Below are 71,205 nucleotides of genomic sequence, written 5' to 3' on the forward strand. Positions count from 1 at the left end.
AGTGCAACTGCGAATTGCTTTTTTTTCTTTTTAATATTAACTAGCAGCTGCCTAATAAGCATAGCGTACAGTCTGTAGCAAGATCTCAATTTAAAAAAACCAAACACCAGTCATGATGCTGAATAGCGTTATGCAGAGCCATTTCCTCATTCAACAAACCTATCATCCTGTTTGTTTTCCCAGTCTGCACAGAGTTAATGCATTTTGACATCAGGGCCATTAGAATGCTAAGTAAGATCACGCTGGCCTTCACCTTGTTTTCTGAGCGTATGATGTGCTGTTTTTTCGAGCACGCTTGCCTTTATTTAGACTCTTTATGGAGTGCTCAAGGAACAGCTGTGACAGCCCAGCAGGCACCAGCACAAGCGTTTAGTCAGCATCACTCGCTGTGTCAACATTCCCCCACCAAAGGCTTCCTTCCAGTTTGCAGCTGGAGGCAGCGTAGGAAGTGCTGGTGCTCTGTAAACAATAACAAGTGCCATGGAGCAGTGTAATGAGGAAAACGTCTGCCAGCCTCTGGGAGCGGCCTCTGGCTGTTGCCTCCGCTGCCCTCAGTCAGGTAACTCGTCCTGTGCCTACGGGAGTGGGAGACAGGAGCTGCCCCCGGGGCTGGACGGGTGCTGGTGGACTTGAAAGAGCACGGTTGAACTTGCCTTTAAGCCTTTCCCCTCTTTGGGTCCATGTTTTGGGGGCCTCTTCATCTGCTTAGCTGGTAATTTACAGAATCCCAAGGGAGAGGGAAAATGTATCAAAACCTCTGACTAGAAAGGACCGTAATGATTTAAGGTTGTTGAGGAAGGGTGGAGAAGAGGCGGCTGGATGAGAGCAGGCGCTGCCTTCTTTATGCAGCAAAATATGTTAAAAACAGCTTTTCTCATTAAAAAAAAAAAAAGAAAAAAAAAGTGTGTTGTCCAAGTGCAGCGGAGTTTTCATCCGTGAACGCGTAAACTGCGAACGCCAGAGGGTGGGCCGCAGAGAGGGATGACAAAGCCATCCAGCTTTCCTGACCTATTTGTGCCTCACTCCAGCTGATACGTGCGCGCTCCAGCACGGCGCAGGGACAGCGCAGCGCCGGGAAGCGGCTCGCGGCTGCCTCCAGTGCATCCATCCACGCATCCATGCCGCCTTAACACCGCGGCCCCTTCCCCGCGGGAGGGCGGAGCGGCGCAGCGCGGGGCGGGACGTGCGGGACCGCACGGCTCGGCCGCAGCCGCAGCCGCCGCCGCCCGGGGTGAGTCGCAGCGGGCGGGCCGCGAACTCGCGGCCCCGGGGATTGCGTGAGGGCCCGGCAGCCGCCAGGGCGGGAGGGCGAGCGGAGCCCCGACCTGAGGGCCCGGCGCTCGCCGCCACCCCCTCGTCGAGGCTCCGCCCGCCCGCGCTGTCCCCTTCGCCCTTCTGCGGGCCGGCAGAGGCACGTAGGCTCGCAGCCCGCCGCGGCTCCCTCCCTTGCTTTTCCCCCTTCTTCTTAAAATGCCGACGGGCAGGCGGGTCCTGGGAGCCGCCTCGGGCTAGCAGCGCAGTTCGGAAGCGTCGCGTAAGTTGAATGTCGGCCGAAAGCGCTGCTCTGGAGCGGGGCTGAGCTCCCCGGTTCCGAACAAAAGCGGTGATCCCGGCCCCAGGGTCTCGGGTTGGGGGTGATTCCGTGTTCTGCAGGTGCAGGAGGAAGCCGTGAGGAACGCTCGCACCTGGTTCTTTAAGGAGAGCCCCTCACAGGAAGCTGGCAGAAATACGCGTCCTGGTTTGGCCGCTTATATTTGATTTATTTCTCCCCAGGTGAAACACTTCCGCGGGATCCTGATGTGTCTCTTTCAATCTACCGCTCGAAGGTTGGTTTCCCAAGTGCATTGCGGACTTAAGGCCTCGTCCTCAAAGAAACAGAAGTTTTGCTTGGAAATGGCCCGTCCCAGTTCAAGTAAGGCGTGTATTTGTTTGCTTTAGCACCCCGGACAGGTTTTTAAGGTGGATTTGAAGTGCTAGAAGGTTTTGTGTGTTAGGTGAAATCCGTGGCTTAATTAAAAATGTTTAAAACAGTGTGAAGTTGCTTTATTTATCCCCCAGAATAGTAAAATTACCTTTCTTTGTCTGTGTTCTGTATAGTTCCAAAAACCCTTGTAGTCAGCACGATTACAACATAAACTAAATACGTGTTTATAATATATGCACATACGTATGCAGTGGTTAATTGCATTTCCCTTTCATAATGTTAATGAGTAATAAAACTAATTCCTCATTTCTTTGTACAAGAATGGGCCTTGAGCATTTCTAACAGTTCAGGAGCTGGGTAACCCCAGGAGCCCTGTTCAGGCCAGCAATTAAGGCTGACCTCTTTTCACTTGTTTGGGGGGTATTTTGGTTTTGTTTTTCAATCTGAGGATGTGCCTTAACTTGAAAACTGTATATGGGTACTATAGCAACCCCCAAATGTCGGGTAGCCGAGGCAAACTTGCTTTTTCTGCTGCCTTGAGTATCAGCGTTTGGACCTGACTGGGAGGGCTTTTGGCCTGAGCTTTACACATTCGGGGCTTGTGATGTTTGGTTTGCAGCAGCAGGTGGGGCATCAGAATAGCAGCCTTCTCTGCCCAGTCCTGTGGCTCTGTGCTGTGGGTCTTGGGACCTCTCCAGTGGCTCTTTCTCCCTACAGGAACTTACCTGCCTTTGGGTGGGCTTTTGTTGGGGGTGGGGGATAGAGAGGGGGTAGTTTTATTTTTTATTTGAAAGGCCACCTGTTAAATTGTGAGGATTAGGGTTGTGGTGAGCAGCTCAGAGTCCAGCTGGAGGCTGCTCACTTGTGGGATAGACGTAGGAGCCCATACTGAGGCCAGTGTTGTTTAACACCTTAATTAATGACCTGGACAATGGACAAGAGTGTATCCTTGGCAAATTTTCATATAATATGAAGCTGAGAGGAGTGGTTGATAGTCCAGAGGGTCCTGCCCCTGGGAACAAATAGTCCCAGGCACTAGGACAGGCTGGAGGTGCCGGGGGGAGCGGGGGATGGGGGTGACCAGCTGGGCAGGAATGTCCCTGGGGATCTGGTGGGCACCACATTGGCCTTAAGCCAGTGATGAGGCCTTGAGGATATGAAGGCTCCAGGGCATCTTCTCAATGCATAAAAACACACCATGGTGTTTGTCAGCTGTGGGGGTGGTCAGACAATGGATTGAAGTGTGCAGGAAGGTTATGGAGTCTCTATCCCTGGAGATACCAAAAGCCACCCCACAGGACACTGTCCAGGGCAGTCTGCTCTGGCTGACCCTGCTTAAGTGGAGGGGGTTGAACAAGACAATATCCAGAGGTCTGTTCCCACCTCAGCCATTTTGTGATTCTAACCTGTGTTGCTTTAAAATTCATATCTGAGGTAAACTGCAAGAGATATTTTTTGTCTGACTGCAGCTAACCTGTTCCTTTTTAATCTTGTCCTGACTCACATAAAAAGGCAAAGGAAATTTTCCATCTTTTTCCGAAACTACCATGCAGGAGAAATGGTGGGAATAGCACATTAAAAATATAAAATACAGTTGCAAACCTAGAAAACAGGAAAAATGCCTCAAAAGAAAGCACATTTCCCCAAATTACCTTAATTTTGAAGGTGATACTTTGTGAAAAAAAAAAAACAAAAAAAGCAACAACAGAGCAAACTTAATTTTTTTTCATTTCAGGATCTTAAGTAACAATTAGGAAGCAAACTGTTCCTGGGTGGTGGTGCCAAAAGTTGTTATTGGGGTAACATCCACTGTGGGGTTTTAGTTAAAGGCTCTGCCTATAGTATTGACTATAATCCTGTTTAGCACATGTTGCCCTACTGAGCCTGCTCATGCACATATTTTGAAGATCTCCAGGAACTGCCCTTTAAATTCCAACATACAGAAGCTCAGGAGCCAGTAGGTGTTCTGAAATTAAAGTCATGGGAGGTGTGTGTGGAAGCCATTTCTGGATGGGTAAGTGTGGCCTCTTATGTCAGGGTGTGAGTGCCTGAACAGCTCCTTGTTTTCCCTGCCCTGGCACAGACATGGCTGATTTCCGAGAGGTGTTTGCCAAGGCCAAGCACATCGCCATCATCACCGGAGCCGGGGTCAGTGCTGAGAGCGGCGTCCCCACCTTCAGAGGGGCTGGAGGCTTCTGGAGAAAGTGGCAAGCCCAGGTAGGTACTGCTGGCCTGTGCCTGTGCAGCCATGCCTCTCTGTCCATCATGCAGGTGGGCATGGAGGGTCAGGAACAGTTGGAGGAAGAGGGTGGAAGTTCTCCCATGGCAGTGCAGCAGGGACAGAGCTCTCCCTACAGTTGCCTCTGCAGTTGTTCTCTGTGCCCTTTGGAATCTGCTTCTGTCCTTCAGTTTATCAGTTACTTGGGAAAAACAGCACTCTTGCAGGCAGCTCTGGGTCTTTCTACCATCCTTGTTTTCCTGCAGTTCAGCTGTTTGCTCAACTTTTGACACCCTCACTGTTTTCCTACCATGTGGGGATTTTCCTGTTTTGCACTCTTTAGCATTTAAAACAAACCAAAATACCAAAGGAAGAACTGACGATAGAGACTGGTTGTTTTCTTTTAATCTTGGTGTCTCATAACACCCTTTAAAAATGCTTTAGGACTTGTTTTATTTTGGGGCAGGTTCTTTAATTCTCCCACTGGTTGTCTCTCTGGCTGGAATGATCCTGCCAGTGCTGGGAGCCACAGGGGTGGGAGAGGAGGTGGGAGCAGACACTGGGAGTACAGCTGAAAGCACCAACAATGAGCTCTGTGGGGGCCTCGTGAGTCTCATCCTGCTGGTGCTGCTGGTGTTTCAGCAGCTGTTCTGCTGTCAGTACCTGCTACCCCAAATGCTGCAATCACACTTGCTTTCTTTGTGGTTTTTAATTATAGCATTCCTGAAAGATCTGATGAAGCTAAAAAAGTGCCAGAGACATGAATTTTTGAAACTGGTTTGAATCTAAAGATGAGTTTTTTGCTTTCAGTGACCATCAATTCAAATAAAGGACGTGTGTGTATAAATGTTTGGTCCTGCTGCATCAGAAACTTGCATTCAGTTTCTGTGTCAGCAGAATTGTGCACTGAGGTGCTGGACTGAGCTGCATCTCATTTTTGAGAAAGAGAAGGCAAAATTAAAGTTACTGTGAAAAGCATCTTCAATTTTACCTGCATACAAAATACAAGACATTAGCCTTTGGTTTTGACAATGGGTGTAATTTGGCTTGTGTTACTCTTAAAATAAAGCAGAAAAGTAATCCTAGCAAAGGAAATACATTCACATGATGCTGAGTTTTATGGCTGCTGTGGAAAAGAGAGTTGTGGGTGCCGTAGAAAAGGATGTGCATTGGAATATCTCATCTTGCTTTGTGCTAAGCTCCTAATAGTTTGGTAGGGCAGCACAGAGTATGGTTGGAGAGTAGTGTAAACCCACGTACCACACCGTTTCTGTAAGTTATTTGCTCTTTTGATCTGACACTTTGACCTGTCACCCTTGCAAGGGCTGTGGAACAATATTCTTATCAACTGCATTTGGTTATAGATAATCTGCTTTTGATGACTTTGTGATGCAGGCAGCAGTATAAATGGCATAGATGCAGCAGGCTTGATCTGGGGAAAGGATTCTTCTTTCCTTGTAGGATGAACTGTTACGTCTTTTGCAGGAACTGGCTACTCCAGGGGCTTTTGCACGAAACCCTTCCCGTGTGTGGGAATTCTACCACTACCGGCGGGAAGTGATGCTGAGCAAACATCCCAATCCAGCCCACATTGCCATTGCAGAGTGCGAGAAGCGTCTCAGCAAGCAAGGAAGGAGCGTTGTGGTCATCACTCAAAACATTGATGAGCTGCACAGGAAGGCAGGCACCAAGCATCTCTTAGAAATCCACGGTAAGAGTTGGCTCACATGTCTGCCACAGGCCAGGAAACCTGGGGTGGGGAGTGGGAAGAAGGGAAAGCGGGATAAGTACAGAGAGAAAATATTTTTGTCCTTAAAATTACAAGAATTGGCATAAATTTATTTACAATAACACCCTGTTCTCTTTTGGAAGTTGTTTCAGGTACTTCGTAGCCTCTCTTTATTCCTCACCTTCAGGATCACAGAATCTCATCTTTCTGTTTTTAATGAATTCTGACAGTAGACAGGAAATGGTTCTCCCTCCTCGCTTGCACAGTTTTCCACAGATCCACTTGAATTCATGTGGCTTTGACACCTGGCTGAATTCACTTAGAAAAGGGGAAAAGAATCCTCAAGGATTCCACTGTGTGGTGGGGGTAGTGTCAGACTGCCACCAGTAAAGGGCGTACTGGCAAGCCTGGCCTCACCAGTCCTGGTGCTTTCTGTTCTGTCCTGTCCTTGCTTGGGCAGTTCTTGGCTACAGGATAAAGGGATTGGAAACAATTGAGATTCCCTTACCTTTCTTTCCTGCAGCCACTGGCCCTCCCCCTCTCTTCCCTGTAGTCAGTGACATTCCTTCCTCCTCTGGCACAAAGTGCCAGAGGATCACATGGCAGGTGCAGCACCTGGGGGTCAGTAGGGGTTTGGGATCTGAGGAAGTGTACAGGTGTGGAGAGAAAGAGGATGTGGTAGTCCTTGGAGGTGACCCCACTAACTTCTCCACTCCTCAGGCCCTGCCACAGGGTAGATGTCTCCCAGAAGAAAGACACATCCTGGTCCTCCAGCAGTGTGATGCTTTTTCACTTGAGTATCACTAAAGGTGTAAGTGGGATTTCCCACCACCACTTTTGTGCTTCGGAAACAGGAAACCTGCACGAGCTATTTTGCAGTTGTGGACCCAATGATGAAGCCTTGGCAAGAGTTTAATTTTGATTATTTGTATTCCTTACAAAATGGACACCATTTTTAGCTCTTGGCTATATTGCACATCTCAACAGCATCTTAATAATGCTACAGAAGTTTTGGGGGTGGAGTTTTGCATCAAACAAAATGGTGTTGACCAGCATATTTTATTTTTTTAAAGAAAATGTTTCTGATGTAAGAGGGAAAGCAATAAACAGAAATCATCTCCCTTAGTGATACTTTAAATTATGATTTTCCTGCAAAATATGTAATGGGACTGTGTATTACTCATGTCCTGAGGCAGAACAAGGTGGCACAGTGGGACTGTCTTTACTGTTGCGTTCCTGTAGTAAGTTACCTGCAAGGCGCAGCCTTCAAGGTCTGTAAAGAAAAGCTGCCCAGGATAAACACAACCCCTTGCCTGCACAGCCACACCTCAGAGCCACTGCTTCATCCCTGATGTTTCCTCTTTGTGTGTTCCAGGTAGTTTATTTAAAACTCGGTGCACCAGCTGTGGAAATGTAGCTGCGAATTACAAGAGCCCGATCTGCCCCGCATTGGCTGGGAAGGGGTAATCCATTCTTTCTTTCACCATTAAAAAAGGAACTGAGCAGGGGGATGGGCCAGGCATATACTCAAAAGATTTTTTAGGAGTTTTTTTCCCTTTACATTTCACCAGACCTTTAGATAGGAACATAAATAGTAGTTGTGGCTTTGACAGTCTTGGCCAGTTTATTACAGTTGCTCAGCTTCAGGATAATTCTGGACAAATTCCTGCTTGCCTCATGTATGGTATTTTAGGATTGTAGTAGGTGTTCAAGTTGGCTGAAGTTGAAGATTCTTGGATTGGAGGGTGTGCTTTAGGGAATATGCAGGTTTTTAGAGAATGTTAAGTTTTTATTAATATATAAAATACCTTTTGTACAGCTGGAGATGTATTTCCATTTTGTAACTACAGGGCTCCAGATCCTGACACAGAGGATGCTGCCATTCCAGTTGAAGACCTTCCTCAGTACGTATGGACCACTTTGTTGAGCTGTTACCTCTTCATGCTTTGTGCATCTCAAAGCTTCATGTTACTGTTCATGTTTGGAAGGACATTCCACAGGAGACAAAGAACTCTGGAACTCTACCCCAGGAAACTGAGTCTGAAGTTACAGGGGCATTGGACAGAGGAGTGTGCAGAAGTTACCATGGTGCTAAAGGCATCGCACATGTGTGTGCTTGAGCCCCAAGATGAAACGTGGCCAAATTCTGGGGTTTGTACTAAGTGAAGTAGTAGGAGAATTGCAGCAAGAAAGCAGTGCTACAGCAGTAAATGTTTTGTTATTTTGCAGGTGTCACCCACTCTTTTTCTGGAATACTGTGCTGGGGTCCCCTCACAAGCACAGAATGTGCCACGATGCTTTTTTGTGCTGCCTGAAACTTTGCCTTAGCTAGTTGCAGATGGAAAAAGCCACCACATTTTTTATCTGATTCCTAAGGAAAAAGAGGCTAACACGATGCTTCTGTCTTTTGGTTCATTTTCTCCTTAAAAGCCTGTCAGCCAGTTTGTTAAAGGAGGCCGAGTTTTAACTTTCATGCGTTTCAGGAGCTGAGTAAGGGGAAGACACAATTAAGTATCTGTGCTGAACAACTGTTCAGCACCCCCTTCCTTGGGGTCATGCAGCACATGTGTACTTCTGGCACATGTGTAGCATGGAATGAGCTGCCTTCTGTCCAGCACATGGTAGAGGGGGGTGTGGGGAGGGCTGTGAAGGAGGAGAGAGGATGATGGCAGGTAAGACCTGCCCAGGAGAGAATGAGAACCGCTTTGCCGCTCTGCAGCCTGAAGCGCCCCCGTGGGCAGCAGCGTGACGTTGTCCCTTTGTGGTGTCTGAGCAGGTGTGAGGAGGATGGCTGCAATGGGCTCCTGCGGCCCCACGTCGTGTGGTTTGGCGAAGCCCTGGATCCTGGCGTGCTCACAGCAGTGGAGAAGGAGCTGGATATTTGTGACCTCTGCTTGGTCGTGAGTGGCGCTTTCCTTACCTGTCCTCTGAACGGGCAGGGAGGCCACACTAAGGACGTGGCAACCCCTGGGAAAAGCAGATGCATCTGTCCTTTCCTGAGGGAACTAAAAGCCCCAGAGAGACTCTCTGGTGTCCAGTACAAAACATAAAAAGACTTTTCAGTTTGAAAATGTACACAGACTACTCAGAAGTCAACAGGTACACAGGGGTTAGGGATTAGACAATGCTGTTTGGCTGCTGAATTTCACTCCCCCTCTACTCTGCTCTGGTGAGACCCCACCTGGAATACTGTGGTCAGTTCTGATGCCCCCAGCATAAGGAGACATGGAACTGTTGGAGCAAGTCCAGAGGAAAGCCACAAAGTTGATAAGGGCACTGGAGCACCTTCCCTATGAAGAGAGGCTGAGAGAGTGGGGCTGTTCAGCCTGGAGAAGGGTAGGCTGCTCCTGGGAGACCTTAGAGCAGCCTTCCAGTACTGAAAGAGGCCTGCCAAGAAGCCAGAGAGGGACTCTTCATCAGGAACAAGGGGTGATGGCTTTTAACTGAAAGAGAGTGGCTTTAGATTACATATAGGAAGAAATTCTTTACTGTGAGGATGGGGAGGCACTGGCACAGGTTGCCCAGAGAAGCTGTGGGTGCCCCGTCCCTGGAAGCGTTCAAGGCCAGGATGGATGGGCCTCTGAGCAACCTGGGCTAGTGGAAGGTGTCCCTGCCCACAGGAGAGGGGTTGGATTAAGATGATCTTTAAGGTCTCTTCCAATCCAAACCATTCTATTGTTCTAATTTCTCAAACAGTAAAAAATACAATTATTTTGATGCTCAGTTTGAAAAGGAAGTAAGTTATAATGTGCTGCTTTTCTGCAAGGTGGTTTACATGTCATGTGGGTTCCAGATCCCTAACCAAAACACTTGCTTAGACTGTTGTCTTCCATTTACAGGATGATCTAAAGTAACAGAAGGAACGTTTTGTTGGGTTTTTATTTTTCCTTGAAGACAAATTGTGCCATTTTGTTTCTGGGATTTTTTTCCATTTACAGTTACAAATGGATTTTTTTGGGCTGCATCAGAGAAACAATTCCTGATTGCTATGCTAAGTTAAATAGCTACATCTGCAGTGACACTAATCAGATACTGATTCGATTTCATTTCTGTAGGGATCTCCTAGGCTTCAGTGCACATGCAGTTGTGAGAAGGGCCTCGCCTCGGGGCTGGGTTGGTTTGGTCTGAGTGCTGTCCTACTATTCTTGTGACTTCTGTCCGATTGCCCGCAGGTCGGGACCTCCTCCGTGGTGTATCCTGCGGCCATGTTCGCGCCGCAGGTATCGGCCAGAGGAGTCCCAGTCGCGGAGTTCAACATGGAACCCACTCCTGCCACCAACAGGTTCAGGTAACGCTGCTCAGGCAACAGCCTTCAGTCGCCTCCTTCCTGCCCCTTGGTCCAGCTGCCGAAGCGCTGGGTTTAGACAAATACAGTCTAGTTTCCCCCCAGCGCTTATGAAATATTAAGTTTTTGTTAATAAGTAAGAATAGAGGATTCTTCCTCCATGGTGGACTTTTCACTGAAGACACAAACCGTATTATTTAAAGGGTGAGGCTGAAGTCTGTTCCTACGCCCCACAAGGCCTAAACCCCTCTCTCCTCCTCCTCTTTCCTCCCTCCCTCCCTCCCGTCCCCCTGCCAGACTCGCCAGGTAAAGCAGCGGGATGCGCCGGAGCCTGCCCGTGCCCTAAACCTGCTTCTTCCTTCCAGGTTCCACTTCCCGGGCCCCTGCGGAACCACGCTGCCGCCGGCGCTGGCGCGACACGAGACGGAGATCATCTCCTGAGTCCTGGGATTACCTCCGGGATCCCTGGGATCACCCCGGAGTGCCGGGAGCGGGCGGGGCCCAGCGCGGGGCGGGCGGGCCGGAGGCGGCGGCGGGACTCGTCCCCACGGCAATAAAGGCGGAGCGGCGGGGCTACCTCCCATGTCCTGTGTCTGTGCGCGCATCCCGCGGGGCGGGGCGGGGCGGGGCGGGCTTCCCGGCGCTCGGCGTTCCCCGGCGGAAGGCGGGAGCGGTTCCGGGGCGGGCGGCGCAGAGACCGCGGCCATGGCGCGCCGGCAGAAGGCGAAGGTGGCGGCTGCGGGCAAGCGCAGGGCTCCCGCCGCGCTCCCCAGCCCGGCCTCCTCCTCGGAGGAGGAGGCGGACGAGGCCCCGGAGGAGGTGCCCTTCGGCGTGGCGAGGGAGGCGGCCGAGGCCGAGCGGAAGCTCGTGGGAGAGGCGGCCCGGAGGTGCGGACACGCCGGGGCCTCCTGCTCCCGAACGGCGGCTCTCACACCAGCGCTTCCCCCCTCTTACCCCTATCGCCTAGCCGCACTCATCTCTCCTTTCACCTCTCTTACCGCCCCTTAACCCCTCGCTTACCTCCCTAACCCCCCCTCCACCCTCTTACCCTCCTAGACCCCTTTTTACCCCCGTTCACGCCTCTTCCCTCCTCTTATCCTTCCGTTATTCCCTCCCTTATCTCTGCTTATTTCCCCTTGTTGCCCCCTTATCTCTCTTCTTATCCCACCACCCCTTTTACGCCTCCCCGGCCCCATCTCCTTCCTTGTCCCGCCCTTAACCCCCCCCCCCCCCCCCTTTCGCCCCTCTAAGCCCCTTTCACTTTTCCTATCCCCTCTCCCATATCACCCCACTTGCCCCTCCTCAACACCTCCTTTGCCCTTCCAAGCCCCTCCAAGCCCTCGTTCACCCCCTTTATCCCCGCCCGTAATTCCCCCATCTCTCCCCATGGAATGCTGACGGTGGCTCCCGCCTTCTCGCAGGCACCGGGAGCTGCTGAAGGAGAAGCGGCGGCGGCACCAGGAGCTGTTCGCGGAGCAGAAGGTACCGCGCTACCCCCGCCGGGCTCCCCGGCTCTGTGTGCCGGCCGTGTCCGTGCCCGCCTGACTCCCCTCTCCCCCACAGAAACGCAGGCTGCTGCCCGAGGCCGTGCTGCAAGAGCTGCGGGAACTGCAGGAGCTGCAGGATGTGTCCGCACGGTGAGGGGCCCACGGGAGGCGGCGGTGGGTGTCGGGATCCCCCTCTCTCTATCTCCCACCCGTGGGGCAGCCCCTTCTGGTCCTCGCTTGGGAGACCATACTGGACATGGGGGTTTCATGGCTTTGAGTAAACGAAGGGAGTGTGAATTGAAGAGTGACCTGTTGTGTTCCCTTTGCTCCCCAGGCCCGCTGAACAGGCTGTGGCAGATGACCCAGGTATGTTACAGCTCGCTTTGCTATCGGGGTGCACATCTGGTACTTCAGGAGTTCATTCCTGTGCCAGAGCTCCAAAGGGGAGCTCTGCTGAAGAGACCTTCTCCAAGTCTTAATCATGAATGCGCTGGACAGATTGTCTTTTCCCCAGGAAAAGAAATGTCTGAGGAAAAATACAAAGATTCAATCTAATTCTTACACCTTTTACAGAAGTCACTTGCTGTGCAGTGATTTCAGTTAAAAAGCCTGAAGTGTTTGAAGGAAATCATGGGCAGGTATTACAGCAGAAAAAGCAAGGATTACCAAAGGTGGATTAATATTTAGCCTTTGTTTAAGTATTAAAGGCTATTCCTGGGTAGAGCTGTTAAATTACCTCTATACTTTATATATCATGCTACAGTTTAACAGCATCTGTCAGATATTAACTTTTTTCAAACTCAGAATTACAAAATCAAGAGTCTAGAGTTTTTATGATTGCTGTTTTTGCTTCATCTGTACTTTGAAGTACTTCAGAAAAAATCTTTTATTTAAACAGTTCTCTCATGCAAACCTCACATGCTGCTGTATGGTGTAACTGCTACTTTTTCTTGCTTTTATTTAAAAAAGATCTGTTGTATTGACATAACAAAGAGGTGAGCTGAGAATGAAACAACACTTAAGCCAGAGCTGGATTTCCCTGTATGGGTTTCCCATAGCTGTTGTGTTGCATTGAATTTTTGTCCGGTGATGAAGCCCATTTTGTTGATGCTGAGGAAAGCTGGCTAGCAGTACTTTGGGTCGCTCCCCTAAGCGTATTTCTTTCCCTCCCTCTTACAGCTGTTCATCCTAGTCAGTGCTTCTGAAAATGCTGCTTAATTCCTGTTCCTGTTTCATGGGCCAGTTTTGATTTGTAACGTTTGGGAAATTTTATTTACAAGTTACTCTAGGTGAAGAACTTGAAGCTGAGGCTGTAGAGCTGGAGCAAGGCCAGGCCCAAAGGCAAGGCCAAGCTGAAGTGCAGAAGAAAGGCAAGAGGAGCAAGGGTCCCAGGTAGGAGGAGGAAATGATTTTGCCTGTTGTGGGAAGGTCTGTTCTGTCACTGCATGGCTGTACCCTCTTCTGTACTTCATGTTCCCCCATCATTTGTCTGATTGAAAGCATATTTATGTGCTAAAAGCACGTTTAATATCTTCTGGTTTAGCATACTTATATCTATGTGCATACATGTATGTGTGTGTATATATATATATATATATATATATATGATAGAAATAATTTTTACATATTACATATATGTAACTGCTATGAGATAGCTGAGCAGTACACATTGTGTTGTGGGGTGGTTGAGCAGCAAATTCCTGCATTTTAATCTATTTTTCTCTCTCCTCTTTATTTCATTGTCACTGATGGCCCTAGAGAGTAATTGCCCTAGCTTCTGGTAGGATGAGCTCAGGATGCCCGAGGAAACTACTCAGGGTACACAAAGGCATATGACAACATCATGAGAGTATTGGTCCAGCTTTTTATTTTTTAATACTGCCACAAAGCTCATCTGAGTATCAGAAACCGTCACTGGCTGCTGCTGTGCTCAAGTAGCAAAGCTTGGCAGCAGTGTCTGTTGTTCTGGATCTTGTAACCACGCTACAGGGATTTACATCTCTCTTTAACTAGGACAAAAGGGAACTACGTGGCTGTGTGCTTGAAAGACCACAGTGCAACAGGCCTCCACCAACAGCTGGCCAAAGACTTCCTAAATGCTCAGCTCTATGGGCCACACACCAACCGGGTAAACGGTACGTGCTGCTGCTTGGGTGGGTCTGGATGGAGCCTTGTCTGGCTTGAACTTGGTTATTAACACTCGTCTCCATTTCAGCAAATGAATTTTTCTCCCTTGCAAACAAGAGAGCCCCTGTCAAAAAAGCTGCCGTTCAGTTTGTGGACAAGTCTTGGGGTGAGTATAGAAAGTCAGAGTAGGTACTATTTTCTGCATCTGTGGCTAAAAGTACACTTGAATAAAATCAGGGTTTCCATGCTAGAGCATTCTGGCTTGTGATCCTCTTATTCCAAGCACCTGGAGAGTAAGGGAAGGGCAGCAGAGCACTGCAGCCTCAGTGGGTGGCATGAGCACACCCCCAGGGATGGTGTATGAGACACAAGTTGAAAAAAATTACCTCATTTTTGGTATGTTAAGAGACAGCTCTTGTATTAGAGCCGTGGCTGCTCAGTGGAATAAATACTTCAGTAGCTGCTGTTTCAGCCTCCAGTCTCTGAGCTGTTTGAAGGCATTTCAGATGCATCTCAGACTTAAAAGCAGCGATACGAAGATCCCACAACTTCTATGTGAGCACAGGGAAATAGCACCCATTTCTCCTCATTTCCATAATGGATGGGGACAGTTTCACACCCACACATTCTGTGAGGCTCATGAACACCACAGGGGAAAGCTACTGATCCTTAGCAAGCCTGCTTTCCATCTGTGCTCCATCACTGAAAGCACCACTGTATCCCTGCCACCCTCCTAAGGAGGCTGGTGCAAACTGCTGCTTCTGGCCAGTGGAATGCACCTGGGGCACATAAAATACCTTAGGAAATTTATCACAGTTTGAGGTGGTTGTTCTGTTCTGAAATGCTGCAGCAGCCCAAGGGATTGCTGCTTCTCCAACACATGCAGGCTAAGAAAAATGGTAACTAACAGCTATTTTTTTTTAAGGGCAAGATAAAAAGGAAAAAGCAGCAAGGTTTAAGAAACGCTGGCTGGCAACACAGATTAAAAATGGAGTCTGAAGACAGCTTTTTCAGAAGATGCTGCTAAGGACTTTTAGTGACAGTTGATGTCAACACAACACAGGTGTCTTCCCCACTTCATCATCACTTTGCTTTCAGCTCCAGCAGCAGAAGGCACGGAGCTGTGCCTCATCCAACTTCACTGTTCTCTCCTCTCCCCTTTCAGAAGTTCTTGGGGAAGCTACAGAGCAGCCAGGCCAGTGTTGTAGAACAGCTGGTGCTCAGACCAGGCTTGCTGAGCTGCCTCCGTGAGGCAATGCCTTTTCAGAGAATAAAGATGAGCAATGTTGTACCTACTGTTGTGGATGATGCATTCCTTACAGCAGGCAGTTATTCCTGCTGCCTCAGTGACTTGTGTCGCTAAGGAAAGGCTGTACCCTAACAGCAGAATCATTAAATCAGCTCCCACAGCAGGACACTTCTTTCCAGCCTCATGATTACTTACTTTCCAGCAGTACGGGATTTTCCCCATCTGCAGGGAGTCCTGGGTAAACTTCCTGCACTGTTAGCTGGACTCACTGTGTGGCAAGAACACAGCAAAGCCCTTCACCTGGAGCAGCCCAGCCACTCCCCTCACCAGTCTCCACAAGAGCTGCTGTTCTAGGCTGGAGCTCTAGAACAAGACAATGTAGCATACACGTCCATGCTACCGTGGATGTAGACGTAAGTTTTTAATGGCTGGTTAATTATGATATCACTACATTTTATTGCAATATAGTACTATTTAAGCACTTTTAAAAATGCAAGGTGTACAAAGATTAAATTAAGACTGTAAATTGACTAAATATTTGGTTTTTATATAAATAGGTCATAACCACACTGTGTTGACATGTAATACTGTTATAATACAACAGTTAAACTGGTGAGCCTACACAACAGAAGCTGTCTGTAGTTAAACAAGGAAACGAAGTTGAAAAGACCATGTTAAAACAAAAAACTACTAAGATCAACAGGTTGGGATTGTAAGTAGCAACAAACATATTCACTCAGCTCCTGAGTAATTCAAGTTTTACAGTACACATTAAAAAATATCATTTCTTCCCATCAACACTATATATCCAAACCATTTGCATTTTGCAAATTACACTGATTGAACTATGTAACAATGGGGGTGGAGGTTGGCAAGTCATCCTGCTTGACGTTTACATCACCCACATGCTAATACATCCATGTTTTCTATTCTTCCGTCCCACCACAAGGTAGCAGGATTTTTGGTTTGTTTTGGACAATCGTTCAAAGGATTGGTACTTGTCAATTTGGATGTCTGACGTTACCAGTGATATTTTCAACTCTTAGTTGTCTAAGAGGTTTAAAGATGGAAATCTCCTAACACTAAGTTAGAAATCATTTGCATCATGCTGTAAACTAGGAAGCAACATAAAGCGACAGACTTGTCCTTAGTACATAATTAAAATTCCAAATTCCAGTCAGCAGAGCTGGTCTACTTTCCATGTTGAATATGCCACAACGCCTTTCAGACCTCCAAAATGCATAGCTAGTGTAGGTAGTCTTCCACTGTGGCAAACGCGCAGGATCCAATTCCTGACCGGGCCATCAATCCTAGACACTGTGACGCCTGTCCCATGGCGAGGGCAAGCGGGGGTTGCTTTGGCAGATTGTGAGTCTCTGAAAAAGAATCACAGTGGCAGTTAAAATACCTGAATCATTTCATAACAATACACTGAAAACTTGACATTTAAGCTACTTAAATCATTCATTTGCGAGTTTGCTCTTGGAGCAAGACACAAAGCAGGAGCAACAAAGTGACCTTGGCACAGCTGTCACCATTACTGAACAGGCCAGTTTTGCTCTGAAGTATAACAGCAGACAAGCACCTGTTATTTATTTTACATACCCTCCAGAATAATCCCTCTCTTCCCAGTAGAGTGTACCCAGCACTGCTCTCCTTACAGTGGAGCAGCAGGGCCACCTGTGTGTGACACGGGGGACGCACCCTGAGTCCTCTGAGCAGCCAGCAGGCCACACTTACCTAGTATTGCACTATTCAGCACAGAGCACACTGGTTCTCTTTGTATGGGGTCAAGCTGATTTCCAACAGGGCTGCTCCAGGGATCAGAATATGCAAGCAAACTGAATGCATCCTGTGGGAAGATGACTTCTATTACATCTACAGCTACAAGCTACTAGTGAAAAGGAGGGATATTTTGTTTAACTGTTTTGATTCAGAATCACAAAGGTGACTGTCACTATCCATCAATACAAAAAGATAAAAAGAAATTGTGACAGGACTTGTTCCATTTAGTGTTTTATTCCCAAAAGCAAGGCAAAAGCTAGCATTATTTTACTAACTGATTGGGTAAGAGAAAACAAACTGAAAACTGCATGCAGTCTTCAGCAGGAGAATTCTTTTCCAGAGCAGTCTCAAATCAAGGCAAACTAATTAATATGCAGAGAACTAATGACAGCACATTTTGGGCATCTCTACCAATCACCCTGTGGTTCATTTATCACTGACAAAAGATCAAAAAGACAAAACCAGAACTTTGATTCACGAGGCCAAGTTACATGGTCACAAATGAGAGAAAGTGCTAAATCAGTTTCTGTGTTTAACTGTGTAACAGCACAAAATTATCTTCCCTGAGTATGTGTTGCTGCACAGACAAAAAAGAAGACAGTGCTACACCACAGCTGACCAGAACACCTGCTCTGAGACATGTGGAAAATGACAAAAGTTAAAGCAGAACAGTATTGCAGCACAACAGGCTGTGGGAAGGTCCTGCTGGGCAGCAGTTATTCACCTTTACAAGAAGATTAAACATACCTTGAGCATTTTCTTATTCACTGTGTTTTTGCCACATTCTCTTCTCAGCTGCTCGCTCATTGCTTGCAATTCTCTTCCAAAATGGATCATCCTTTCAATGGCTGCTTGGCTGCCACCACATAGCTGGCGTCTTAACTGACTTGAATCTACTTCTAAAGAAACGATATCGTCATCATCACCACTGGCAGAGCCGAGGGTAACAACCTATGGATCTACAGACTGATTTCACTCAAACACAGCTGCCTGCCCACAGAGCCTGGCCCCACGTGCTCCTGTACCACGCACTGGGGAACTGCTCCTTATGAATATTTAAGAGACCTGGTTCACTAACGGCAAAGGCTGTCACAGCACGTGCTGTTTATTTGCGAGGGGTAATTTTAAACTAACTAGAAGACAAACCAGATTTTACCCTAAAATTTTAAGGGAGTTTAAGAAACAACAAAGTCCACACAGTTCTTTCTTAATTCTTTGGCATTGCGTTTCTGAAGATACACCAAACTGGGAACTTAGAGAGTGTAAAAAAATGCCAAACTTCCTCAACAGCCATGATGGACTCTGCCACGAGACAATTATTTAGACTGTTCATACTCCTTGCAGTACACATTATCTTAATAATTTGGCTATTTCAGGCTTCTTTTGTAATCAAGCAGGACACTACAACTGATTTCTTTACGGTTTCATACAATATCCCAATACTAGTGATTTTAAAAGATACTGATGCAGCTTATGGAAGTAAACCAACACTTGGCTTCTTTGAAAAATCTGCTTTTTAAAAATTTACACCTAAAGCACCGCATTTAAAAAAAGGCTTTTATCCATTCCTTGTCTTTTTTCGTCAATGGAATCAAGTTTTAAAATTAGTATTTTGATAGACTCTTCAATTACAAATCTACTCTTCTTTCTGACTTTAACACTGCTATTTAGTGATGTATTTTTGACTACTCTTTTTAAACAGGATTTTTACCTGGCCACTTTTCTTTTTTTCTTAGATGTAAGTGTATCACCTCTGCAAAACACCTGCCTACTTAACCTTCAATACACAGCACTAAGGAGAATACATAATTATTTCAAAAAGTGAAAAACCACCAGAGTCAGCCTGGGGTTAAACAGAATAGGTGAAGCACCCACAAGTCTTCAAGTAGTGGTGTTTGTCCTTAGCTCAGCCTCATCTAAGACATGACTTTCCAAAGGCAGGAGACAACTACATTACAAAAAGCACAACTCCGTGCCCTGTGCAGCTGCTGCATGTCTGTCACAGCAAGTTTCTGCAGAAAAGGCTGCAAGAGAGTGAGGACCTGTTTTGGGTTTTCTGTCACAGAAATAAGGTCTTGTTATTATACAGTTTCAGAGCATAATGCAGGGAAAATGGTCTGGCAACTTGTATTCCTCCTCGCAGGGCTGTAACAGAATGACATTTGCTGTTCCACTGCATTTCCCAACAAAGCTGCAGGATCAGCAGCAGCAGCACTCGCCCCAGAACTGGGAAGCGCTCACAGACCTCTGCACGCGCTGCTGCATTCTGAAGGTCTCCAGTTTCACATTTCATTTAAACTACACATTAACTGACATCTGCTTAAATCAATTGTTTGAGTACCAATTCTGCAGCTGTACAAAGGGCAAGCAGAGGGGATTTAAATACTCATTTGTCACCAACATCAACAGGCATTACAGAGTATAAAGCAAATTAGGTAAAACGAAGTTAATTTTTAGCTCATAACTATATAATTTGGTATTTTTTGGTGGAAAACATGGGAAAAGAGTTAATTTTGCATTTTTTACATTTCCCTAATAAAATTCTTGAGCATTAAATATTAGCACTTTGCATTTCAATATAAAAGCTTTAGAATTTCTACGCTCACTATGGAGCACAAAGATGCCATGAGAACCATGAATGGGAAGAGGGAGAAGCAATTTCCCAACTCAAACACAGGGTGCTACACAACTGGGTGTTTCTTCTCAAAGGTACTTCCTTAAAAATTAATGCTAATTTCAGTAGCCATGAGTGACCCATTTCCCCTGTTCTCACATTGATATTGGACCACCTAAATCAGTGGTTTTAAAATTTACATGTAGTAATAGCAAAACAAACAATCAAACAATTAAGATTTGAGCTAGTAACCCTAATTTTCAAGTTGGGAAGCATTGCAAGTAAAAACATAACCTTGTTGCCATCACTTAATAAAAATGTAAGAAATATCACTGCAGACCCATTTCTGTGTCACATTCTTCCATTTCGTGATCATGTTTAGAACTACCATTTAGGAAGCCATTGGATGAAGTCTCAGCAACCCCATTGGAGTAGTGATCTGTTTCCATGTCTACATCATTGCTGAAAAGAGAGTAGTAAATACAAATTTTACTCATATTTAAGTACTTAGGTTATCTTTACAACTTCATCACACTACTTCCTCATCTTAGCTTCTGAAAAGTTGCTGTTAAATATTACCAAGCTAGACCCCAGTTTCTTCGACAGCAACTGGTGATATCAGATCACCATGGAAAGTTTTAAGATTGTCTCAACATTAGTTTTCAGTAAAACACTATTTTCAGATGCTGAAAATTTAAACACATCCCCCATTATTCAGGAGTAAGGAATATATCACTTTCTAAATACAGACCAAAAAGTTCTTACCTTCTTTATATAACTGTATGTACACAGAGCTGAAGAAAATGCATTGAGAAAACAAACTACTCACACTTTTTAATATAGTTAGTATTTATACATAAAAAATATAGTTAAGTCATTATATATCCTACTTGGAAAGAACCATATTTAGGTAACTAATTATTTTTAAAAAATGCCTTCTCCTCTTATTTACTTTGTAGAACAACAGAGGGAAAACAAAAAACAAAACCCCAAAGCAAATGCTGAGTAAAGCAGAACACTGAAGAGACACTCAGTGGCAAATGCAAAGCATTCAGCTCCTCACAACCCTTTGCTCACAGCAGCTCACGAAAGTGCTTTTAGAAAATGCCAGCGTGGCTTTGTGGATTGAGCTTTGCTGATAGTTGCATCCTGGCCTGTTCTATTCCATCATAGAGAATAGCAACCTAAAACCTCTGTCAAGACCAAATAGATTCAATTTGGAAGTTTAATATCTTGCTTCTAAGCAACCAAAAATACTCAGCTTCCTTTGGGGAAGGAAACCAAAAGGCCTCTCTGACTGGGCAAGAACACAGCCAAGGAACTGTCTTCCTCTGTGAAAAATCTCCAAGTTGCCTGGACACTGCCAGACGTTTTGGCAGAGGCAACTGCTGATGCAAACAGAAATTGTGGAAAGTTAAAAAGTAAATTGTTACTCTTACTTTTTTACCCCAATTATCACTATCGAACTAAAATACCTTTGGTTATCACCACCACATCATCACATCATCTGTGGTAGTTTTGGGAATCCATTTTGCACAAGGCAGCTGAGTGCTGTTGCACTTCACATCAAATGAACGGTTTGCTGCATCCATGCAACCCAGAGCTTAACCGTACTGGTTAGGAAGATCCACATTAACCCTGGTTAACAGATTTATTTTCATTCTCTGAACTGAATGCATTTGCACTCGTGACAGTGACTGGAGTAGGCAAACAATCCTGGTGTATACAGTGAAAGGGAATCCACACTTCATTTGCATTTCAACTGTGTTTACTTTCCAGATACTGCCACAAATGGAGAGTATCTGGAAAACTTTTCATTACCTGTGTGCAACACACCTTAATCAGTGTCAGTGGCTTCAATTAAAATCCCAAGTGCCAAAGAGCTAATTAACCTTCACTATGGAACTTCAGAACTGACCATAGCTATAAGCAAGGTAATTTATTTTCATCCACTGCATTTCTTTAACCCAAAAAGATAAATAGGTCTATTGAGCTTGAACTGTCAAACAACCTGAGTTACCACAAGCTGTCAGCTCCTTACACTATGTTTCAACTGTCCTTGGGGGGAAAAAAGTCATATCAAAACCCACTGAAAACTCTTCCCTGCCATGCAAATACATGGAGAACATAAGCCTTAAAGTGATTTAGAAGCATCTAAAGTTTATTTACCTGGAATAGCTGTTAACCTGCTGTGATCTGGATACATTTATGTTGTTGAGCTCTGGTACATTCAAGCTGGTGGTCGTGTGTTTACTGTGACAGTAAGACTGATGCACTTTATTTGATATTACTCCATTACTGCAACTACTTTCAAAGCCTGCAAGGAAGTTTTAACAGCTGTAGTTATAAAGTGGTACTTACAGACAAGTTTGTAGAAAAAAATTAAATAAGTGTAGCGCTTACTAACCAGGAACAAGTATGCTAAATTTGCCACACAAACTCAAGTACTTAACCTCCATGTTTCAGGTATTTGAACCCTTAAGGCTTCTAGAGTGCAGAAGTTAAGCATTATTTAACAAGTATGAACACAGACACAAGAAGCTTTTTTCCAGTTGTACTAATATACTGGTAAAACAGAAAACTGCACTAATGTAGAAGTTTTTTAGAAAATCTTTTCTAGGTCACTGTAATCACTATGAATGGAAGCAAACATTATTAATTCCTGATCACATAATTCTTTTGATAAATGTGCAGTAGAATTCAGTGCTGAATACTTTGCATGTTGCTATACTTACATACAACCTCCCTCCTTCACCATGTAATTATTTTAATTGCTAATATTGTGCTTTGCTAAAAAAAATTACACCATGCTGTGAAATTATGATGCCTAGCTAAAATCTCTTTTGACCCTTCCAAAATATAACAAGAAAACTACCATTTGAAGCAAACATGTAATTGCCAGTTCCATCAAACCAAGAGCTCCCAAGCATGTTCTAAAATAGAAACAGGTCACAGGAAGGGCTTATTATAAAGAAGCAGCTGCTGCCATTTACAAAATCCCAAACATCAATTCTAGTAATACATTCATCAACCTGCCTCTACTTTCAAAATTACAGGTACTTTCTATACTACATCCCAATAACCATCTGAAGAACAACCAGAAAATCTGAGTGGTTCTTCACTGACACATGTGATGACACTATTTTGACACTGAGGAAAGAAAAGCAAAGCTGCTGTCCCCTTCCAAGGGCAGCAGTTACTCTGATAGCCAGGCTACACTGACTTTCCACTCCATCCCAGAGAGGAAAAAAAAAAGTGCCCCCAGTCAGCTCCACTTTGGATTTGGAAATTAAACAGAAGTGAAAGCTGATGGTCTCTGCTACCTTAAGAGTCTTAAGTCTTCAAGGATGCCATGTTCAGGTACCATTTTAACATGCTCAGCTTTCATTCAGCAAGGGTCCTTTGGAAGGCATGGGGACCTCCCCATAAGCTTGGGACAGCTCTGAACATTAGTGGCTTCCCACTGAAGATTTCCCACTACTTAAATGCTCTAAGAAATGTTTCAACTGTGCAGACTGAAATGTGGCTGCCAGCAGCATGTCTTTTACTCAACCATACCACCCAGCTTCTGGTGTTTGCTGCTCAACCACAGCTATTCTGACTTCTCCATCAACACCACAGGAAATGGATCATATATCATATATACCACTTACTGGATTTAAACTATCTTGCCCAAGCCATAAATTATCATCAAAAGGACAAGAGAAATATATGTCAGAACCTTCCACCTCCCAGAGGGAAGCCCTTCTTAGAAATTGGTGGCAACCTACTTTGCAAGAAGTAAAGCCAAGAGCATATGCAGAAATTATGTGATGAAACTTTAGTTTTTCCCCAGTGACTGGAAATCCTGTATTTTAATCATTAACATTTTACCGTTACACACAGCATTCAGCATAAAATCTTAAGTTTATTAAAAAAAAAAATAAATCCATGTGGCGTGGTATGCCCAAATCTGTGTGGCGTATCCTCCACATGAACTTACCTGTGAAGTGTGTGCTGCTCCCTTTGCCTGTTGCCAAATTGTGGATATTCATTCCATGGCTGGGACTCATGCTAGGACTACTGAATGACCGTGGGCTAACAGGGTAACTGTCTTGAGATTTTGGACTGTGGCCTCCCAAACACCGCACTTCGCTGTCTGTACCGTTCACCATCTCTATGAACTGACGCACCCTAAACAAAAGGGAAAGAGTTAAGCTAATAAAACTATTTACACATTTCAAATTACCAACGATAGCAATGATTTCATTTTAGTGTTAAATATAGAACAAGTCTGACTCAACAAAATGCTGAATGTCAGTAACCCAATCGTCAATAAGCTCTGGAGCATTCCGCCAAAAATACACAATTACAAATTTGTGAGGGAGCAGAACAGGAATATTATCCTTGGAGGACAGCCTTTGTCACTAAGTCCTCAAAGTCTAGACACTTAAACTATATTTTCTTGTTCTGTTTTCTTTTATTGGCAGGGGCAAGGTTATTTCTTGAGAAAGATATGTCATTATGTTGTCATGTCTGTCATTCCTCTCAAAGTAAATGATAACAGAGTTTGACTGTCTGGAACATTAGGCATTAAAGGGTAACTCCTAACATTAAACACCTGCACTAGAAAACAGTTTGAAAAGCAAACTCCCATACAAACCTTCCCTTTAGAGGCTGTTGCTCTTTGTTAATTTTGTTTTAGATAAGGAGGTTTTACTATGGACTTTAAGGAAGCTTAGAACTCCTGCTTTATGCTTAAGGCTTCAGTAGTCTCAATAGAACAGGCAAAATTTAGAAAGACACACTGAGAAAAAGATAACATAAAATTGATGCAATTGAGTGAAGTCTTTCATCAAAATGTTCGCATTTTGTGGATTCTGTGATAAGTCTGGAGTACTATCACGTGAATTCTGTTCAGCACTTGAGCATGACAGACTTCAAACACATTCCCAGTTACTTAACTGAACATAGAATTAAAGTGCTTTGTTCTTAGAGGAGATAACACATTTTTTCCACATTAAACACTGCAATGTGATACAAAATTCTGGAGAACAGTGCAGCTGGCAAGTAAAAATGCCAGAATGAAGGTGACTATTGTGTGCCTGGGAAGCCAAGAGAACTCTTTGGGATTACAGAATTCCACTGTTTTAGCCAGAGTTTTCTAGTAAAATGGCATGGAAAGAAACAGCTCGTTTAAACTGGTCTTTAAAGTCAGTCACCCCTTTGGAGGAAGAGACTAACTTATGCCATCAGGATTCTTAACCTTCTTGAACATGCTACTATATCAGTTTCCATTTTAAGTTTTACTTGACACCCAAATGGGACTAAAATTCATTAAAAATAACTACAGAACTTAGTTCTAGAGAACAAGTCTACAGGGAGATGTGAATTATGCTGCAAACCAGGGCCTCGATGACAAAACCTAGTTAAACATGTAGCAAATAAGAAGAGCATAAAAAGTGAAATACACACATTTTCTAAAAAGCGCTGCTTAACTTTGTATAAATTTCTGTGAAAGCTTTAAATGAGTAACTGTCTTGTCTCAGAAGGTACTGTGCCATCTATAAACACACATCTGTATAATTTGAAGACTCACTTTAATGCAAATAAGAGATTAGGATTTCTTTCTAGTAAACTTGGATACAACTGTTGTGTTGTTTCAATGGCTTCTCCCATTCTTCCTGCTAAAACCAATTTCTGAATTCCTGTTCACCAAAAAACAAATAAGAGATTAGGATTTTTTTCTAGTAAACTTGGATACAGCTGTTATGTTGTTTCAATGGGTTCTCCATTCATCCTGCCAAAACCAATTTCTGAACTTCTGTTCAGCAAAACCAACATCAGTTAAATGGACAGCTTTTATGGATTAATACACGTACATCAACGATTAAAAGACACTGCAACCATCAATCAACAAGATTTTTTTCCTTTTAAAAAAAATAGTGTAAAGAAAGATCATGTTTCCTTAAAATGTTCAACAGGAAAATTTAATAACTGCACTCCACCTACATGTATCTAAATGAGAACTCAGTATTTTTATTTATTGCCAGCATCCAACTGCTTTGTAGTCAGACTGTGCATTCAGACTAGAATAAGACTGCAGACACTCTTCTGTGATTTACTTCTCATTTCACAACTTTATAATTAAGCACATTTCAAATTACTGTCACTCAAGAACATCCAAATTGCATCATACTCCTACAGGTTCAATTTTGACTAAGAAAAACAAAAATTCAGTCTCTTTCACCTACAACACATACTTGTAATCCAACTACAGTTGAGCAAAATCTTTCACAAAGGTCCCTGCTTTAGTTGATGCTTCTGTGGCTGTAACTTGGCTCAAGTTGCAAACAGCCTCCCAGCTCTCTTCACCAACAAAGAAACTGATCCAAAAGAACCAAGAGATGTGTTGTTTTACAACCAAAGCAGTTTCCCCATGTGGTATGTCATACACACAAATGCTGATGGTCATAGAGCAGGGATTTAAATGGAAGGGGAAGGCACTTTTCCATCAGGCTGCCAAACAGCACTGGCATGGCAAGTTAGAACTGAACTGCTGTTAGTTGTCCTTGTCCTCTTCCCCTCACATCTGTAAGCAGGAAAACTCAAGTTTCATTTAATTTATAAAACATTCTCTAAACTCAATCCCTTTTCACAGTTCAGATAAAAATATAAACGTCTGTCACGACTGAGTTTTATATTTCTGTTTGTGACTAACCATTAGCTCTCACAAACACTCAGGAGACATTACACACACTTGGTTTCAGACATATCACAACTTTCCATTCAAGAGAAAAGACAACAGATAATTTACCACATTCTGCTACATCAAACAAGTTACAAAGTATTACTGTGCAGATTTTTCATACCCAGCTGCTCACACATGTGTAACATTAGATGACAGCAAAGAACTGGGCTATGGAGCAGTGCTGCAAGCAAACTGTATAAAGCTGCTTAAGAGAAAGCTTTATATACTATCTGTTTAAGGGAGCAAAAAAGGGATGCAACGTGCTTTCCAGCCTTACTTTGTCTGTTCTTAATGGAAGCTAATTCTTCTAGCACAGTCTGGTCTGTGGATCTGGCGAATGCCTCTGCTGTTGCACAGTATCCATGGTGAACTAAGTAAGATGATACCATTCTAAAAATAAACAAAAACAAAACTCAGAAATACTCATTAAATACAGGTAAGAAACCAAGAGCTCCTGAATGTAAGAACCTTTTGACAAAATAAGCTGACTGAATTGAAAAATTCAGCTTGAAATGCAGAGACTTCTGTACAAGTCAGACAAAAGTAATTCAGTTAAGAGTCAGTATATTCTTCAAAACACTGTACAGAAAAATAATTTTAAAAAATAATAATTGCATAACTTTATTATGATGAATTTTAGTAACAATTTTTCATGACCCAAAGGCAGGGTCAGTTCAAATATTAACTGCTAATTAAGCTGTTGGTTTTTGTTTTTTTTTTCATTACTCCCACTGAAGTGAAACTGCTGCATATTAAGTCTTTGTTTTTACTGAAAAAATAAAATTGCAGAGTCAGAACCACCATTCTTCCAAGAAACACTAATGAGACACAACTTAACCTAGCATGCCAAAGGCTGAGAATGCAAAGGGAAATCTCCAGAGTATTAAAACTGCCCATTACAACCATGACAACTTTCCTACAAACTCCCCAGTTGGTATTAGGTAAATCAAATTAGAACAGAAGTCTTATACTCATCATTATAAAGTCCAAATTGTTAATGACACAGACAACTCTGCCACAAAATTTATTCATACTCCCTTTTACACTGTTATCAAATCTGGTAATAAAATTACTTGTACTATTTTTTAATAGCTTCTATCCCTTTTTGCACAAGACAATAGATATAACTTTTTAAAATCTCTGAAGTCATGCAATTAACGACTTAAAAAAATTAATAATACTACAAGTCTTACTTCTGAATCATTGTTTGCCACTCTCCTTCCCGATCTCCTATTGGAAATCTGTCAATCTGTGCTTGAATTTTGGTTCTCCACTCTCGCATATAGTCTTCAATATCAAATACAAATGGGTGTTGTCCAAAATTAGCATCCACAACCTCTCCTGGTGTTTGAAGCCCTACTGTAGGATACAAGTTTGGCTGCAAGAAATATTTTAGTTAGTTTTTGACACTTGCCCTAAAATCCCCACTGTTGTGGGTTTGTTTTGTTTTTTTTTTTCACCTCTAGTAATAATCTCACTGCTTTTAGCAGTGTGCTCCAGCAGTACAAGCAGCTTCTGCCAATACAGCAATACAACGACTGACTAATTTTATTCCCAGTGCTCATAATCTCTTTTTGTTTGGGAGAAGAAAATCCTACTGACATTCTAGCCAGAAAATACATTTTTTTAAACTGTGCTACATGTTACAACTTTTGGGTTAAATTTCACAAAATATTAAGTAACAATTTTGGATGATTATTTTAAAGACCAGTTTTTTTCCTTTAAAAAGAGAACAGAAATTAAACTTACAAAGTGGTCCATTTTCCTTTTAGGGTGAAATACTTAAAACATCACTGAATTTTAGTGGTAAGAACTGACAGGACAGAAAACACAATAGCCTCCAAGTCCAATTGTAGTGCCTAACAAAAACTGTAACAATGCACTGTTTTTGTGAATTCCCGCACTTGAATCTAGGAAAATAATTTAACGGCATTTCTTGTTGTCTCAGTTTCATCTTCTGCTTAGAAATTAGGTCTCCATGCAAATTTAAAATATGCCAAATATGAGAAGGTAAAATCTGCCTGTTGGGATAAAGACAATTTTCTTAAATGCAATGAGCACCTCAGCAATGGCAAGGCAATCAATTGTGTGAATGGGGTTTTGTTACTGGGGTCTTTTGTGTGTGTGTGGTGGGGAGGTAGTTTAAATTTTGTTTTGAAGTTTATTCAATAAATATACCTACATCATAATTACACTGCAGACAATGGTGGTATGGTATAACAGGATGCTGATCTACAGAACTATTATGCTAAATAAATTAAAGCTATTAGAAGTTATCAACACACAGGTCAGTAGGAACTCTGGAGCCCAGAGAACCCAGTGAAATGAAAAATACTCTGGTTTCTCAAACAACGCCCAAGCCAATCTTGCCTCTATTTTCACAAATACACAATTTGCTTTTTTAAATAAACATGCTCATACTGTTACCTAGTCTAAAATAATCAACAAACCACAAGTCTCAATTCTTTTAACAAGATGGAAACCATTGATTCTAAAAAGAGGTTCAGCTTCATACTTCAGATTATAGTGTCAGTTTTCCTGAGCTGGCACAAATGTGCTAGCAAGGAGTCCTGCTAGCATCCTGAAGATCCAAAACAGTGGCAGTGGTTTCCTACACAAAACACTCAACCCTGTGGTAGGACTAAGAGGCTCCTTTGGTTACTGACTTCATTTTTCCTTAATATCTGTCCTTGCCTCTTAAGTCCAAACAAAGGGAGTAGCTTGGCCAGGTGGATGTGCATCACACACTGCACCTTAAACAGATTAAATCAGAAATGAAGTGGATGAGAAGAAAATCAAAGTAAGTGCAGCATCATGCCTGTATCAGTAGTATAGGGAACAGATGCCAGTTCTAAGGAAAGCACAATTTAATTGACTCAAAAGCTACAAGACTTCAGATATGTGCAGCTTTTAAAAAAATTGATACATTTAATTCTATGAAGCAAAAAATTGTGAAAATCAGGCATCAAGAATGAGTTGCAGTGACAATATCTCAAGCAGTCATCCACCATGTTGGTGTTTAATACAGCTCTGATTCTGTATGTAAGGCATGAATGTGTCAAAGCATGTAATAATTATTTGCATGTATTATTATTCTGCTAAAAAAAATCTGAAAAGGAAAACCTCTTGTAAGCATCAGTGTAAAACCAAAACACCTTCTCTTCTCCTTCAATTAAAAAATCACGACTGAAATCATGATGAGAAATATCTAATATTAAACTGGCTACAAAGATTATCATTGTGATTCCAACAAGCATAGGGTAAATGCTAGTCTGATCTGAAACATCTGTTTAAAGACACAAAGGAAAACTGTTTGAAAATGCACTTATCTTACCGGTAAATCTGTGAAAGCGATGCCTGTAATAAAGAGAAAATTAAGATTAATTTCCATGTGTCTGGATTCTAGCCTAATTTTCTAAAATGTATCATTATCTGTCCAGAAATCTCACGCAAACCATCTCAGAAATAAGCTAAGTTTGGTGAAATCCATAATGCTTACACACAATTCATGTTTTTAAATAATAAATGGTGGTATTTGGCAAAAAATAATTATCATTCAAAAATACTTAATTTGCCCTTATTTTTTTTCAAAATAGGTCATAAGGTTTAGCAAATCATACAGATAGGCAGATTAGAAAGTCTGAAAGTTCTAGCTACATACTAAATTTAGAGAAGAAAGGTAAGGATATCTGAAAATACTTTTTCACTTGCATGTCATGATGCTGCAACATCAAGATTTAATGATGTCTTTTCCTGTTTGCTATTACATTTCTTCATACTCACTCACAATCTTTACACAAGCAGCACATGTCTATAATACTCCAAACCAGCCTGCAAATGTTTCACTCTAATCCATGCCCTCATGCTTTGGTTTTCCAACAGAACAGTTTAATATCTTGTTACATAATTACAAACATCCATCTACCCGTAAAACCAAGGGAGTGATTTTGCTGTCTCAGGATTAGAGAAAAATATGACCTCTATACACTTCAGGATCTTCAGGCAATTTCAGGGGGTGGGAAGCTTTCAGTTAAAAAAAAAAAAAAACAAACCAAACCACATCAGTAATCTCCTTCTGACAGCCAAAAAATTACAGTATTTCAGAATTTCCTTCATTGTTGCAAGTATTTTTTTTTTATGCTGAATTATTCAAATCCACTTATCCCTTCAAACTTCAATTTATTTTGTACCACCACCTTTTCAAATTTAAGATAAAAAAAAGCTTTTAACCTTTTGTCCTAAATTCCATCCCTGTTTTCAATCTCTACTCTTCACCAGGATTTCAAACCTCAAGAGCATCTGGATTCCTTACCCACATCTTTTGAGACAGAAGGATGGCATACTGAGTTAATCTGTTTCCTTTGTTTCCTCCCATCATATCTCAAAGCTATCATTTTATTTATTCTCTGCTCTTACTTTATCTTTTTCTATGCTACACCATTTTTTCTATTTGCCAATTTTGACATCCAACTTGCTCTTTTCCAAAATGGAGGCAGTAGGCATGACAAATAAATGATGACTAAGTGATATGTAGGAGCTGGGGTCTTGGGGGGGGAAGTTGGGCTGAGGCTTCTTTTCAGCCCAGGATTTCACACTTGCATGAGAACAGCTTAGCCCTTTCTGCAGCATCAATTCCCAGGCTGAGCCAGAGACCTCCTATATTCTAGACCAAATATGTGGGCCCAGAGGAGAAACATAAATGTCCTCCAAGTCACAAATCTACAGGAATTCTGGACAACTAGCAACTGCAACAACTCAGTGAGACAGACAAAATTTCTGATTTCTTTTTCCACTCAACACAGAATCAATTTTCTTATGTCAGAAGCTAAAGCTAGCAAAGTCCATGACAGCAGAACAGCTGTCAGGTTTCCTTCTGAAATCCATAAAGTGTTTGTCAGACTCACTCTCTGACAGATGACCTTTTTTAGCCTCCCCTCACCTATGCCATTCTGATTTCCTCTAAAAACGGACTTTAATCCTTTGCACTGTTGTTTCACAGCTGGCCTAATCCAGTCTGCTTTACGTTTTCCACTGGAAAGGAGGGTTCTGCTCTTGCCTTCCTAGCTCACTCATGCTTTCAGGTGACCATAAGTGTAGTGAGAACACTTGTATCTCTGTCGTTGATCATAAGACCATTATCTTCCACTTGGACCTATCCTGCAACAGGATGCCAAAAGAAATAACTACACAGTGCATGGTTCAAGTGTCCCACTGCCCTAGGTCGCAAGGAATATAGACTCATTCAATTTAGAAGAAACATTAAATCATGAAAGAATATAATCACAGAAGTGATTACATGGAATTGACCTCAGGAGGAGACTCCTAAGCCCTGCTGTGAGTAGACGCAGGAAAACTCCCAACTCAGATGTGTTTGCTCAAGGCCTGAGCAAACAAACTGTCAGTCTCATTCAGGGATGCTAGAAAAGAATTTAAACCACATCCTTCCCCCTTTTTCCAAACCTACTTTGTGTTTGCCAATATAAGAAAATAGAACAGCAACTTCAAGACCACCTATCTCAATAATCTCTTACTTCATTTCATGCTACCCTCTCCTTTCCTTATCACATTTCTTATTCTTCTTTCAGGTTTATCCCTCATCACAGAAACCTTATTCTTCTTTCAGGTTTATCCCTTCAAAGTTCCTGCTCCCCTCAGCACAATTCCAAGATCTCTTCCCAAGCTCCCATCCGTTTCCTAATGCAAGAAGTAATTTTCTTCTTCTTTCCTTAGACTCTGTATCTTGGCTCATTAAATTACATTAAGTAACTGAAATAGATATTCCATTAAAATTTTTAACTCCACCCACTCCTGACATCTTCAAATTCAAAAATTATCTTGCAATGTTGCCTAATACTACAATTTACTGTATGAGTTTGATGGACTTAATTTTAGCTCAACTTTTATAATTTATGGCTTTAGCCCAACTATGAATGACTCCAGACTTGGAATCCAAAAGACATCGTTCACCAGCATATGCTCAAAATAACATGCATCCAGTGTAAGGTTTTAGTGAAGGCTGAGTGTTCCCCCGAGAGCAGCAAGGAATTTTAGCTATATCCATTCTCCTTATCTTCAGTTCTCTTATTATCTATTACTTTATGACCATCAAGCACTATTTGTGGATTTAGTAATGGAGTTCATTAATCCAGATCCTGTGGAATGAGATGCTATAAGACGAATCCTCCAAAATTCACAAGGAATGTTAGTGCTAATGGCACAGAAGAATTTTTTTTTCCCAGTTCTTTAATCACTTCATAGACTATCAAACTATCAAAAGAACTATTCAAACCCCTTGCTCCTGATGTGAAGAGGGCTTCCTATTCACAACAGACTTAAAGACATAACGCTGTCATGAAAGGCAGCATTTCTCCATACCCAGGCTGTGTCCATTCTTGGTGTAGAAGCAGGTGTTATTGATAAGGTTGACACAACAACCAATGACATCGCCCGTAGTAAACGTTGGGCCGTAAGGCTGTCCCGTCCCAGAGGAACAGAATGAATGTCCATCATCTCCATGGTAACCATATGAATGTTTATCCCAACCTAGAAAACAAAAGCATTTGCAATTTATTCATTTTCTTTATTATTAAATAAATTGAAGGCTGTGCTAAGTTGGTATATTCTAGCCAGGTTAACACCATTAATTACTATGCTCAGCTTTCTGCTTTCTAATATTTCTTATCTAAGAAAGCCACTGTGTAATCTTAAAAATGACAACTTCTTTTATGAAAACAGCTGAATAAGAAATTGCATTTGTAGTATATAACAGGTAATGCAAATTCAGATAACACATTTTTCTCTTTACTCCAAGATATAGTATTACCAACACCAAAAATATAATCAGCTACAATGCTGAAATTCAAAAAGCTATATACAGATCTGACATGTCCCAGTAAAGCAGTGAAGATTCTCCTGTTCTCCCTTTCATTTTGTAAAACTATTGCTACCATATGTCATAATCAGATTCTTCCTGGCTACAAACCAAACAGGCATCTCTGGGGAAACATATTTCTAGTCCTGATTATTCTCAATGACTATTCAGCAGCAAGCAGCCTCTGCATAATAACAGAATCTCCAGATTAAAGTGTAACTAGCTATGCTGTCCTTGAAAATGAAAATAAAATTTAAATAAAAGAAAAAAAAATTAGCAACACAGGTGAAAATCACAGCCAAGAGCTAATCATTATGCATGCAAATATCGTGCTGATTTTGCAGGTGAAGAAGCTGTACTACTGTAGCTTTAAGGAGCTTCATACTGTTACACTACTCAATGAAATTCACAACAAGCAGTCTTGGTCTGTGCTCTTCTATAAATACCTATCTACACTCTCTGCAAGTCAATACTGAACCTCTTCTGTCAAGCTGCTGCCTAGCAGGTTAATTTGGAAGCATTTTTCACACTTAGACCCTTAATCTTTATCATCAGTAGCTTCAGCTGGTACCATATCAAACATCTCTCAGTAAATTAAAGACAACCCCAAATTATTGCAGTTACATTGATTAGTAGTATCTTTGATAATTATAGCATCCTAAATCAAACTTAATGCCATCCACTAATAATTCATGAGCCTTAGGTGGGCTCACAGTGTAATGGGGTCTTGCAGTCATTGTATGAATCTCTACCAGAGCATTTGGGTAAGAAGATTAAAACTCAGAAGTAATAAAAATGCAGATACTTGAAGGTCAATTCAACATGGTTTTATATTTTGGTAAGTCGGTTGGTTTTGGGTGGATATTTTTCACACATTTAAAGATCTGGTAAAAACCCAGTTTTTTATGTATACACACATAAATTCAGAGATACTACAGACAATAGTTAACTGGACAGTGTCCCTGACCATGCAGGTGAATCGAACAGTCAAAACTTAAAACTAGGCTACACACTCTTACTATAAAGGCTGGAAAGGTAATGGTACAGAAAGTGACAAAATGAGAGTTCCCTCCATGTTTGACAGGAAGTTTTTATCACAGTAGTTCATTTTTATTGCTAGAAATCCAGCATACAGAGCATGTAAATCCAGAGTTTCATTTTTATCAGGACATATGATGAAAATCTTAAACTGTATTTGTTTGCTAAAAAGTATCTGCATAATGTTAAAAGTAACACTAAGAGCCGACAGAAGTAGTACAGGAGTAAATGTACAGTAAAAGTTAAACTTTTCAGCTGCAAGTGTTATGTAACTCCAGTAACAGACACAACACAGAGGTGTCATGCTACTCTATTGCTTACCAAAGCTGAAGCATTATTTCAAAAACCAATGCAAGTAACTGAAACATACCTGGTAGTCTGTTCATGTTCACACCCTGTGCCGAAAGCCCAATTCCCATGTAACTAAAAATGAAAGAACAAAAGAAATGCATCTGTCTCTTACAAAAATACATATGTATGTGGAACATTGCCAAGAAACACTATGCTGACTAATCATGTACCAATTAAGCTACTGAGAGGTCATTTAATAGTGGCATAAGAACATGGGATTCCCAGCATATATGGTTTAATATGGACAGATCTTGTCTCCACAGGAGGTAAAGACAACTTTTATTTTTGGCATCCGGAGTTGTTGATGGAGAATAATGGTATTAGCTAAAATGTTTAAAGCATGAACAAAGGAAGCCAAAGGTCACAGTTTATTCTGAAAGTAGGGTTACAGCCATACACATACCAATTTCATCATCTTCAACATACCTAATGATGTTTTGCAGACAAACTGGAATGAGTAATTTTATAAAATACATGCAACACTGCATTACTTCAGCAGCAAAATGTAACTTTGCACAGCACTTACGAAAAGATCACACTGGAACATTAAAGGCCTGGATTGTAGAGCAGAATATTAACTTGAGAAATTTACCAGCAATGGCACTCAGCTGCTTGTAATCTGATGGCAAGCTAAAGAGTTGAAAATATTTGTACTACACTAACCAGTAATCTGAAATTAAATCCAAAAGCCAGCTTTACAGAAAGGTGGTTTTAATAAAGTCAGTGTCCAGTACAATTGTTAACAATTTAATAGCAAATATTAGAAAGCTAAAATGAAGAATTTCCTCATTCCTAGATAGCACTATTAGAAGTTAGCAAAATCAATTTTTCTTGTTTCTTAAGCAAAACTAATGTCATTACCAAGACAACAGGAATACAAAAAGAGAACCAGGAAAATGAAAAGCTAGGCTTTCACCATTGTCCCTTGCCCAAAATAAAGCAACCCCCCTCCAACAACTAAAGCAAGCATCCAAAAATCACCTAAAGCTACATTTACTTGTTATCGAATCATGCAAAGTATTTTGACACTAGTGCACATCAGTTAACAAGAATTTGCTGTGAAATAATAAACCATATGAAAACAAAATATTCACCTGTGGCAATATGGAAAACTTTAAGTCAACAAACATGACCTTTGTATTCCCATCTCATAAAATGAAATTTTTAAGCAACTATTCCATTTGGAAGTGCAGGTTGATCTGCTATTTAAAATGCTTTTGACACAGAATGAAACTGAGCAGAACATCTCAGAAGTGACATGTTTAATTGTGTATGGGGGTTTCTGCTTTTTCCATGGATCACTTCTAACAGTTACCTTACCTGATTCTATGTTTGATACTTAAAAAGCCCTCCTCTGATAATTTCTAAGTATAATAATACCACCTTCCTCTCCTTCAAACATACCAGTGTGAAACGGAACCATATATAGCAGATATTACATTTAATATCTGAAGAGCTGAAGCAAAGGTCAACAAACAAAAGGATTAGTCTTTGCTGCATTGCTGAATACATTACTGAGGCACCACTGCAGCAGCAGATTCAACAAAACAATTATAAATGAAAGCAACAAGTGGAAAGCCCTTGATTTTGTCTTAAATAATAAAGGCAGAGTTGTTATTAGCATAGTCTGAGGTCTGACACATGAAGGATATTCATGTGAAGACTGAAAATCTCTTGTTCATTAAAGAAAGGATGTTTACTTTTAAAAACAATTTTAGATAACTTGAACTCCACTGACTGCAAAAAGCCTTTGAATGTGAGTCAGATTAAAAATGCAATCAAGGTTTTGTTTCAGTATTTTTATAGTAACAAGACTAAGGTTACACAAAAATTCAAAATATTAGACAGAAGATCATTGTCTAGGCAACGTTTTGATATCACCACTGTTTTCTTCCTCAGATATCCTAACTTCCAATCCTCCTCAGTAACAGCTGTAAACAAACTGTATTTAATACAGCTGAGAACAAGGAATCTTTACCCACTGGTAGTGACTGGAAAGCACTAGGCACTAATACCATCTCAGGAAGAAGATGGATGTTAACAGTATGTAATTTTCCCTGGGATTCACTTACAACTACTCGAAATGTTAACACCATTTTGTGAAGGAGACTTGCTATTAATAGAAACTGAAGCTAGATAAAAACATTGCAACTAATGAATTTACTATAGACATCTTTCACAAGGCCTTAAAAGGAATGTCTACAACTTATGGTTTGAAGTGAGCGAAATTAAAGGCTCGTCAATTAAGCTAATTTATTATTTTTTAGAGTTGATAGATAGCTAATTTCATGTTCATATAGGTTAGTACACTATAAATTGAGGGGGAAAATAGTACCAGGACAGGCAGGCTTTAAATGCTCTAAAATTTATCAACAGGAGTTGCATCTATCCCAAACCACTACATGTAACTTCTGACCTTTTCCTCACACCTGTAACCTTCAGACTGGAATCGACTTTTTGTTTGTTTTTTTGAGACACTTAACCCCTGTTTAGGTGAAGAGTCATGGTTTGTAAGACTTGCTTCAGTGGGAGAAGTACATAAACTGTCCTCCCGTTTGCTGCTTAAAGTTCACATTTCATGCATGTCAGGATCAGAAGAGTGGCAGAGCTACATATTTAAGTTTTCCTCCGTTAGTTTATGACAAACATGATGGGCAGCACAACAAGCAGCCCAGGTGCAATGCAGGCCCAGAAAGTTCTAAGTCAGTTCATGATGCACTTGCTGTCCTGTCACATTAATAGGTTTGGTCTCGGAGACCAAAGTGGACCTGTTTTTCCTGTCAGTAGCTGTGTCAGCCATAAGAGCTGTCCTTGGGAAGTGGAGGTGTCAGCACCACGAAGCAGCACCCTCAGTCCATCCTGAAGCACCTTCCAAAAATGGACACCGCGTGGCTTCAGAGACCAGAGAGGGTGAACAAATGTGTGGTTCTGAGGCTGCCTCCCTCAGTGCCTGAGGACTGTCCCTCCACCTGAGCTCCCTACCCAGACACGTCCCTGGCTGTTGCAGTGGGAGGATCATTTACCCAGGCAAATGGCACAAAGAGGCCTGGTGCCTGTTTTATTAAGCAGCCCCTCTTTCTGAGCAATTTCAGTCCCACTGGCTGCTACTCATCACCTCATTAACATGCTCAACTCTTACAGGATCTCATAAAATAACGAACAACCACTCATGGAAGACATGAAATCAACCCACGAGAGTCTGAAGTAAGAGACTATAGCTGGAAAACAATTTAAAGTACAGCCAAATTGGTATTAAGGACCAAGAAAGAAAGTGTATTTTACAAAGACTTTTTTTTTTCCACTTCAAATTGTATTTATTCTTGTTCCAGTCCAGTTCAATTAAGATATAGGTTACCATTTTAGTGTCTCAGCACATTTTCTAGTTTACATTTCACAAGTCATATAGAAATATATTTTTTACCACAAAGCAAAAGAGAAAATGTCAAAAAAAGGCATTATGATACCTACTTTTTTTCCTGTAACACATACTGAAAAGCCTAGGCTTCTCTGCAGAGAAATGTTTAAAAAGCAGAAAGCTCACAATAACTATTTTCTCCTAATGTATCTTTCTACTCAAAGAACTAAATTTACATTTTTGCTGCAGCCTTAAGTTTCTACTTGGATGCCTGAATATACTAATTGTGAGAAATAAAAACAGCCAGAGCCAAACAAAAGGAAAAAACAGCAGTAAGAGATGGTACAGAACTGCAGATGCTAAAAGATCAAGAAATTAACAAAATCCAGAAACAGACACAACTCTGATTTTTATTTATAACTGTTCCATTCAATCTTGTAGCCACTATGTTGAAGGTATATGGAAGATCTTTCAGTGTGAAAGCTGATGGAAATCAGAGCTCAGATTAATTATATCCTATCCTGCTCACTCCATAAAGAGGAATCTCAAAAATTATACCAAACCACAGACACCTCAGAAAGGCTGAAGATAAATTCAAGTACTAAATAACCACTTCTCTAGTAAAAAAACAAACAAACAAAAAAAACCACAAAAAAAACCAAAAACAAAAAAAACCCCACCCATCCAAAATTCCAAAAATACTGTATTTATAAAGACAGCAAAAATAATTTAGCAGATATTTACACAGTAGGATGTGACAGACTTCCTACTACAGAAATTTCACCTGCTATCTCTGCAAAGAGTTAAATTTCTTCTGACTTCCATTGTGCCTACATATACCACTGAAGACATTATAACCTGGGGAACTGCTACATGATGCTTCAAAAACCAACTCTTTTGGTGTTGCAAAAAGTAAGTAATCAATGTAGTACCTTATTCTCTACATGCTATCCATTTAAAGGAAGCAACTTCAACCATACAGCATTGAAACTTAAGTTACCATAATATCTGTAGGGAGCATAAGACAAAGCACTAACAGATGTTTACAGCCATAAATAAGGCAACTGAAAACACCCTAATGTTTTGAATCCATTGATTATTAAGAAAAGTAGAAGCAATACTGAAAAAATTATAAGCTATATAACAGGTATAGTTTGTTTTATCATTATGTTAGTATCTTGGAAAGAGGACAATGAGAAAAAAAATGCATCATCTGTAGGAATGTAAAGACTCAATGAACTTCTATAGGGCCCTCACAACTGACTTGCAATGACATAAAAAGTTTGAATAATATTCTCCTATAGTTTTCTACACTGCCTTCACTGACACTATGAGGCCAGAAATAAGCCATATTAAAAAGGTACCTACGTTTATCTTTAATATAGTTACTATGCATTAAAATTTTGTAGAAATGTGCCAAGTCAAGATCTTAATTGTCTGCACAATCACAATAAGAAATGAGATGTTAATCTATTTAAATGTTTCAAAATATGCCACAGACAGTTTGAGTCTTTAATTTCAAATTGAAAACAAGTTTAATTTTACGGAGTATTTCCAAGGAAACAGTATTTTGAACATGATAAACCTAGGTTTCAGATTAATGCAGTTCTGCATAGAGAGGCAAAACCAAAAATACATCAGGCAATCATTTTGCATAGTGCTCGAAACTGTTACTCCTGTAACATTTTGCTTGTGATTGCTCTAATGTTCCTAGAAGGATTCTCATTTACTTACATCCCTCACACTCTGAGGTTTCATCATTTCATCCTGTGACACTTGTCCCCAAGGACTAGAGCCTTTTTGGGACCATACTGTCAGAAATGAATAGTTGCAAAGAAAATTAAATAATATAATGTAAATGTGAACTACAGTAAAGTTAGCATCTATACACTATATTTATGTGAATGAACTTCAGAAGAAAGAAGTAAATGATTTTTCAAGAAGATAAGACCAAGAAATCAAATATATTCTCTTAACTCTCTTTTTAAATTACAATTTTCAATTTCCAGCATACACCATCAAAAAAAGAAAACTTTTGTCACAGCTCCAATATTTCTGACCAGGTAAACACAAACCTCAAACAATCTTATTAAACACTTAGTTAATGTTAATTTCTGTCAATGTCTGGTCTCATACACTCACGTAAAAAATTAATTACTGCTATAGTTTAAGAAAAGATACACTTGTTGATTCATCACCTGATCTCTTCTTGCAGCTGCTACAATTCAAATGAAGACACTAATGAAAGAAGGATACTTCAGACCTTATCAGATTCTACCCTATACACAAGTACTCTGCTAATAATGCTGCAAGGCCTACTTATATGTAAATAGGGACTGAGTGAAGTTTTGCATGCTGTTTTAATAAATGCCTGTTCTTTTAACAAATACCAGCTGAAGACCTATTAAAACTATAAAAACAGGTCTTAGTACTGCATAAAATTTTCAGAATACATTAGTAATGAACAAAACAAATACAAACTGATCAGCAACTGACAATGTTATATATTTCATTTATTGGTTAATGCTTCTGCTGAAGAAGAAAACTGGTGTAGTGGATGCTAAAGGAAAAGCCAACTTATTGCAACACAAACAACTTGTAATAAAAAAGTACAGTTTGTGTTTGAAGAGCTATACATACATCCTCTAGAAGGCAACAAAGCATTTATGACTCACTCTAAAACAGTTCAGGCTCTGCCACAGGCATAGGTGTCATGAACACTTAAATTTAATTCTCATGGTATTTTTGTTTTGGATAGTTTTTCCTTTTTTACTTCACCACCTACTTCATCACATACTACACAAGATACTGCCAAAACAACAGATGACTGATTGTAGACCCAGTGTTAAAAACCAGCCATAGTGTAACAAGTGTTTAAAGCCTTATTAACACTGCTTTACCAAAACCATGCTGATTACTTGCATGAATTGCTGTACTAACACTTTATTTTAGTGCACTACATTTAGCAGAACTTACACACGGTGCTATAAAGCCTGGCCATGAAGATCTGCATAAGCACGACAACACCACAGACTAAACAACCCTGGTCACAGAAGTGTAAGCTCAGTGCTACTTGCTGAAAGGATACAGCCTTTCTAAACTTAGTTTTCATCAATTCTGCTGGATGGTTTACCACTCCCAATCCTTGTTTTCACTCTTCTTTAAAAAAAAAAAAAAAAATCAGCAAGTGTTCCAGGCCAGGCTGGATGGAGTGTTGAGCAACCTGGTCTAGTGGAAGGTGTTCCTGCCCCTGGCGGTGGGGTTGGAACAGGATGATCTTTAAAGTCCCTTCCAACCCAAACCATTCTGTGATTCTATGATTCTGCATTTTAAGCATACATCTTCCTCAGCTGTTCTAAAAGCACTGAAGACTATCTAGAAGTACATGCTATTACTATCATTTGCCCACTCTTATTAATTGTATTTACAAATCAATCAATAAGAATGGACAGAAATTCAAGACATGGAAGATAAAAGTATTGTTCCCAGAAGTTCATTTTCCCTGGGAAAGAAATAGGTCTCTCCTGGTGAAAGATTAAAAAGCCAAAAGGCTGTATTTAAACTAAAATTAAGGGTATAAGCTATACCATGACCTAAAGTAGCATTCCTAGTCCCTTTGTTTCAGATTCTGCTTTCTGCTTCTACTTTCACCCTCTTTTGCTGTCATAGCTACTCATGAAACAATACAAACAGCCATACTGGGGAACAAAACTGAATGAAAACGAACTCACTCTGGAGGTCAGCTTTTGGAAAATCAGTTATCCAATCAGGTTTACCATGAAGCTGACACAAACAGTCACAAAGTGGGAAAAGGGACATCAACTCAATGAGTGTTCAGAGACTGCTTCTTCTCCTGGCCAATTTTTTAAATTTATTTTTAAGTTAACTGGACATTTCAACAGAGATGCAGACATAACTTACTGTTAGTTAATAGTCCCCTTCATACCATGCTTTCTAATCATCACCTTGGTACTGTTCCCCATACACCCATTACCCTTCTACTGTTACTCACATAACCATCCACAATGTTCCACATGAGCCAAACAAAGCAAAGCCAAAGAGAGTATAAAAGGAGACAATATATATAAATAGAAGCCCTTAGGCTACAAAAGACAACATGAAACTAAGAAAGAAAACTGAAAAAAAAAAAAAGAACAACAGGAAATATTTACAAAGCAATATGACAGTTGGCTAGAACTTTCAGCAAGAATTCAAAAATATCTAGGGTAATTATTTCATGTATCTGTACTGTAGCAGTACATTACGACTCCTCGTGTCAAACACTCTATAAATACCAAGACAGACTATGTTTGAATGATATTTCAACCTTACTACTTTTACTGAACTTAATTCTCACTTCCCTCTTTCTCATCCAGTACCAACAGTTACTGACCCTGTGACACCACATGGACGTATCAATTAGCAACTTCGCTGTTCATCTGCTCTGCAACACCAATTCCCATATCCAGTTCTTCCTTCCTAGTAAAGCTGTTTTTTTCACACTTTCTTCAGTGTGTTCATAATGTTCTCAAAGTTGGTCACAAACTTCTGCAAAATTAATATATTACACACCTTCAAATTTCTACTCAAGCCAGTTCCTCACCTAGATATGTTAAAGAATTTAATGACCTAGGTCATTAGAGTGACAAAACCAATGCTGTGCTCAAACACAGCCACAAGAAGCCATGCTACATCCACACCCTAAACAAAAAAGAGCTGTGCTTCTTCAAAGAAAAATCATTTTTGCCCTGCTACTTTCAGATATGGAAGATCAGATTCTAGGAGCAGCACCTTCAAGGACTACAGCAGCACGAACAATGGACCTCCTACACCGGGTTTTTAGTAAAGGGTTTTTGAATATTTTAGGCAAATCATGCTAAGTAGAGCACACAACAAGAATGCTCTTAGACATACGCCTATAATATAGTACCTGGACTAAATACTTTAAGCTGAGTTTATCAAAAAAATTAAATAGAAGTAGTAAAGACTACTACCAAAGGGAACTCCAAACAAACATAACAAAATTATCCACTGACATTTATGCAAGTTGGAAGCTGTATTTCAGCGTACAGATAGATATCTCAGTTGCCTCCGGTAGTCTAGGATTTACTTTAAACAGTACTGTTACATACAGCTCTACCACTTCCACAGCCAGGCTAACACCTTGAGAACACTTAATTTTGCAAGTAAGGCATTTCAGCTAATTGACCCAATTAGTTACATGCTGGTCTTCTACAGACAAGGTCCTCCTGAACTCTATTCCCATTACCAGATGACAAAAATTAAAAAAAAAATATACCTGGAGCAAGCCAGGTGGAACACAACAGCCAGTGAAAAAGAACTAATAAATCCAAACTGACAGAAACTTGTTTCTGTAGTCCTATTTCTCGGCATTAAATTCCTCAGTTTACTTATTGTGGAAAATTTTATTAGTTTGAATGCAAGGTAACACTGAACTGTAAGAGATTCATCCTGCATCTCATCAAAGACCTCCTGGACCTAAGAACAGGGTCTAGAGGTACATATTTAACATCCAGTGAGGTGCCACATGTTGACTCCTGGTCTTTATCAGCCAAGCTACATTTGGCTTTAGCTGTGTGCACAGTATTTCCCAGCTACCATACTATCCTACACAATGAAAAAAATTAACATCTCAGCTCATTATGCAGCTAATGCTTCATAAAGTGACACTAAATGAAGGCCACAAGGCTGAAGCAAGGATGAGGCAGTATTAACTGAAAAAAGTACCCCTCCATTTTTTATGCAATCTCAGCAGGCAACTTTGCAAGTCATAGGTATATGTACATCCCACAAGTAACCACTTAAATACAAACCCTTGAAAAACTTTACTCAGAGATGTCTTTCCACTTTTGCAGGCTGAATTTGAAATTACAAAAATCCAACACAAAGTATCTACCATGAAGTGTTAGAGGAGCTGTGTAAAATGACACACCCACATATGTGGACACTTTTTGAAAACCACCACTACAATAAAGCTACCTTCCAAACTAAGTAGGCAGAAAACTATTTCAAGAGACACACCACTAGCAAGTCACAATAAGAACCTCTCCTTAACCCACAGGAGCAGGATAATTTTTTAAAAAATGTTCCTAAAATTAAAAATACCCCAAAACTAAAAACCAAGAAACCCACACCCCCTCCCCTAAAAAAAAAGAAAGGTGTTCCTAAACTCGGTAACAGAATGTTACTTGAAAAACTAAATTCTACCACCTCAATTTAAAAATAATTAGGTCTTCACAGTGTAACAAAAGTAGCTATGGATGTAAGTTTTTCACAGCAAAGAACTCTCCCAGGGATAACTTTTGAGAACAGAAATAACAACAAACTCATAAATGCCCCTATAAAGCTGCAGTACTACTGAGAGGCTATTCTTTCAAAATATCACTATGCAATACTATAAGGAAAACAAAGAAGTTAGAATACTGTTTCTGACTTACAGAAGGCTTACAGGACTCTGAGAAAATGAAAGAAACAAACTGCAACAAGACAAAGAAAAGACAAAGGCACTGAACTTCACCCACAGTTCTTTCCTCTCAAGATTTACTTTCACAAGAGGGCATAAGCACCTGCAATACCTGTTCTCGGTACTTGTACAGTACCTAGAACAGGGATAGCCAGTCCTGACTAGAACCTTGACGCAGAACCAGAGGTTGTACTACAGCACATTAGAAAGCAGTCCTACACTGTATCAGAATTAACACACATCCTCTACCAAAAGCAGTGAAAGATGAAAAGGAACTAAAGTGCTTCAGCAAAGATTTCATTAGCACTTCAAGACTTTCCCAGGTGAGATTCTATCTGCCTCAGCAGACTTTTAAAAGCATGTATCACTTGTACTTCAACAGATTCATAATTAAGATGGATTATGGGAAGCAGCAGCTTCTTACTCATCAATTCTTGTTCTTTCCATAGGGTCACAAACTCCCAGACACTTATTCAGAATCTTCCCCTTTATTCTTATTACTGTTCATCAACAAGTAGCCTTTAGAATAACTTTCTGTTTCAAAATTGATATGACATCCATGAAAAGATCACACTGAGGAAATAAGTTGGTCTGCTACACACCCTAAAAATTACATGAAAGTCTGCAAATCCATAGAGCCAAAACCCAACACCTTTAAAGGTAACAGGAGGGTCAAACCAGTCATTCAAACCCTAACTTTTTTGTCATGAAAAAATGAGATTATGTTTTGGCATTTATTGTACACTGCTTTGTGGACAATGAATACCACAATCAGCTGTCTTAAAAGAATCAAATGTAAGAGTGCAACTTCTCAAGAATAAGGAATCAAGCTATATAAAGTGGTAAAATAGAAAAATAAGTTTTGATACTAAAGACATCTGTTGACTGAAAGAAGATGTAAGGCAGTATTTAAAGAAATAATTAATTAATAATGCACTCTGCTTACCCATCTCTTCCCTTACTGACAATTTTAACTTCGAAATAATATATGCCACAGGCTGCAGGTATAGGATGTGTAGCTCGAACAGAAGCAGCATCTTTTGGAGTTTTTCCATGACCTGAAAAACAAGAGCATTCAAAACACACAAAAAACGTATTTTAGTTAACTGCAGAAGGTGACTCAAAGCTATGCATGCCAACTACTCAAAACAAAAGGCTTATGCAATGAGCAAAACCATACAATATTCTAATCAACCTGATTTTTATGATGGAGTATTTTGTTTCAAATACTGTAACACTGTATTGCAACCTAGGAAGCTAAAAGAAGTCCTTGATATAGTAATCCAAATAGGTCCTATAATTATTTAAAGGGAAACCAGGAAAAAGTTTCACCATTCTAAGTAACATGATTGACAAAAGGCCACCTGTGTTTGAAAGAACGGTATGATTTCTCAAATGCGCAGGGCTTACTCATTTTTATAGACTGAATCACAATGTAGTAATGTTTAGTACTTCTGAATCTACAAGTTACTGAAGACACTTCAATTCTAATGTCCTCCAGAATAAACATCAGTCACTATACAGAACATGCTACTCACAATCAATTTCCATGTTCCAACGTTGTTTCAGGACAGCATTAAGCCTTACAGCCTCCAACTGAGCTCATGCAGCTCCTACTCCTTTTTCTTATTAGGCCCAGTATATATTAGCTCTGCCACAATAATGCCCAATTTCAGCTCTTGTCTACTCTCAGGATTTTCAACCTAAACCCAAGAGCCACTTGCATTCTACTAATAAAAACCTTCTGAATGTGTCATTCTCTTCACAGCCCTTCCCAAAATCAACCTGGAAGCAGGCTTTTGACAAGATGACTTGTTTTAGCACCAACCTGCTCAAGCAAACACAGTGTCTCCCAAATACACCCAAACTCCTCAACTTTTGTGTGACAGTCATGCATGGGGCCACAGGACATAGTTTAAAAAAATTAACTAACAAGATGGAAAGTATATTGGATCATGGCAAGAGGTAATTCAGTAAGATGGAAACCAAGAACAGACTGTCATTGCTGTAAGAATAACTCATGCAGATCCCATGCCTACTCTTGAAGTGGATCTGTAGCACGATAAAAGGAGCTGCCTGTTTTGAGTGTGCTGTACAAATCACTTGTGCTGCAGCACTCCAGCTGTCATTTCCAGTCCAGACAGGGAGGCCTACTGCACCTGCACAGCAATTGATCTGCATATGCAAAAATCCCACAACCAAACACACTTCTTTCAGGGGCATTAACACTGGCATTACTGCTCAGGCTCAGATTAATCATGTCTCAGGTGCATCAAGTCAGGTCACACAGCAAAGAAGAAACTGTAGGAGAATGACAGCCTAGGCAGGCAGAAAGATAAGGCCCAGATGGCCCACGGTACAAAACCTCTAAGGGCAGAGGGTCACAGATTGACCTGTACAGAACCTCTGAGCACAGTGCTCCCTTGTGCAAATGTTCATAGAACTGTCAGTGCTTATCAGCATGCAGAGCCAGCACCCACCACCTCCTAACCAATGGCACGTGCTCAGCCAGGGAGAACTCTCACCAAGGCCGCACCAGTAACCAACACCTTTTTGCACACCACAAATTCTTCATCCACTGACATTAGGTTTAATCCACCATGTTTTCTCTGATGTTAATGACTCACCCCAGTGAGCTACTACCTAAACACAAGTGGCCAATCACCTTACTTTTCTGAGTGCAAATCCATTGCTCGCTTCAGTGTGCTGCTAGTACTACTAAACATTTTGTGTAGAGATCCTTCAATCACCTCACAGGTTTGACAATGTTAAGTTTGCTGCCTACATTCTGCATGCTGATTTCTTCATGTTGATGTGATTTATCACATGAGGAAAAAACAGTAATTTACTCTTCCATACACAATACGTTTTATTGTTCACTACTTTTAAGTTATTTCCTTGGGCTGTGACTACCAGTGTAACAACCAAGTACATAATCTTAGCTTCCATGAGTTTGCTTGGTTTTCAAATGCTGGTAGATCACTATTTAGCTATTACAGATTATCAGGCCTAAGTACATCGAAATCCTTCAGCTGAAAGGGCAGAACACTGAACTCCTAAGACAACCCTTAAGTTCAAAGAAGTCCAATTAAACAATGCACTGGAGGAAGGAAAAATACCTTCTTCTAAAATGTCTTTAGGTTTTTACTTTAAAATAGACTGCAAAGAAGTTCCCTTGGTTACTCTATGCACTTGACAATCTGTAGTTTCAGTCTGAGTCATTCTCCTTATTTGGGAAAGTCTTCCATGTAGAAACGACTAAAGCAGTAGGAACCAGCCAAATATTATTGAAAATGTAAATCTATTACCCAGCAGACTTAGCTTTGTGAAATCACAATCTAAGTGTTTGGCAACAATGCCTATTTAAGGTATTCTTAACACCTCTTCCTGAAACTCCAGTTCTCCCACCTCCTCCCCAATCCAGCATTTATTAGCAAGGACATACCAGGAACCAGATTGATTAGCTGATCAGGGTTTAAGAAACCTACCAGATTTTTTTAAGCAGCAGATCAGTTCCCTGATCCAGTTCACAACACAGCCACACACAGCTGTCACACTGCAAATAAGAGGTCAACAGAGGGGCAGAAGTAACAGGATACTTTACCAGTATTGCCAAACACTTCATGTGGTGAAGCAACATGCTTGGGGAAGTCAGTGCCCAAAACTACTTTCATCCCATTAAAACAGAAGACACCTTAAATTTAGAACTGCTGTCCTTTTAACATAATCTCCTATGAATCCCGTTTTACTGCTTGAGCATACTGCTTTTATTTGTACTTACATATAATTAATATGTCTAGAAGAAGGCTAAACATCATCCAGCTAACTACGTTCCAATATTCCAAGTATGTCCACACTGTCTAAACATGGTAGTTAAGTCTTTCAGTGCCACCAGGCTACACTGAAATACGTGTGGTCATAGTTTATCAGCCTGCTTTAAAACAAGAAAGTGACTCTTAAGTGAACAGTTAGCTGAACTGCAAAATTTCTTACCAGAGGATACTGTAGATGTTAGTGTTTAAGAGAATACGGGGTAAGCTTGTAGAAGCGCAGTTAACTGAGACACTGCCTTGAGTTCAGAACGTCCTTCAGTTTAAAATGGCTGGAAGCCGAGAGGGGAAACAGACATACACCGTTTATGCCCAACATGTTTTTAGATTTTTTCTCAGGCACTTGTGACCACTGTCACCAATGGGACTCTCCAGCTGAGCGGCCCATTAACTTGATGTCTTCTACTGCTGCCACATTCTTTGGTAACTTGAATCCTCACTTCCTTGCTTGTGAATAAAAAAGAACTTCAACACACAACTCTGAACTTCTGAATCGGAGGTTCCAAACACCTGAAGTAGATCACACACACATTGCCCAATGTTTCCTCAAAGCAGACCCCTTTGACAGTCACAAGCTATAGGTTGAGTATTTAAAAGAACAGTTTTGAAGTATGTAGTATTTAACACAAAGGATTTTCAGCATTAAAAATGGAACTCTGCAAAGAGATGCACCGGGGGCAGAGAAGGGAAAACAGGTCTACGAATCTTGAACTTTACACTGTAAACCAGGTCATAGGCAAGTTCAATTACTAGAACTGTTTTCACTTGGGCTTTCATTAGAAGTGTTTGACAACCATGAGCTGACCATACTTTATATAACTTTTAAAGCACTCACACTAATGACTTTTAGTAAGTAGTATCACTACTACTTAAGCAAAATTACAGTGAAATTAATCTAAATTTTAATTCTATCTACTTGAAAAAAAGCTAACTCAGATATAAACATGTTCAGAAAAGCCATCTCTGCTTTCAAAAAAGATAACCTTTGAACCTAAATCTAAGTTTAAAATGCATACACACCAAATAGTCCAAAAGAAATCTATGGGAGCACCTACCTAGACAAAAGTAAGCATGTTTATGCAGTTTAAACCCTTAAACGAAGTTTATATAAGCTGAACTGCAGTTATTTCCAACAGGTGGTTCAATGACTTGCTCACACTGCCAAAAATAAAATAATCAAAGCCTAATCTTCTGTTGTATTCATTAGGCAAGTTTCACTGAGACAAGAATGGAACAAGCTGCCCAGGGAAGTGATTGAGTCACCACCCCGGGAGGTATTTACAAAACCTGTAGATGTGGCACTTGGGGACACAGTTTAGTCGAGGACTCAGCAGTACTGAGTCTGTGGTTGGACTCAGTGTTCCTAGAGCTCTTTTGCAAACTAAATGATTCTATAATTCTAAGAAAAAAAAGAACAAATCAAAAGACACAAATTACTAATTTTACTTTAACTTCTTCCCCAGTTTAAAAAAAAAGCAAGACATCTCAGAGCTACAAGGCTGTCCAAAACAAGGCAAACTGTACTGAATGTACCCTGAGTGTTCTCTGCCAGAAAAACTGACACCATCCTTTTAATACTGAGTGACAATGCAGAACTATTAGTATAGAATCCTCTTCATTTTCCAACAGGAAATGGAATGCACAGTTTGCACTGAAAAATAGTTTATTTTTGTTTTGCACTACAGACAGTTCAAAGGCAACTGCACTGTAAATAAATGTCTGGCTAAGATCCCCTGGCCTGTGATACATTAGAAAAAGTTCAGGCAATGGCAGCTTACTCAAAATTGCACAACTTTCTTCAGCTTTTTTGGACAATTGTCACAAGACTAATTTAAGTGAAGTTTCTATAGGAATTTCCATGATTTCAGCACCAATTATTTTGTCTGTTTACCTAATTCTCTATATAGTTTCTACCATGGTTACAAATATGCACTGAGTCTGTTTTTATCTCCTTACACTAGGTAGTATAGATCACTACCTGCTGGAAACCTAACTTGCCTGTGTAGTGGACCTTTCATATCACATACACCATTTATGAATTCCCTGTTTTTCAGCAGGATCCTTGTGCTAATTCTGAGTATTTTAGAAATATGTAGGAATATTTTTAAAGATGTCTTGCCTTACTAGCTAGGTAATTTTGTGCAGTAATGCATGCTTTATGTGCAGCATGCACTTATGCTTTCTTTACCACTTACCTACAGCTCAGAGCTGTAAAAATTATAATTAAGTGAACTGACGTCAATTTTTTTTCCTGATACAGTTTTTCAATGTCTCTCTTACAAAGATACACCACAAACAACAGGTAGTAAGACAGTGTTAGTTTTCTATCAGCTTGCACAGCTAACTGGCAGCAACACAAAAATGTATGTCTGTCCATAGGAAAAACAAAAATATTCTAGGTATAGTCTTTCATATATTTGCAGTATCACTGATGCCACTGTCTATGTATTTCGTATCAAGATTTTAACAAAGCTACCTAATCTGCTAAACAAAAACATCGCTCCATTTAAGTTTTCCTTTCCAAGCAACACTATGATTCTGAAAGACAGCACAAAAAAGCACTGACTCTTGGGTTTTGTTGACCTTAACAAAATTTAAAGAGCTTTTATTCTGATGCTAGACTACATTCCTTTTTTTTTAAACCTCCACCACCAGATCAATGCCTGGTTTTGTGGCAGTTTTCATTTCTTAAGCACTCTGTAGGATGCTTCCAAAAATCTTCAGGTCCAGAAATGCAGTACACAAAACATCCCAGCTGCAAGGGGTAGAAAGAGACATCTACTGCACTTCATGCTTCCATACAACTTGTCCACTGGTAAGTAAGAAAATAAAAGGAATCTTCAGAAATTACATCGAGAGGACCATCATTCATCTCACAAACCAATGAAACAAAAATATCACTGCTTGCAATACATCAGCACATGAAAATTATTAACTATATGAAAAATAACTTTTAAAGCTTCTGCGCTGATTGTTCCTCTCACCCATTTTTTCAGTAGGCCCAACACATCCACGGTGAAGGCAAAGCACTGCTGTTAACATTTTCTGCCTCCTATCAGTCACAGAAGGAAATTACTCCAGAAAAACAGTTCTAAAGCCACAAGTCTACAGAGGCAGCAGAGAAAATTTAAGTGTACAGGATACCTATACTGCATAATAGAAAATAGTAAGAATTGCTTTAGGTGACTGGCTTCTTTGGACAGTTCTGTCTTTTTCCTTGAGTATTTTGGTCAAGAATACAACAGTTCTTTATCCCTGCTCAACACATAATTCATAATTCCTTTCAACAAAAACATCCAGTGTTCTTCCACTACTACTTAGGTAATTTCAGAAGCACTGAAAGTGCCAATATTACAAAAGAAGATACTGTGAGCGCTTTCTTTTGAGAACTGATTTGTAAAACACTATTTCACAGGGCTAAGCAAATTCTTACTTGCCATCTTCCCTTACTCTCCTCATTTTCTCTCCTTTTATTGTATTCTTAAGGCTGAAGGATCCAGGAGGGACAAAAGGCAGGAGATGCTCAGCATGTTGGCCCCTGGTTCTCAGGCAGAAACACTCTGATACCATTCACTGCTTAGCCCAGTTAGCAACTCCAGGTGCCAGGCTGGTAACATAAACATGGAGCTGCCCTAACAGCCACCTTCATTAAATTACCCAGAAGAAAAGACGGGCCACTTAAGAAGCCATTTACTCCCATCTGCACTCAGGAAAAAGAAAAGCCCAGACATGTAATATTGGCACATCTCCTTTTCAGAGTCCTTTGGGCTAACCTAGGAACTCTTCACCCTTCAGCACTCACCGCTATTTAAGAGCTAGAGTAAAGGTATTTCATTGTTATAACTTACTAAGTGTGCCTCATGACTTCTGTAATTTCTTTGAGGTAATGGTTTTCCTTAACACCATGGCAAAGGAGATAAGTGAGGAAAAACAGGGATAGCGCAAGGAAAGCCTGAAAATATACTTCTGCAATAAAACTGAGAGATCAGAGAGGTTCGACCTCTAAATTCTAGCTTATGAGAAAAAGAAGTTGGCCAAAGCAAAACAAACCAGCAGAAGGAGTTGATAGCCACTAAGCTATGATCATCTTAGAAGAAAAAAACACCAAAACCAAACAACCCATTGCCACTAAGCACCAGAAAATAAAAAATGTTTCTAAAAATACAAGGTCATAAAACACTGAACAAAAGCCAGGAAATTCAGAGTTGAGTATTAAATTACACATCCTTAAATCACTCGGTGCCTCCCAGAAACCTGCTCTATAGTCATCAAGCTCCTTTATTATCTTTGTATGGTGCATAAAACTTAGCATTTTTAACAGAGTATTTTGTGTGTGTGTGTAATAATAAAACCTCTCTATTAAAAAAAAAGTCTCCTAGAGTACATTTAATCCTTTCATGGCAGCCAAATCCTGCCATGTGTTTGTGTTGCCGTTTTCCTCCTCCGATTAAACAGTAACATGTTTATCGAAATTTCCCTTGAATTTCTCTACTGCAAACTCTGAGAAAGGGTAACTGCACGGTTGTTTTTTTTTCCCCTCCCACTACGTTCATTTGACTACAGACTGACAAAAGATTCAGTTCTTCACAGCCAACTCAGAAGTGGCTTTGAATCCACAACACTTCTACTTTAGGACTTTGGGCCTAGAACACCAGATGTGTCTGTGTTTTTTCAGGTCAGAGTGTAGGCTTATGTTTCCAGGTTTTATGACATTTCATAACAATCAACACAAGTTTTTCTTCTAATGACTCTCGCTGATGCTATTTTTTAATACAAAAGCATTCTGGTTTTTTACCTTTTATTTGAAATTCTGTAACTTTAACTGTGAAACGTCTAGGAAGAAAGTTTTAGTCACCTTTATTAATCTAAGTCCTACTGTCGTTGCTTCCCTCAAATCACTCTGTGCAATAGTTAGGCAAGACTATTACCAGTTACTTTAAAGTCATTTTTTTCACAGCTTAAAAATAAACCTCAGTGCTTTCCCCTCCCGTCATTTCCGTGTTCAATAGCTTAACGCTTGCTGCTCTTAACTCCATTTAACCCTTGCTCTTCTCGAGAGGGGGAAAAAAAAAAAGCAGCCACTTATTTTTCTCCCTTATTACCATAAACAGGACACGTCACGCCGAGCGTCCTTTATTCTCCTGCCTCCGACCCAAACGTTCCGGCGATACCTGAATCCACGGAGGAAGTCTCGGAGTTTACATAATGCCCACTCCAGAAGCATAAGGAGGCGGGGGCGGCCCCTTGTGTCCCCCCACCCCTTTCCCCGCACGGCGACAGAAACGGGGAGGGGGAGGGGAAAGGAGAGAAAAATAAACCTGAAATAAGGGAAAACAAGCCCCTTATCTCCACGCTGCGGGGGGAAATTTAGGGGATCGGAAAACAGGGAAGAAGGAGGGAGAGAAGCGTGTGTTATTTCCTGTTATTGTTACTCCTGTGCCCACTGCCCGACGGAGGGGTCGGGCAGCCCCCGGCCCCGGGGGAGGACAGGGGGTGTCGCGGCGGCCCGGGCCGCCCCTCCTCACCTTTGTAGTGCACCCGCAGGTTGTTCTGCGAGAGGCCGATGTAACTGAATTTGTCCTTCGGGCTCCAGGAGCGGGGCAGCGGCGTCTCCTGCTCGTCCACGGCCGGGTAGAGCCTCTTCAGCCGCCGCTTCAGCTCCTTCTCCTGCTCGTTCAGGGCCGGGTCTCCGTGCGGGAAGGGCGCCGGGGCGCTGGTGCCGCTCCCCGCCGGCAGGCCCAGCGCGGCGCCGGCACCGCCGCCCCCCGCGGCCGCGGGCCCGCTGCTGCCGGCCGTGGCGGCGGCGGGTGGCGGCGGCGCCGCGGTGGCCGGAGGCGGCGGTGGCGGGTGGAGCAGGAGCGCGGCGGCCGGAGCGGGGCCGGGGCTTGCGGCGGCGGAGGGGATCCCCGGCGCCGGCGGGGGAACGGCGGCCGCCAAAGAAAGCTGTGGCGACGGCGGCTGTTGTTGCTGCTGCTGTTGCCCGGACATCCCGGCTCCGGCCTCCTCCTGCTCCTCCGCCGCCACCTCCCGCGGCGGTCGCGACTGTCACCGGACGGGCCCGGGGGCGGAGCGACGGGCAGGCCCGGGGCCGTGCGGAGCGCGGGTCACCCCCACAACCGGAGCGTCTCGGTAGAAGACGGGGGGCGGGGTGGGGGAGGGTTGGCGATGACGGCGGCCGGTGGAGGTGCCCGATGGGAGCGAGGGGCGTCGCGGGGCGCGGCGGGGCCGGGGGCGAGGCGGGCAGAGCGGCGGCGGCGGCGGCGCCGGGCGGAAGCGGGAGGCGGGCGGGGAGCGGGCGCCGCGGCGGCGGGGCTGGCTCGGCCCCCGGCCCCTCCTCCGGTCGGGGGCGCGCCCAGCGCGCACACGCTCCGTCCGGCCTCCGGCGCGCCCCCGCCGCCGCGCGCCCCCGCGTCAGCTGAGCCCGCGGCCCCGCCCCGCCTCCTCCCCGCGCTCGCGGCGGGGCGGGGCCTCCGCCCCTCGGCGGGCGCGAGGCGCGGAGGGAGGGGAGCGGGGCGGGCGAGGGAGGGAGGGGGGTGTGAGGGCAGGAGAGTGGAACTGGAGGTGCCGACAGCGTCCCTTGGGTCTGGTGCCGGAGCGATCCGTACCGTCCAGGGCTGTTGTAGGGCTCTCTGGTGTGACCCGGACCTGTCGCGAGCTTTTCTCCAGGAGGAAGTCTGAGCTACCCCCCGAGGGTAGTGGGGAAAGGGACTCTGAGCCTCAGGGGCTTACTGAAGGGTGTTGCTGCCGAGGGCCAGCCAGATGGTGACTGTCCTCTCGTCATGAAATGTTCGTGGAATCAGAATATGCCGCTGGAGAGCTTTGTGCAAATGTGTCTTCAACTCTGCCAGGCTTAATGCTGTGACCACTTCCATGGGGAGCCTGTTCCAGTGCTCAGCTTCCCTCTGGGTGAAGACTGTTTTCCTGGTCTCTACCCTAAACCTCCCCTGGCACAGCTTCATGCTGTTTCCTCGAATCCTGTCACTGACATTACAGTCACGAGACTGTAATGATAATTCTCCTCTCGGTGTTGACCTGGGCACATCAGTCCTGTTGAAAAGTTTTCTGGTGTAACCCGGACCCATAGAAAGCTTTTCTCTAAAACAAAGTCAAGCTGACCCTCAGAGGGGTAATGGGGAGACACATTAACCCTCAGTGCGTTAATGACCAATTCAAAAGGATTGACTAACCGGAATGAGTTCAACGGGGATTGTCGCCTCCTGATGAAATTAAACAGTGACCCTGCTTTCAGGTGTGGGTCATGACATTGAGTTGGAGAAGAAGGAGAAAGAGGCATCGCAGCCGACTCTGCCGCCATTGGGGATGATTGGGGGTGGCAGCTAGGGAAAATAGAGACAGGCTGGTGTGTGCCACCGGGGAGGCTCTGCCTCCTGACAGGCACAACGCGGGTCTGCTGCACACACCTTGTGTCCAGCACTACAGCAGGTATAGGGAAATGCCACTGAGAGCATTCCCCAGAGGTGGGAAAGCTTGGGAATGCCTCAGCTCAGGAGGACAGGAGGAGCAGTGCAGTGCTTCTGAGGGGGTTTTGTTTGGGACCTGTTTTCCTTTGGTTTGTGTGTTGCGGAGTGGTTTTGTTTGCGTTTAATGTTGTTGGTTATTCAGTGGTTGCCCGCACTAATATATTCACATGGCAGCAGTGAAAGAGAAATGGTTTACAGATTGGCAAGCTTGCCTTGGAAAACATTAGGAAAGGAAAGGAATGTCACTGGCAGATCTAGAACCTGTGTCCAATTCTGGGCTCCTCAGAACAAGAAAAACAAGAAGCTTCTGGAGAGAGTTCAGCAGAGGCCACAAGGATGATGAGGGGTCTGGAGCATCTCTCTTATGAGGAGAAGCTGAGGGAGCTGGGCCTGTTTAGTCTGGAGAATAGAAGACCGAGAGGGCATCTTCTTAATGCATATAAATATCTCAAAGGTGGGTGTCAAGAGCACGGTGGCAGACTCTTTTCAATGGTGCCCAGCAGCAGGATGAGGAGTAGTGCCTATAAATTAAAACAGGAGTTTCACCTGAACATGAGGAAGAAGTTTACACTGAGAGTGGCAGAGCACTGAATGGACTGTCTGGGGAAGCTGTGGAGTCTCCCTCTCTGGAGGCATTTCAAACACACCTGGATGTGTTCCTGTGTCACCTGCTGTAGGTGACCCTGCCTTGGCAACAGTGTTGGACTGGATGATCTCTTCCAACCCTAACAATTTTGTGATTCTATGAATCTGAAATGTTGATCACTTCACAAACCCTTTTCCAGCTGCCAGCATATTGGAGTACAGGCACAGAAGCAGGAAACAGAGGAGGTTAATTATGCTTCATCTGTGTGAAATGGCATGTGAGGTAATGGAGGTGTGACACTCACAAAGGCTTGTATGAAGCTAAACATCTCTCACCTATAGTTACCAAAATATCCTGTCACATGCAACTGCTTGGTGATGTCTAATAGCATTTATGGCTGGACAAATTGCAGATATCTAAAAATACCCTATCAGGAGGAGCCGCAAACTGTACAAGAGTAGAAGTGCCTAGGATGGATGTTGAAACACAAGCTGGACCATGCCTGAGGTCAATTACCCTGGCACTGTAAGCTATCTCCCCCTGTATATAAGTTTGCTTTCTAATATCTATATGTTGTTTTGTATTTTTATTAAAAATACAGTATTTGGCTAACTGTACACATTGGAAGATACATTTGTTATGTTCCTCCTAAGTGTAGATGTGTCTTAAGTTTTTTGTGATTGTCAATACATTTTCTGCCATATCTATTTCCTCAGTTGTGTCTTACTTCTAGCATTTGTGCCAAAATGCTTCATGTCACCCATTTGAGATTGCCACCATGAGGTTCCTGTTTCTTGAACAGTAAGATGGGAGAGCACATGTTTCTGCACTTACTTCTTGACATTATTCCCTACTTTGCTACTCTGGTTGGTTTTATCACATCTTTTGGCATCTTCCAAGGATAAATAATCCAAGTGTAACCAAACATTTTTTTTAATAAAAGTCTTTTCTTCAAACTATGCCCCTAGACAAACACATTCACATCACTTTTTCTGAGGGAGGATATACTGCACGCTATGCCAGAAGTTTTGTAGAGAATTCTAATAATTGGTGTTAACCAGTATGCTACTTATTCCTCCTGTGTTCTACTAACTTGTTTTCTGACTACAGCTTTGTGAGATTAGAAATAGCAGATAGATATTTACATAAATGCCCAGTTTACTTTCCAGTTTAGTATAAATGAACGGGAGCTTGTCAGATTTAGAAGAGGCACCCACGTCCCTCCCTAATGTGCGTTGTTTTGCGTTTTCAGTATTGAATTTAATTCACCATTACATGGTGCATTCTGTTTCGTTAGCACTTCCTCATCATCACAGTCCCCTCTTGTCTTTCTTAGCTGAAATAATTATGACAGCTGCAAATGTTGCCATCTCACAATACAGCCCTCTTTCTAGATCAGTGGTAAATACAGCAGCAATATGAGACTTGCTGCAGAGCCCCGAAGCTGGCTGGCGTTAACCTTCCGCCATCGCAGAAACTTGCAGTTCAATTCTGCTCTTTGTTTTCCATCTCCAGTTTTTGAACCGTGATTGTACTTTTCTTTTTGCCCAGTGATTACTTAGCTGCTTGAGTCCTCTCTGGCTTAGAGATTTAATCAAAGGCCTTTTGAAACACTGTAAAACATTGACTAGTCCACCAAAATCTCTTTGTTTTTTTGGGATGGTTTCTTTTTGTGATGCTTTCAAAGAATTTCAGTAGATGGATCAGCTAGAGATTATTTAGCTTTGCAGAAAGCCATGCCCCCCTTTTGTTAGGCCTAATTTTGACATTTAAATGCAAACATTCTCTTCTGTATGCTTGGTTTTCATTTATGTTTACTTTAAGGAACCATTTCTATCAGGGAAAAAGCAATCCAAGCATTCCAGGCACTGAGGGTATTTGTTTGGCCTCTCATTTAGCCTATCAGCAGGGAGTCAACATGTGGAACATGTGTTTTAAAGTGAGTGCAGGTGATCCACTCCCTCAGTCCAGGAGCCCTATCCTCTGGGCAGCTGTGCTACGTGGGCATCAGCTCACTGTCAGTACACCCATCGCTCTCCTTGGGGAATCCAGAGCCAGAGGAGAGGGGAGAGAAACCCCAGCTGACACCCTTCAGGCAGCACCAGTAAGAATAAAACTGTCCTGATGGCACAAACACATCTTCTCACAACAGAGCTTTGTGCACGGCCTTGATGTTGCAGAGGTTAATTTAGCTCCTGGATCCTGTGTTGGCTGCTCCCTGTGTTTTCATTAAGAGTGAGTAAGTGGGCTATGGCCATCTGTGCCAGTGATGCCGATAGCATTCTGGCTGTCATCAAGAAACAGAGGCAGGATTCTCCTTGGGAGTCTATTTCTGTATGTGTCCTTTGTCCCTGCCGTAGGACCGAGCCTCCTAGTTGCACATGAATTTAGTGCTTGTGCTGCGGCTGCCAGCCTGACACATTTCCAGCCACTTCTCCCAAATTTAATATCTCCCGTTTGTAGTGATGGTAACTGTTTACTGTTCTTTGTTTAGTATTCCTCCCAGTTAAGCTTTTCCAGTGCGTAGTTTCTTTGTAACTGTTTTGGAATTAATTTTCCTGCTTCTAGAAGCTGCTTGGAAATCAGCAGTGTGTTATTTATTATTGTGCCTGCTGAGCTGATTTACTGGTCCTAGCAAGAAAAGAAAACCACTAAGAAGTAGCCGATGATATTTGAACAGTATGAAGGATAGATCTCTTTAAACTACCTGAGCCCTTTTCCCTTTTTAGCCCTGCTGATTTAATTGCTTATGTATAGGATAGGCTTGATGAACTGACAAATGGAAGACTTGCCAAAATGAATCACATATGAATTATAGGCCATCATCACCTATTAACTTGGTTGAATCAAATGGTAATCCATTTGCAATTTACAATGTTACTATATTGCTGCTCATGGTGCTTCTGCTTTGATAAAGCTGAGCAATCTGCTAATAGAAATAATTCTGTTGTATGACTCAACTATGCCTGTGCTATCATAGAGCAAAAGTGATTAGAAATCTCATTTGTTTGCCAGTGCTTCAGTTGTGGTATTTATATATCTATACAATATATCGGGAGAGATATAGACAGATAGATATCTATATTTAGTTAGTTTTGGTACTTGAACATCAGCATGTATACACAGTGGGATCAGGCTTGTTCTCTTTATTCTGTTCTTACCTTTCTGGTCTGTACATGAGCACTGTGATTTACAGGCACACCAAGTTTTATAGAAGTATGATTCACTCTTTATACAAAATCTCACCAAATTTAATCTCTGCAGTCCAATTTTTCTATTTCTTTGCATTTTGTTAATGAGTTTAGAGAGTTTATTCGTAGCTAACTTCATACTTTTCTTCCAAATAACTATTCACATGTCTTTACCATATCCTCTTTCCACACTGAAGAACAATTATTCTGGATCATTTTCTGGTGCATAGACTTGTGGGTTTTTTACTTAATATTAAAAGTCAGTTTAAGGAGAACTGAAAATCTGTTCACTGGAATAGATCATAAATAGAAGGTTTTATAGTCTCTGCTGCCTGGGTTACTGTACAAGCATCGTATTCCAACTAAAATGTCAAAATGTGCACAAAAATAAAAAGCCCTCCGTACTGAATAGAATGTTTTTTATTCACAACACAAATTTATGTGGGGGCAGGATAGAAAATATGATGAGACACATTGGCTTATTCCCTTTGTGAAAGCAGATATCAAACTATAGCACTAGTAGAGAAGTGATTCTCAGCTAGCAGGACAAGATCCGTTTCTGAGTCATCATGAATTTCTGCCGAGGGTGGAAGCAAGTTGGCATGATTTAAATGTTGAAATATAAGGAAAACTATTGAAGGGTGACTAAAAAAAAAAACCCAGTGGCCAGATTATTATGGGAAAAGAGTTTGTTTGGCCAGATCAGCCAGGACTAAAAAATCCTGTTGTGGTGTGTAACCAAGGCTGAAGGACAGGAGGAGATGACGTGAAAGAAGAGAAGAGCTCACCACGCAGCCTTCTTGGACTAATGGATGGAAACACTCTGCGCTCCCTTTTGTCTTACCCTGGCTGGGCACATCAGCAGCCTGACTCCTGCGTGTGGCTGGAGCAATTCCAGCACCCTTTTAGCTAATGGGGGGCAGGTGGGTCACAAAACTGCCGAGTTTGGAAACTGCTCTGTGACCAGGCACCATAAGACATCCGCTCTATGATGTTTAGGATGGAAATGTAAGAGTTACGTGCTTTTGGTAAACAATTTAAAGTTCCCCTGGCAAACCAGGCAGTGTTTTGTTTCCAGCCTGTGCATTGGTAGGGTGCCCATTACCATAGATGAGCAAGCTCAAAGACTGCAGGCTTTCAGAAACACATGGGATGTGTCAAGCTGACCCACTTCTTGAAAGCCAGGCTAGGCCTTTGTGAAATGTCCTGTACTTGTTAGATGTTAGGATGTCAAGAATGTTTAAGTCTCCACTGACGTGATAATTATTGTTATGGTGTTTATAGAGGTGGGAGGGCCCTAAGGGAAAGGCGGCCAAAATGAAGAATCAGGAAGTGAGATGAGTAAGGCTCCAGGAATTGCACACAGATAGAGTTTTGTCTCGCTTTTCTCTTTAGCTCACTTGGCTCTTCAGTAAAAGAGATGCTTGCATATGAGAAACTATTTTTTTCCTCTCTGCATCTGTCACACATACAAATTTAAATGCTCCACATGTTAATTTAGTGGCAAAAGTAGATTTTAAATGGACTTTAGTGATGTGAAATTGTCAGGTGAAAACACAGTGTTCTAATAATCTTCAGCTATTGTAGCTGCTCCCACTCCTACCAATCTGTAGTTTGTCTCTTTCACATCTGTTCCAGGGAAACAAGCATTGAATCCTGAATATCTGCTGAAATCTGAAATCCTGAATATCTGCTGCACTTTTTGCTCTGTAGCATTTTATTGTACGTGACCAATCACAATTTTATGATTTATGGAATATGTTAAATATACAATAAGCCTGTAGCATATACAGACAGTCGCCTTCTTTTATTTCAGAAGTAAAAAAACCCCATGTGTCTACAAAGCACATTGTCTGACAAAAAGCAAAGTATATTTCTGACTTTGTTCAGTCATAGTAACCTTGGAGAATACTTGCATGACAGAGCAATTATAATATTTCAAACAAGGTCATGATTTTGCAGGTAATTGTTTTTAAGATTAGCTTGCCATTATGTATGCTGTCATGATTGCAGCGTATATGCTCAGAAGCTTGGAGGAAGAGTAGCTTCCTGTTCTAGTACATATTATTATTATTATTATGATCAGCAATTATTGTTGTTTGCCAAGCCAGACCTATGCTAACCTCTGTCATCAACAATATTGTTTAATCAGCTTGAAAATGACTAAATCTTATCTATTCGACAGCTTCTTTTATCTTACCTTATGAACTTATCTGTGTCAGGATATTATAGAATATGATATAAAAATCTTCAGTTTATAAAACCCACATTATCATCACTGATTTGTCACAGCTGCATGGCACTGCCTCCCTTTGAAGTGTCTCAATAATAATTCCTTTCTAGGAATCAAAAAGTTGAGAAAATCTGAGGGATGATCTGACCTCCTGTCCCCTCCAATGGCTGGACATACTATGCCATGAGCATTCCTGGCAGGCCCTTGCTTAAACTTGTCATTAAACCTCCTGTGACTGAGACACTAACAGGTTTCTCTTGTGTTTTGACTAGCAGCAGTGCTTGAGTGGTTTGAAAATACATATTTAATTTGGATAATCTGAAAATTAAATTGAATACAAGCACTTCTGTTGCTTTAAATTTTTTTTCAGCTTTTTTTTTTTAAACATAGAATTTAAGTTTTGATCCAGATTTACATTGCCACAGTGAGTGCTCAAAACTCATGAGTCAATGCCCACCCACAAATGAAGTTGGCTTAAAAGCCAATTTTCTTAAAAATAAGACATTTAGAGAAGATAGGTAGGCGGTTGGTTATTTGCCATCTGTTTTATGAGTTTTTAGGAGACTTTCTTTTCATGTTTACAAGTTTTGTGATACAGAAAATTTTAAAATTGCCTACAAAATAGAAAAGGTAGGACTCTTACTGCAGTCTATTGACTTTGACCCCAGAACAAAAAAGTGTTGAAGGATTTGCAATGAAATAATAAAAATCAACAACACTTAATTTGACCTGGCAGCGTTCTCCTCAGTGCTACAGCTTTGTAGAGAAACAAACAGTAATCTGTATATATAGGTCCCCTCACATTTAATATATTTGGCATATTTTGAGGAAGGCTGAGGAAAAGTCTGGAGTGCAAATCCTTTCCATCTCGAAAAGCTCTCCATTGTATATTGCTAACTGCAGTTTTACTTTTCGGCTTCTTAAGGTAATTAATGCATAATAAGGCTTGCTAATAGGCAAATACTGTCTGTACTCCTGGGTCTCAATAAGTTAAGCCTCGTGGTAGAAAGGAATTTATTTTAAAACATAAGAGTTTGCAGTAAAATAACAATTCAGTGTTGTCATGGATTTGTCACATTTGGCTTCTTCTTGGTAATTAAAGGAACTTTACAGTAAACAAGTGGTTTACTTAATTTTAATGGTCTGTTCTAGGATAAACTTGCTTGTTAGAGCCTCCTCATTTCTTCTAGTGAATATACTGTGCCCTTGTGTTAGAGAGTCCTTATTTCTTCTAGTGAATATGTTACCTTGTTGATGTGCCAAGCAGCTTTGAGTAAACTCTGTGAATGCAAAGACCTCCTTTTGTGCAGCACCTTGCACTCAGCTGGCGGGCTTGGTGAGAGCAACTCACGAGTTTCCTGGAGTGCCGTATTAAATTCATATGCCCCGTAGCGTTCATCCCCTGCTCTGAACCCACCCTTCTAAAGGAGGCCCAGTGCCGTAGAGAAGGCCAGCCCCTCGAACACTAGCCAATAGCAGGAAATTGTATTGGAGAACCAACTCCAATTACTGACAGCAAGGCAAATCCTGTATTAAAATAATGTTATTGGGTTAGTTAAGTTTGATTTTTGTTGTTTGCAACAACCTTAGGGTCCATGCTAAAATGAAGAGCCTGAAAATACGTTTTCAAAAGTTGCTGCCATACTGCAGAAAGATACAAACTAGTGCATAAAGACACGTGTGTCAGTTTTTGATTGCCATAAGGTTTTGGGCCACCGAGGCCTCTTAGCCACTGTGGGAGTGCATCAGGAGCCATCAAGCACTACAGTTTCTCTCTGTGCAAGGTTTGCGCTGGTCATGGATCAGCTGGTGATGAAATTTACTGGGAAAAAATATAGTACTCCCAGTAAGAGTGCTCTGTGTCAGTACCAGAAGCATGAATCATTTCACTGACCAATACATTGAGCTTCTTACCTAACTCCTCACCTCAGCTGTGTCAGCACTTAATGGAGAAAGAAAGGTGCCTGGAAACATCTCTCCCATTCCAGCACATTTGACAAAAACATATGAACCAGTTCCAGATTAATCAAGCATTCTGTGTTTTTAAAAAAGTTATATGTGAGCATACAAATTAAGACTACTAGGATGCAAGTGCACTCAGAAAGAATTAAATCTGCAAAGCTTCAACCAAATTATCATGTTTCTTATTATTATGGATGCTTGGCTTTGAAACCTTTATAATGTCTGACAGTATTTTTACAGGCATGAGATATTTACATTAAACTCACTGTATGGTAAATTTTAATCCATGCCCTTTTAAATAGTATAATTTGGAGGGAGAGGAGGAGGTTTTTGCTCTTAGTGATTTCTTGTAGTACATATTTGGCTTCTAGAGACAGGGTATTATTTATACCATGCTTTTACTGTCCAAATCCTCTGCCTGCAGCATTAAACCCTTTATTTGATGCAATTCAGCACAAGAGTCTTTACCTGGCCCCTGTGGGTCCCTCGGGAGCTGTTTGGTGCCACCCAGCACCCTGATTACCACAAAGCCCAGCTGTGCCATAGCCCAGCCTGGCACACAAGTTGTCCTGGAGACAGAGTGACAGTGGGTATGGGCAAGCTAGCTGACCCTCCACTCTGCCCAAGTTTTGTGTCTGAGCAAGGAGAACAGGAGGTACCACTGGCAAAAATGCTGAAAAGGCGGGGACAAAAGCTGCTGAAGATGCAATACAGCTGAAGTGAGATGTGACTCAGTGGCATGTCATCCTTGGCTCATAGGAAGAGGTGAGACAAAAGCTTGGGAAGAGGAAATACACTTGGAAAATTAAACACTTTATAAGAAAAATAGCCTCTTCTCTCTTCCTGATGTCTCAATTTTCACTGCTCATCCAGGAATTTCTGTATGTATTATGAGACATTAATGCTGGCCCTGTTTCTGGTGACTGTCTCTCATCAATAGAATAAGATTTGACCTTTTGCAGACTTGCTACTTCTTTGCAGCATTTTCTCTCTGTCCTCCAAACCTCAGTCTGTTTTCTGCATTGAACTTTCCTGCTGTGTATCTTTTAAGCTCTTTTTATGCAGAAGTAAAAGTTCCTTGTGGGCAGAGATGCTTATTTGTCTGTTATAATTTATCCACTGTATGGGAATCATGAAGTTATATAAACCAGCAATACTATTAATAGCAGAGAAGGCAGCAACTTCTCTTTCAAACTTTTAATACAAATTCTCTGTCGACTTAAATGGAAGCACAATCCATAAAGTGGCACAGTCTTGTGTACAGGAATGTTGAACCACAGTGAAAAATGCAGGAAAAGGAAGTACTATAACCATGTCTACTCACAGAAAATATAAATGCAGCCCCACAAATCTTTGAAATGTTCCTTGGTCATGTATGTGCTTACAGCTCGGTTTTGGCTCAGGTGGGATTAATGTGAACTGGAGAACAAACCCAGCAAACATTGTTGGAGCAACAGGGCAGGAAAAGTTTAGGGCAGCCCCCTGCTGTAACAAGAAACTGACTGCTCCTCGTTAATGAACCGCCAGTGACAACTGTGTGTGAAAGCAGCAGTGCAAAACTGGCCAGCGAGAAGTGCCAAGTGATGGATATCTGAGCTTGTGCTCTCTGGCTCTGGAAACCAAGGGTTCTCTGCATTTCCGAAGAAATGAATGCTAATGATTACACATCCAACAACATCTTTTAAAGAAGTGTCATGAAGATGGGCATCAATGCTACTTAAAAGACAGCTCTGCTTCCTTTTAATATGGATCCTAAAATCAGGGGAAGGTGGGAAGAGGAGTAAGGGCTTTGTACCAGTAGAATTAGCCATGTATTTAATCAAAATCTTGTATAGTTTCTGAGCCTGTATAAGAATAAACTTTAATTTTTAACTGAGAAGAAAGGACTGTACAGGTCCAGTGCTTATCACAGAACTTTAAAAGCATGGTAAGAAGGAGCCAGGTGTCTACTACTGTATTGAAGTTAACTACATTGCTGAATTAACAAGGCCAGAACTGCTATTCTATTTATTTACTTATCATTAAGTGATAGAACGTTCTCTTCCACATCCTGAAGGTCATTACCACAGAATATTTATTTTGGCTCCTTAGTGATGTCGAACATCCAGTACTGTGCCTTTTACACATACATGAAAGAAATTCACTAAATCATTCTCCTACAGTGCTGCCAAGAACACAACAAAGTGTAACCAGGCTGCATATGGTTTGACTGTGGTAAATGTCTGCACCCTGCATACACTGCAGGTGTAGCTCTACTGGAAGAAATATCCCAAGTAGGTTTCAAGGGCTGGATAACATCTCCCTGGAGGAACTTGAGTGCCTGGTAGAAGAGATGTCCTCAGCTGACTCCAGTTTGATTCCTCTTTCTCATACCCTGTGTCTTAGACGAGAGTTACGTTCATTGTTGTGGTGCACTATTCTGATCCACTAATATGTTTTCCTCCCACAGTTATGAAGTAGAAAGGAGGACAATTTAACCAACAGTACTTTAGTTACAAAATCAACAGATGCATGACTTGACTTTGGCACTGTGAGATGATACGCTTAAAAAATAAACATCAAAATAATACTGCATAGTTTTGCCTTTGTTTACTAGGGTTCAGATGATGGAAAAATCATCGACTATAATACTGCAAAAATCCCTGACCAGCAGCTCCAAAACAACAGTCCTAGTTCCTGATTATCCAGTCTCACTTGTATTAGTAGGATTTTGGACCTCCCTTGGATTCTCATTGGTAAATCAAGCTTCATATTGGTGCCTAGAGTATCAGGTATCAAAGCCAGGGCCCCGTCTCTGAGCAGGAATGGAGAACTTTGCTATGAAGGGGCATGCAGTGTTTGAATTATGCCATGTGTAAATGAGGAAATAAAGATGAGGTTACAAAGAAAAGGCAAGCCAGGGGTAATCTAACTAATATCCCTCTTTGGGGGGATTTTTTTGATACAGAGTTGAACTCCAAAAGTGAACCTAAGAGATAAGATATGCTTATTACTGTACAAGACAATTACAGGATCGTGACTGTGTATGTTATAAAGATGTTATAAAGAACCTTTCCAGTAGCTGATGTCTGTAAGAAAATGTATTTAGTACTAAATTACTTTTTTTTTAAAGAGAAGATTATGCAAAAGAGTGAAAGAGGAAACATCTTTTAAAATTAACTGATGCATCTCTAGCCAAATTACTTGGCTGTTGCACTTGAATCTCTTTAGAGACTCCTCAATCTGAGGACCTGAAAGTTACTGGAAGACAATTTTAATCTCGCTGTTGGGCACTTTTTTAAAGAGGCAGAGACACTTGCCTAATTTGATAGACCTTCTGTGTGGAGTTAAGTGAACTCTCAGGCTGGACTGGAAAGTGAGTGTGACAGTGAAGCTTTTAAATTTAGGCAGCTCTTCCCTGCTGTGTCCTGAGGCTGCTGCAATTCAAGCAGCAACCCTGCCTGGCTGGGCCAAGGGCATGCATAGTTACAGGTATGATAAATTTTGTATTTGTTCCTGCAGAGGCCACCTTAAGAAAAAAAATCAAAACAATGAGCAAAGTCTGCACTGCTTGTACATGTTCCAAATAGGTCACAAACATCTAATTTAAAAGCTTGTCTCTATTACTGTTGTGCCTTTTTTAAAAACAGGCTGAGGAACAGAAACATTCAGCGATCATCTGTTTCTGCCAGTTCTGTCGTAGGTTTATAAGCACTTTGACAGGTGCTCTTCGTGTTTTTATCCGCTAAAAACAAAACAAAGCAAAGGGAAATTGTGTATGTAAGTCTGCTACATCAGTGAAACCATGGCTGTAAACAGGGACTGTAAACTATACAGTACTTTCTCTGTAGAACTCCATGTGGTTTCAGAAGGGGTTATTACCCTACATTTCCTGCTGGGAAAACAGTGGTGAAGAGGTGCAGAGACTTGGCCAGAACTCACCCAGCTGGACAATGTCAAAACTGTGAATAAATCCCAGGACTAATTCTTTATCCTAGAAGCTGCCTCAAAATAAATAATACAGAGAATTGTGCAATGAAGAGTGCTCTCAGGAACAGTGGCAAAAGACGAGACAAAAAAATATATATAACCAACTGAAATACCGTGAAGTAACTGGGTTCAAGACAAGAAAATAACTACAGAAGCATGTGTGAGATCAAGCATCATGTAGTAAAGTAACTTTGCTTTGGCCAGGCAAAGTTTTTATTAGAACATGCCACATTTTCTACATTATGTCTCTATTAATGTATTTTATTTTATTTTTTTTTTAGATGATCAAGAGTAGCAAAAATGGCTACAGCCCTGGAAAGATAAATATCCACAGTTTCTGGAAGTAAAATAGATATACATTTGCAGACTCTGTGTGTAACTGATGTGTTTGACTTGTGTGTACTATCTAGTGAGTTCTGAAGCCTGTTTCATGAAGTTTTTCCATGCTCTCGCTGATAGAGCATTCAGCTGGAAGTTATCCACCACGGCAAGAATTATGGCATAGAGGCCTCTTGATCTATGGATGCCTTGAGGCATCTGCAATGCAGCTGACATCCCGAGGCCCTTGTACTGGGAATTACTGTGTACACATGCACTTCAGCTCTTTGCTCTGCCCAGGCTGTGTGGATGACCACACAGTCCCAGGACTAATGTTTGAAAGGTTTCCCACAAGCTTATTTTGCAGCTCTGGTATTTTGAGAACTCTCAACTTCATTCATCCCTCAGAAAATTAGTGGAAGCAGTCAGTCCTGGAGGAGTTACCTTTTTCAGCCCTGAGCAGTAGAAGGAATTCCTGGATGGAGCTAAAGTAATTAACATCTACTTTCATTTGTCTCTCATGTCTTTCATTTTTTTCCTCATATTTATTATCATTCTTTTCCATAAGATTATCTTGCAAACTCCTCTGAGTTTAGGCTACTACACAGAACTGCAAATCACAGTCTCTGATATTCATCCTGTTTCTTCTGTTTTTCTTTCAAGCAGTCCTCAAGAATTTCTACTTGTCTCTTTCAGGCCACTCATACTTTCAAAATAACCTCATCATGTAACTGAAATCCCTCAATATGGAATATGCTGCTTAGCTACTGCCAAGCTGAAGGTCAGGTTTAAAAACTACTTTGTCCTGGGTTGCAGCTGCCTACCTTTTGGGTTCTGGGTGAACAGATCATTACAGTTTAATTGCACCTGGGCAGCCCATTGCCATTGCACTTGGAAACCCAGCCCAGCAGGAGGTTGACTCTGCTCTACCAAGAGCAGAGTCTCTCAAAGCAGAGTTTACATCACACACACACACACACACACACACACACACACACACACACACATACATACACACACACACGCACACACGCACACACACAGAGCAATGAAGTTCTGAAGAGTGAAATGGCTGGGATGGATTCCTCAAGTCGTTGCATGTGTTGTCCCGGGGCATGGGGCCAGCTCCCTCACTGACTCTTCCCCACAGCAGCATCCTCATGAAGCATCTCCTGGCCCTGTGCTGCAGGAGGGAGACCAGCCCCTCTCACGGGGCCTGAGGGGTTTCCTCAGGGTGAGAGAGGCTTGGTTGCTGCCCACGTCATGCCGAGGTGGCAGACTTCTCCCTTGCAGGAGCACCAGGGATCCCACTCCAACCACATGTTCCTTGGGACATCAGATGAATTATGGATAGGTCAGCCAGAATTTTTCCACGTTCTTCTGAAGCTGCACAGCACTGATCGCCAGCTGAACTGTGGTTTCCAACTGCTGTCAGGTCTTCATGCTTCTAACATTAACAAAAAAAGATGTCTCTGATTTCTGACAGAGTGCACTGTGGCAGGACACTGGGAATCCCAATGCTTGTCCAGTGTTAGGCCCCTGCATCCCTAACATTTTTCTGAATAGCCTAGCATGTGTTGGAATTTGGTCCTTTCTGCTTCGAGGTGCTTTGCTCCTCTGTCCCTCCCACCAACTAAATGTATGGGCACAGCCAATTAGAGACAGCAACAGTGCTGAAACTGATTTGAATTTCAGACAGGACCTGATAGGAACTACAGCTATCAGAGAGCTGAGAGCAGGCACCCAAGGACCTGCTGAGTGCCCATATAAACTAAAAGTTGCTTTTATTTAAAATTTTCGTTTCAGTCCATATCTAGATTCAGATTAGTTGTTGATTAGCAAATGCTGATTTCTTCTGCTCTTCTTTGAGCACATAATCGTGTAAAAGAAACAGTCCACTACTGGAAATATTTTCTGCAAGACAAAGCACAAAATCCTTCTTCATTTGATGAGTCCTCTTAGACAGACTGTAATTTCTGTAAATGCTCACAGTAAAAAAGCAGCACTGATGTCAAACTATACAGCATGGGAGACTAAGCATTAGTTGAAGTCTTATTATAAATTTCTATTATCTGCATTCAGGTTGACTCTAGAGCCCTCAGTAAAGATAGGCTTCAGCTGTGCTAAACACTACATCCATAGAAATGACAATTTGCACTTTAAAGCATTTAGCATCTAAATAGACAACATGAAATAAACTGGTGTGAAGTCAAAGAAATGAAAGATGCCCACCAGCTCTTCACCTGGACACAATCAGTAGGCTACTTGCTGCATTCAAAAAGCCTGAACTTTATCTTTTGACAGCCTGAAAACTCATTGATTTTAAGGGGAGAGAAGCACAGGAGAATTTTTCCCCAAATACACGAATGACCAGCACTGAGGAGGAATTTGAGGATGAATGACTTACTGATTTACAGGCTAACATGCCACAGATGGCGCAGGAAGGAATAGAAGACAATCATGCTTTTGGAAAGGCCATAAGCAGTGTCTTCTGGAACGGCCCATAGCAGCGAAAGAGTCCTCGATTTGCACAATCCTCCCTTAGGAGATTTTCAAGTGCAGATGTTCCAGTCAGCACTTTCAAGTTCTGTGGGGGGAAGTTCCATTTGGCCCTATTTACACAGCATATCATCTCAATTATTCATGCACACATTTCCTGACACCTTTTTCGTCATAATTAAAAGGGCTTCTGGGGTTTTTAAGCCAGAATATGATCCAAGGACAATATAGTGATGAAGTTAATTGATCTTCACCCCTCTAGCTTTCACCTGCAATGGGATGTGGCTATGCTTTTTATCTGTAGATGATGACAGAGCTCCTTACAGTTGAGAACCTGCACAACATGCTGTTCATCATCAGGTTTCCTCTTAGTCTCCTTTTCAATAAAATAAAAAGACTGATTGTAAGTCTTTTGCCATAAATCAGCTTTGCTTAGATATCATGTAACTCTTATTACTCCTTTTGTGAAGCCTAAATTGTCAACATAATTTTTCTCAAGTGTGGGCACCAGAACAAGACACACCATTCCCTTACTGTAATATCACCTCTCTCCTCCTACGGAAGGTATTCTACATCCAGGGATCACATCAGCTCCCTTAGTCACTGCATTGTTCTGACAGCTCCTGTGCTGCAGGTTGCCCACGTGATGAGGTTTGTTGCTAATTCTTGGAATCCTGTGATTCATTCAAAGCTGTCTGAGCTACTGCAAGCAACAGAGTAGAAGTCACTCTAAGTCACCTAGCACCCGCTGAGGTGGCCACAGGCAGAGAGGTGCGCAGCAGTGCCTCTGCAGACCACTATTGAAACATTCCTGAAAAAAACCCCCCGCGTTTAGTCATGTAAAATCAGTCACTGAGTGAATTTGTGTGCTGGTCTGAAATACATCCAC

The 71,205-nt window shown here is 41.6% G+C and overlaps 3 protein-coding genes across 5 annotated transcripts; 2 read left to right on the plus strand and 1 right to left on the minus strand.

Moving 5' to 3' along the window:
• The first annotated feature begins 1,057 nt into the window (after positions 1-1,057).
• SIRT5 (sirtuin 5) lies at positions 1,058-10,730 on the plus strand. 2 transcript variants are annotated; one of them, XM_038128403.1, is made up of 9 exons: positions 1,058-1,231; positions 1,774-1,912; positions 4,008-4,141; positions 5,628-5,853; positions 7,247-7,334; positions 7,722-7,775; positions 8,648-8,771; positions 10,044-10,159; positions 10,522-10,730. In XM_038128403.1, the coding sequence occupies exons 2-9, from the start codon at positions 1,798-1,800 to the stop codon at positions 10,595-10,597; spliced, it is 933 nt and encodes a 310-aa protein (XP_037984331.1). In that variant the 5' UTR covers positions 1,058-1,231; positions 1,774-1,797; the 3' UTR covers positions 10,598-10,730. The 2 variants fall into 2 exon arrangements, with proteins under 2 accessions (XP_037984331.1, XP_037984332.1); XM_038128404.1 differs by lacking the exon at positions 1,058-1,231 and adding an exon at positions 1,238-1,534.
• Positions 10,731-10,861: 131 nt separating this feature from the next.
• Positions 10,862-15,191, plus strand: NOL7 (nucleolar protein 7). The gene is made up of 8 exons (XM_038128405.1): positions 10,862-11,043; positions 11,578-11,638; positions 11,720-11,793; positions 11,978-12,009; positions 12,924-13,035; positions 13,657-13,778; positions 13,859-13,936; positions 14,696-15,191. The coding sequence occupies exons 1-8, from the start codon at positions 10,862-10,864 to the stop codon at positions 14,767-14,769; spliced, it is 735 nt and encodes a 244-aa protein (XP_037984333.1). The 3' UTR covers positions 14,770-15,191.
• A 264-nt stretch (positions 15,192-15,455) lies between these two features.
• Positions 15,456-54,382, minus strand: RANBP9 (RAN binding protein 9). 2 transcript variants are annotated; one of them, XM_038128401.1, is made up of 14 exons: positions 53,603-54,382; positions 45,194-45,305; positions 34,428-34,480; positions 32,524-32,691; positions 29,483-29,505; positions 27,342-27,526; positions 26,426-26,538; positions 24,997-25,105; positions 23,401-23,591; positions 21,588-21,735; positions 19,807-19,880; positions 17,552-17,703; positions 16,760-16,871; positions 15,456-16,395 (listed from the first exon to the last, which is right to left on the minus strand). In XM_038128401.1, exons 1-14 carry the CDS (start codon positions 54,063-54,065, stop codon positions 16,265-16,267), a joined length of 2,034 nt encoding a protein of 677 aa, XP_037984329.1. In that variant the 5' UTR covers positions 54,066-54,382; the 3' UTR covers positions 15,456-16,264. The 2 variants fall into 2 exon arrangements, with proteins under 2 accessions (XP_037984329.1, XP_037984328.1); XM_038128400.1 differs by having other exon boundaries at positions 19,759-19,880; positions 53,603-54,380.
• Positions 54,383-71,205: the final 16,823 nt, after the last annotated feature.

This window comes from Motacilla alba, chromosome 2, assembly GCF_015832195.1.
Source record: "Motacilla alba alba isolate MOTALB_02 chromosome 2, Motacilla_alba_V1.0_pri, whole genome shotgun sequence".
In the NCBI taxonomy this organism is placed as follows: Eukaryota; Metazoa; Chordata; class Aves; order Passeriformes; family Motacillidae; genus Motacilla; species Motacilla alba.

What these genes read in the sequence shown, in the direction of transcription:
- RANBP9 (XM_038128400.1), bottom strand. Translation starts at nt 54,065, where the DNA reads ATGTCCGGGCAACAGCAGCAGCAACAACAGCCGCCGTCGCCACAGCTT. An exon ending in GAACATGAACAGACTACCAG is followed by an intron (nt 32,692 to 34,427) that starts GTATGTTTCAGT and finishes TTTGTTTTCTAG; the next exon opens with GTTGGGATAAACATTCATAT. An exon ending in GCTGAATAGTGCAATACTAG is followed by an intron (nt 16,396 to 16,759) that starts GTAAGTGTGGCC and finishes ATTCTTTTTCAG; the next exon opens with AGACTCACAATCTGCCAAAG.
- SIRT5 (XM_038128403.1), top strand. Translation starts at nt 1,798, where the DNA reads ATGTGTCTCTTTCAATCTACCGCTCGAAGGTTGGTTTCCCAAGTGCAT. An exon ending in AATGGCCCGTCCCAGTTCAA is followed by an intron (nt 1,913 to 4,007) that starts GTAAGGCGTGTA and finishes GCCCTGGCACAG; the next exon opens with ACATGGCTGATTTCCGAGAG. An exon ending in CCCGCATTGGCTGGGAAGGG is followed by an intron (nt 7,335 to 7,721) that starts GTAATCCATTCT and finishes TTGTAACTACAG; the next exon opens with GGCTCCAGATCCTGACACAG.
- NOL7 (XM_038128405.1), top strand. Translation starts at nt 10,862, where the DNA reads ATGGCGCGCCGGCAGAAGGCGAAGGTGGCGGCTGCGGGCAAGCGCAGG. An exon ending in GGCTGTGGCAGATGACCCAG is followed by an intron (nt 12,010 to 12,923) that starts GTATGTTACAGC and finishes TTTATTTACAAG; the next exon opens with TTACTCTAGGTGAAGAACTT. An exon ending in GTTTGTGGACAAGTCTTGGG is followed by an intron (nt 13,937 to 14,695) that starts GTGAGTATAGAA and finishes TTTTTTTTTAAG; the next exon opens with GGCAAGATAAAAAGGAAAAA.